Source organism: Papaver somniferum, chromosome 3 (genome assembly GCF_003573695.1).
Source record: "Papaver somniferum cultivar HN1 chromosome 3, ASM357369v1, whole genome shotgun sequence".
Classification (NCBI taxonomy): Eukaryota; Viridiplantae; Streptophyta; class Magnoliopsida; order Ranunculales; family Papaveraceae; genus Papaver; species Papaver somniferum.
Window position 1 is genome coordinate 493,915 of NC_039360.1, and position 53,149 is coordinate 547,063.

At 37.6% G+C, this 53,149-nt stretch overlaps 2 protein-coding genes and 1 pseudogene across 4 annotated transcripts in view; 2 read left to right on the forward strand and 1 right to left on the reverse strand.

Annotated features, from left to right (window-relative positions):
* Positions 1-29,583: 29,583 nt before the first annotated feature.
* LOC113358889 lies at positions 29,584-40,259 on the forward strand (annotated as a pseudogene).
* Positions 40,260-40,303: 44 nt separating this feature from the next.
* LOC113355114 (EEF1A lysine methyltransferase 4-like) lies at positions 40,304-42,217 on the reverse strand. 3 transcript variants are annotated; one of them, XM_026597893.1, is made up of 9 exons: positions 41,977-42,217; positions 41,666-41,779; positions 41,434-41,502; positions 41,274-41,293; positions 41,133-41,185; positions 41,000-41,030; positions 40,822-40,900; positions 40,584-40,723; positions 40,304-40,475 (listed from the first exon to the last, which is right to left on the reverse strand). In XM_026597893.1, the coding sequence occupies exons 1-9, from the start codon at positions 42,122-42,124 to the stop codon at positions 40,428-40,430; spliced, it is 702 nt and encodes a 233-aa protein (XP_026453678.1). In that variant the 5' UTR covers positions 42,125-42,217; the 3' UTR covers positions 40,304-40,427. The 3 variants fall into 3 exon arrangements, 2 of the variants coding, with proteins under 2 accessions (XP_026453678.1, XP_026453679.1); XR_003362127.1 differs by having other exon boundaries at positions 40,822-41,046; positions 41,141-41,185; XM_026597894.1 differs by lacking the exon at positions 41,000-41,030 and having other exon boundaries at positions 41,141-41,185.
* A 10,637-nt stretch (positions 42,218-52,854) lies between these two features.
* LOC113358890 overlaps positions 52,855-53,149 on the forward strand; it is a 3,367-nt gene continuing 3,072 nt past the window's right edge. Inside the window, exon 1 of the mRNA XM_026602608.1 lies at positions 52,855-53,149. This exon is cut by the window's right edge and continues 1,523 nt beyond it. Coding sequence (XP_026458393.1) covers positions 52,855-53,149 — 295 coding nt within the window.

Sequence of the window (53,149 nt, forward strand, 5' to 3'; positions counted from 1 at the left end):
TGAGCATGATGCTGACCTAAACACTAAGAAGAGAAAGAAGAAGAAACCTTCAAATACGAAGAGTGGGGAATTGAAGTCTAGGAGATCCATCAAGAGACTCAAGATTGCAGCCTAATTATTAAGAGAAATAGTCGTAGACTGTAGGATTAGGGTGTTTAAACTTTAAAGTCTCCCTCTGAAATTTTTTTATCTTAAGGTTACTGCACAATTATCAGATATTAAGACGTTTATCATATTGTGAATAAAAATTATTTTGGTTCAATTCTAATTGTAGTCTTGGTTAATTTTTTATGGATGGTTATTTAGGTGAGTTTTGCTACAAATAATAAAACAGGGGGCCAATAGGTCCCTGAAGATAAATTGAGCGATAAAAATTGCAATTTTTTCGAGTGACTAAAAGCTAATATTTTCCACGTTGAATACGTTTTTTGTCATTTTATAAAGGTTATCGCCATGGTTTGTGGTATCCTATGTGTCCGAAAGGTGAACAATAGCTACATTCAAAACACTTGATGTGTCTTTCGAAAAAATTTAGCCACGGTGCTACAAATTTTTAGTATCCATAACTTAATAATTGGCCATGTAAAATGTTTATCATGTGTCCAAAAATATGGATGGCCATGGTACCATAGATTAAACGTGACTACAAATCATGTATTATCCATGTTAAATTATTTTTCGTGTGTCCAAATGATAGAGATGGCCATGGTTGAGAAAAATTAGTGTGACTGCAACTTATGAATTGGCCATGATAAAATGAATTTTGCGTGTCCAATTGATGACAAAGGCCACGGCTATAATAAAATTCACGTGACTTTAAGGTAAACTTTATCCACATATAATTAAATCATGTGTCTATAAGGATCCTATGGCCATGGTGATAGTGAAAATGCTTAACTACAAAAAAAATATTGAGTACCATATAGACACGGTTTTAGAGTTATGGCCATGGTAAATCATATTGTATAGCCACTCAAAGTTTATGTAGCCATAGGGATACCTTTTTGTCTCGGCACCTGATGCCACATTTTTGGAGTAAAAAAAATCCATGACCAAAAGCCTATGGACACGGTGATTAAGTGTGGCCAATGTAAAGATTTGTACTAGTGCAAAGCAATCCATATTCATCGTTAGATGCAAAACTGATTTAGATTCAAGCTAATATTTCTCAACCGTTAGATCTAAAACTTAGCTTGTCACACACACTTGGGTGGACGTTTACTGGGTTTGTGAAAACCATGCCCAAATGTGTACGTGTATGTTGGTTCAACATAGTAACCGAAAAGTTTAACCATATGAGCATTTCATATTAACCTTGTTCTTCTTCACCATAACTAGTTCAACTGACTCAAATGAACTAGTTAGAGAGTTTTTCAATTTCTATGAGATCTGATGTAACTACACAAGACACAATTGAAACAAAGATGATTCGATTCGATTGAATCATCTCATGAAATTTATATCCACGGTTTTCATACTGCATTCCTTAGTAATTTAAGTTTCATGTTCAGAGCACATCTTTAGATCATAACCACTTAAGCTCGCAAACAAGTTCGCGGACTTAAGGTAACCAGCAGAGTTTTCCAAACTCAGCAGAATATCTCGGCAAGGAGACTTCCGCCAGTTCGCGGACTAAACACGCAAACGAGTTTTTGGAAATCCCAGCAGAAATTCTCGGCAAGAGAACTTCTATCAGTTCGCGGACTTGGCAAAGCCAATTCCTCCGGTTTCTCTCAATCAACAAAGTTCGAAAACTTCGGATTAAGGAATAAGACTTATGCACATATGTGTTACCACATAATGCTTATATCCATCATTGGTCATATAGACCTAAACTCTCATTCCAACCATTTAAACATTCTCAAAGAGGACGTTATTCAGTCGTTATTCACAGACTTTCTCGTCAGATCAATTTCCAAAGTAATTGAAACTTTTCATGGCTTTCGTCACTAGGTGAAGATAAACCCGATCAAAGAGAAACGCTTTACCAACACATGATTTCGAGAAAAAGGTAAGTAGAGTATACTCAGCTCGAAATGTCAAATGTGTATGATCTAGTCTATATAGCATACGACTTTTGTCTCATAAGAAGTAGGAGATACAATAGATAGACTTTTGAGTGATAAATAAGTTCAAGTCTCCACATACCTTTTTGTTGATGAAGTTCCACGGTTCCTTGAGTAGATCTTCGTCGTTGTATGATGAATCGCCATGAAGTCCTTGAGCTCAACTACACTTTTCTATCCTAGTCTGAGACTTATCTATAATAGACTAGAAATCAAGACTCATAGTTTTGATCACTAACATTGAAAAAAATGCTTGATATAACAACGCATGCGAGGTAGACCGAGCTATGCTCTAAAAATCTCCCCCTTTGTCAATTTTAGTGACAAAATTATTAATACATATGGAATACAAAAAAAGATAAACTTTAGCGGCTCATATTCCATAGTCTAATCTTCAACTTTACTTGAAATCTTCGTCCTTCCAAGTACTCCAATGATCCAAAGGTTGTAAGTTTAGCACCACCGTTGTTGAAGATCCGTAGCTATAACAATGAGAGAAATCGATATCCTCGATCATCATTATACAGTGACATAGTATTATTATGTAACATCAAAGTCCAATTGCATCACGACTTTAACAATAATACTATGGTGATATGTATCACTCCCCCTTAGTTAATACTCCATATCGATTATGGAAACCACTCCCCCTTACACAATGATCCGAAAACCATATGTATTTTTTGTGTGAACTACATTATTTCTCCCCCTTTTTGTCAATAAAATTGGCAAAGGTAAAAGAACAGGATCATAATGAAATTTGCACAAGAGACATTTCATAGACTAAAAGAAAAATACATACAAACTTAATTTATATGCAAACATAAAGCCGAAGTAAATGCATTCATCAAGGAGTTTTAAGATACAAGATATCCCTAATAAAATTCCACAGCCGCACACCCCGCAAGATATTACCATTAAGCACAAGTTCAAAATAACTCTCCCCCATTTGATGTCATCCCCAAAAGAACAACAAGAGTGACCTTATTTTCGAAAGAAAAGAAGGATTTTTAATTGGACAAGAAAAACCATGGGAATGATTTTATATATATATCCAAAACTCAACTAAATTAATCACGAGTAAACCTATGATTAATTTAATTGGAATATGCAACTAAATTAAACCACAAAAGTGATCAATCTAATTGATTGTGCTCAACATAAGTAAAATTAGGAGCTACGTCTAAGCCAATCATACGGAGATGACTAACTTAACCGTTCAAATACTCAACATAAGAAAGACCTTACGGAATATACGACTACATTAACCAATAGAACATGATTAGTATAGCCGTTCATATACTCAACACAAGAACTTGTGGAATATATGAAAACTCAACTAGATTAATTACAAGAGAACCTATAATTAATCTAATCGGAGTACACAACCAAACTAATCACCGATGTAATCAATTTAATCGTCAAAAGATTTGCTCGACAAAAGAATACTTTCGGAGCAAATAACTAAATAACCAATCAAGATGATTAATTTAGTTCAAGAATGCTCAACATATAGCATCTCACGGAACAACCAAAAAAGCCAAAATTAATCGACTTAGTTGTATCGTGCTCAACATGAGACACACAATGGAGCCTTCACGGTAATACATAACAAAATGGATCATACAAGTATCTATTCTATTTTCCATCACTATATGCATAACGACATAATAGACTTTATCCTTGTCTTGCAAAAGATTTCTTCCTATTTTCCATCAAATAAATGACAGCATAGGCATAACTTTTATATTTGTCAAAAGTCCATTCGTCCTTTCATCAATATGAATATCAATTTATGAACGACTTTACTTTTGACAAAATATGGGACCTTCAAGTTTACGAACGCAAACAATACATATCCCATAAAAATATTGCAATAATATCATCCTCCAAATATTTTTAAAATTGAAAACAAATTAACCTAAAAAATAACACAAGAAGATGAAAACAAAAATAGCTATGTGTAGTCACAATCTTCGCTATTCAAAACGCTAGTTATTCTTCCAACTAAACCAAAAAGAAGACATACTAGGCAACAAACTGAAACCAATATCAGACGAAAAACAAAATCATGTCTGCAACCAGGGATTGAACATGAATGAGTTCCTCGATTGCCATCCTTAGTTCGCCTTTTAGGTAATCAAGGTTACTTGTTGCAATACCGAGTTGTTCTCGTACGACCTTAAAATCTCCAAGAAGATTTCCTACCATTTGTGAAGAAATTTGTACTGGGTTCTCGGACTTGGCAAAGCCAAATCCTCCGGTTTCTCTCAATCAACAAAGTTCGAAAACTTCGGATTAAAGAATATGACTTATGCACATATGTGTTACCACACAATGCTTATATCCATCATTGGTTATATATACCTAAACTCTCATTCCAACCATTGAAACATTCTCAGAGGACGTTATTCAGTCGTTATTCACAGACTTTCTCGTCAGATCAATTTCCAAAGTAATTGAAACTTTTCATTACTTTCGTCACTAGGTGAAGATAAACCCGATCAAACCGAAACGCTTTACCAACACATGATTTCGAGAAAAAGATAAGTAAAGTATACTCAGCTCGAAATGTCAAATGTGTATGATCTATTCTATACAACATACTACTTTTGTCTCATAAGAAGTAGGAGATAGAATAAATAGACTTTTGAGTGATATATAAGTTCAAGTCTCCACATACCTTTTTGTTGATGAAGTTCCACGGTTCCTTGAGTAGATCTTCGTCGTTGTATGATGAGTCTCCATGAAGTCCTTGATCTCAACTACACTTTTATATCCTAGTCCGAGACTTAGCTATAATATACTAGAAATCAAGACTCATAGTTTTGATCACTAAATTTGACAAACATGCTTGATATAGCAACGCATGCGAGATCGACCGAGCTTTGCTCTAACACATGTTTTCGTGAAAAGTCATCAAGGTCAGTGTCGGAACCAAGTTTTTGAAGAATCCGGTGCAAAAATTCTTGGCGGGGTGCAAAATGGGCTTAAGAGACCATTTTACCGACAAGAAACCAAAAATAGTTATGATTAAAAAAAAAAATTGAGCACGACCTCATTTTGGATGTGTTAGAGCATTTCTCGGTCGAACTTGCAACTATTTCTATCACAAGCTTGTTTATCAAGTTTAGTTGATCAAAACTATATACTTGATTTCTAGTCTCGCTATGTCTCGGATTAAGATAGAATGTGTAGTTGAGATTTATACTTCACGACGTTCACCAATTAAAGAAGAAGATCTACTGAGGAGCTTGGAGGAACTTCATCAACAAAAGGTATGTGGAGACGAAAACTTATCTATCACTCAGAAGTCTATTATATTCTATCTTTTAATGAGACTAAGTCGGATATCTATATAGACTTTTACATTATACACATGTGATATTTCGAGCTGAGTTTATCTCGCTTACCTATTCTCGAAATACGTCATGGAAGCTTTTTGCTTTAGCTATGTTCATCATATTCTTGACGAGTTTTGTTGGAAACAATTTATTTGCTGGAACTAAATATTAAGTCAAAAGATGATCATGTAAAAATTACCTTAAAAATCTTATATGATTTGTGTGAGACAGTCATTTGATGTTAACTCGAGAAGTTTCGTAGTGATCATTAGATCACTTGAAAATTAATTGAAGCTAATGGTATGTGTGAGATTTGAAAAGGCGACGGTACCCAAATATACCAAAATCTTAAACTTTTCCACCTATAAGTCCTCTTACCGAAAGTGATTGTCTGTGGACTGATTCGAGACAATACAATGAATCAGTATTCACAATTTGTGTGATCGTCTATGGATACGAGATCGATACAATATAACAATAAAAGTGTGATTACTTGATAATAAGTTCGCATCAAACTCTATAGGATCACTATCAAGTACGTAATACGGAGTTAACGTTTGTGTAATTTACTTTAAATTATGATAAAAACAATTATAATTGCGGAAAAGAAAAGTAAACGACACAGAAAGATTTTGTTAACGAGGAAACCGCAAATGCAGAAAAACACCGGGACCTAGTCCAGAATTGAATAATCTCAGAATTAAGCCGCTATACAAAATAAAACCAACTTCGTATAGTTGAGACCAAGCAACTAAACCTATATTTCACCTAGTTTCTTCAGTATCACTGCGCTTCCGACATTCGATAAGTGCACACACTAGAAAAATTCCTTTGGTTCGTATTCCGAACAGTAAAGGAACAAAAAATCTGTTCGGTAACAACTCTTTTCAATCTCAGTGATATGAGTTATACAAAGGATCTTCTGTTTAATCCAATAAACTCCTTTGTCGGGTTTAGATCAATCTATCCAACAATTACCAAAGTAGCAGAGTTTGGACCATGCAATCAACAAAATAGAATCTACCAAGACATTATACGATGATGCTGATCTACGTAACTAATCAATCAGATCTATCAAAGATAAACAGATTATAGTTGGATCCCATCCGATCAAGTTTTGTGCACACCAAAGATTATGAAACCAATTAATACATCTTCTTTGTCTTCAAATATTCTTAGATCTTCTATAAACACCTGCACACCACAACTTGAATCTCTTGTGATCAATCATGCACAGAATGGAGTCTGTTAACAATGGATTATCACAAGACGTCTTTAGATCTACTAACAGTTCTAAAGATCACGTCGACACTTCGATATAGTTTGAGTGAATCTTATATTAGAAGAGAAGATTCTCAAGAATAAACAAACTAGGTGCAATCAAAGTTCAATAACCGTTAGTCAATCAAATCAAATCGAAAACTAATAATACTGCAATTATCTAGTTTCCCTCCAACGATACTCGTAGAGATTCTTGATCCCTCAGAAGTCTTTAAACGAGCGGTCATAAGATATTTCGCCTAATTAGGTTACTTTCCTCTCCGAATAGACGGCTCCACCAGTAACAACACAACAAGGTAGTTTTGCTAGCTCTTAGGATAGTTTGCTCAAAATGCAACTTGGGTATTTATAGACCAACGAAGTTTGGACACCAAGGAATTTCCAAAACCGAATATTCTCAAGATATGCAATATATTCCAAATTTGGTTTTCATAATTCCTGGAAATGCTCTGTCCAAAATAACTGAAATCTCACTAGAAAATCTCCAATTAGTAAATGCACATTACCAATTTTATTTTCCAGAGATATGCGTTTTAATTGTTGGTGATTAAAAGCATATAAAATTAACAACCATAATTAAAAGATTCTCAACTTATTTCGGTCCAGGATCTCGTTGAGTTATTACGGAATATCTTTGAACAATAAAAGATAAGAGTTACTGAACATGTTCAAAGTATGTCGTCATCTTACTTCTTTGTAAATCCTCTTTCACATATACAATCTTGGAACCGATTATACCACACTTCCAAACAAGTTTAGAATTGGTTCATCTGACTTACAAGAACTATGTGATTGATCAAGTATCACTACACTAATCATGGGTTTACGGTTCTACCAAACACAAAGATCGGTTCTACCTTAATATGGTTACTGGGACCGGTTACATCAGTTACCAGGATCGGTTACGTCAATTACTAGGACCAATTACCATATTCTCATGGTATTACTTGTGATCGGTTACACTCGTCATTCGTATCGGTTACACCAATTACTAGGACCGGTTACGCCAATTACAAGAATCGATTACAACTCTTTTGTGATCAGTTATACCAATTACTAGGATCGGTCACACCAATTAAAAATATCGATCATACCATATAAGGTGATTACTTAGGATCGGTTACACTAATAAAAGTCATACCAATACATAAGTAAGGAATTGCGACTAATTTTACCAAGATACATAACAAGTTATGATGGGTCCTACTAACTCACACATATTGGTAATCCAAAGATATGCAATGAATAACGATACCAATAAGCCTAGTTATTTCCCTTTCGATTCATAAAACAAGTTCATGAATGTACTTCCTTTAAACAAATGTAAACATTGTTCTCTAGGATGAAATCTTCACCTTTACCCATACACATAATCACAATAGCATTCAAATGATTATGTCGATGTCTTATATACGGAGTTCAAAAGATAAGCGTTATACTTCGTATTCTAATTCCTTAACACCATGTCTACTAGAGTATAATCATTCACAGCTTCACAGTTATGTTTTCAATATAGCACGACTTGAAAGATAGGTTAGAAATAAAACAGTTCAAGTCACAATATTACTAACCTCAAGAGGAAGGATGATGTCGTCGATGTAGGTCTTTACTTCTTCATATTCTTCAAATCTTCGAGTAATACTTGTATGTATCATATCCTAATAACTTTCTAGTTTAACCTATACGAAGTTGAGTCTAGTACATAATCAAGAGACTCTTTAATTGAGTTTTGATTCACTAAAATATGACAACCAAACTTGACATACCAACGCTTCATGGGTTCAACCGAGCTATGCTCTAACAAGATTACCATTCTCGTCTTCAAAGGATGTTTCAATGATTGAAATGAGAGTTTAGAATGATTACCCATGTCTGGATACAACACGGTATGCATACCTAGTATGCGAACTGTATTGTGATGATTCAGGTACGAAATTCTTGTTTCGTACCTAGTATGCAAACGAATTTACCTAAGAAGGTCCGGAAATCTTGTTTGTGTACCTATTATGCGAACGGGTTTACCTGAGTTGGGTCCGGAAATGTTGTTCACGAATCGGGTTTGCAAACGGCTTGACTAGGCCAAGGTCCGGAGCTGCTGTTCGTGTACCTAGTTTGCAAACACAGTGGTTAAGTTCTGAAATCGGTAATGTGTGATTCTCATACTGATGAACTAAAACATTTATGATTTAATGAATGCAAATTAACCTTGAAAACCGTGGCTTAATGTTCATGAATTGATTCTTATATAAGTACTTTGTACGATTACGAATCAAACCGATTTCGTTTCAATTTGTTCATATATGTTTCTACAAGATAGTGAACAATTGAACAACCCTATTTGAAACACCATTAGATTCATTTAATTATCTATCATGATTGATTGATCATCATATTTTATATAGAAGTGTTAGATGAATACGGCTAATACAAAAGTGTTCATATGGCTAACTTCGGTTAATTGTTATTGAGTCAACTCAATATACACGTTAGGTATGGTAAGCCATATATTAATATAAGTATATTTCATTTATGTGTAACAATCTAAGACCATCTAACAGTGGAGATTAATTGCTTAGTTTCTAAGCAGACTTAGCTTGAATCTTAAATCAGGAGTTCATCTAACGGTGAATATTGAATGCTTTGTTACTAAGATATCTTAGCTTTGATTGCAAGCAACCCTGATTTGAAAGACTATATAAGGGAAAATTATAGCAACTGGAATACCTAATCCCGGCACTTTGTCGTGTCCTAGTTGCAAACTAGAGTCGATTCTCCTTTAACCTAGGTTAACAACTTGAAGACTTCATTTGGGATTCGTGAAGCAAGATCCAACTATTTTCTATGTAGTTTCATATTTTGATCTTACTTATTCTATCGTATTGCGTTATATCTTCTCTTAGATTTTCGAGATTTATCTCTGATAGGTAAGATATAAAAAGTAATCACAACAGTTCTTCGTCTCAGACTCTCGTGATTCGGCAATAACTTCTTCTGTTAATCAGTTAGGTTATTGTGAGGTGACTAATATTTCTAGGCTGGTCTTCAGAAGTATAAGACTGGATTATTAGTTGGTTCATGTTCACCTTGATCTTTGTATCAAAATACGGAACAAAAATAGAATAAAGGATATGCATATCTGTGGGAGACAAATTTGTTTATAAGTCTTCGACTTTGGGTCGTAACAACTCTTAGTTGTGGGTGAGATAAGCTAAGGGAATTAAGTGCGCAGAATCAAGTAGTTCTAGAGGCGTAAGGAGCGCGACTATACCTTAATCGATGTGCGACTTGGTTAGGGCTCAACCACATTCCAGCCCGAAGTTAACTTGTATTAGGCTAGAGTCTATAACGGCTTAATACAGTGTGGTGTTCAAATATTTACTAGGTCTCGGGGTTTTTCTGGATTTGCGTTTTCCTAGTTAACAAAATATCTGGTGTTTGTGTTATTTGTTTACCGCGTTATATTTGTTTATATAATTGAAATATCACCGGTTGTGCGTAGTTCAATCAGTTGACAAATCTGACCTTGATTGTTGGATATAACTTGATTGACACTTAGGCATTGGTATTTGGTACTGTCCAAGTTATTTCTCATATCAATCAGGCTCACGGATTTCTATATGTTCGATTTGCTGATTGTATTGAGAAAGAAATAAAAATCTTTGATATATTTCTTGATTGAGTCTCACTTTTAAGTTGGTGCTCTCGGAATTATATTGGAGTTAGTCTATATATTTTTCCGAACGAATTATTGGGTGTGGTTGTTAAACCCACGCTTTTTTAATTGGTATCAGAGCAGGCAAACACGCTAAGACCTCTTAAGTATGTGTTTGTAGCAATCTGACTCTATGGACAGATGTGTTATCTCTATAAACGTACCACAAGTTTTCGATGTCTCGAATTATTTATGGTGGAAAATTGCTATGCGTGCCTTTCTTGAAGCGCGTGATTTTCAATCATGGGTTCGTGTTGTAAATGGCTATAATCCTCTACTAGTAACAGTAGACGGTGTAACTGTTGTAAATAATATTGGTGATTATGTGTCGAGATTCTTGTCGTAAAGCAAAATTCTGAAAGATTGAAGCTATCATACATGCCATTACCCCAGATCTTCAGCACCATGTGACTACGTGCACTCGGTCTAAAGATGCTTGGGATATCTTAGAAACCGTATTTGAAGGGAATACCTCTGAGAAATAAGCTAGGCTTGAAAATCTAAATTCTGACTGGGAAAACCTTCGTATGGATGATGAAGAATCATTTGATGAGTTTAATCAGAAAGTATCTGAAATTATTAATGCATATTTGACATTGGGTAAGACTATTCCTGAAAAGGAAATTGTGATGAAAATTCTCATATCACTACCATCTAGATATGATTCTAAGAAACATTCTATCGTTGAGGGAAATAACCTTGAAACAATTTCCAGAACTACTCTTGTTGGAAAGTTAAAGATATTTGATCACGAGCATTCATCCAAAGCACAAAAAAATACTAAACTACTTGATAAAAGTAAAAGTGTCGGAAACTCTGTGAATCATCCTATTGAGACTGAATCATTAGATGAATATCTTAACAACTCAGTTTCTTTGATCACAAGACAGTTTAAAGATCTTTTTTTGAAGAGAAGTAAACGATTCACCAGAGATAAACCTAAATCATCAGTTGAGCCCCATGATCGTGTCCCTCCTAAAAACAGGGATACTGATGATGAGTATATGCCACAGTGCTTCAATTGTAAAGGTTTTGGTCATTTTGCTAATGAGATCCCAAATCGTAGACAATACATTGGGAACAAAGGTCTCGCTTCAACTCTTGATGAAACATCTGATCACTATGATTCTACAGGAGATGAAAAATCAAGTGTAGCACTCCTTGCCGAAAATAATTTTGATAATTATAGCAATACTCACATCAACCTTGATATTTTTCCTGGATAAACCTCATCGACCACATTGGAAGATGAAATGGATTTCACACATGTTCCAGGTACTTCACTTTGTTTAGAAGCATGTTCGGCAATGGTGCCAGAACCATCCTCCACATTGACATGTTCTTATTGTACTGTTGATGGTGGTTTTTAGACTAGGGTTAAAATCATAAACCGTACATATGACATGACGTCATCATGACCATTAGCACATTTATTCAATCGATCAGCATGCTTACGTAAGAATTACCAGGGTACCTTTTTTTTTATCTGTCATGTTCCACGGCAGAACCCTTAACATTGATTGACATCACCTGTGCAAAACCCTAATTCTCATGCTACCACGCCAAGGCATGCCAACCATGCCAGCCTCACCATCGTGCCAATGGAAAACCATGCCAGCCATATCTCCGCGCCAAGGCATGCCAACCATCCCATCCGCACCACTGTGCCAATGACAAACCATGCCAGCCACATCTTCGCGCCAAGGCATGCCAACCATGCCAGCCGCACCACTGTGCCAATGGAAAACCATGCCAGCCACATATCCGCGCTAAGGCATGCCAACCATGCCAGCCGCACCACTGTGCCAATGGAAAACCATGCCAGCCACATCTCCGCGCCAATGAATGCCAACCGTGCCAGCCGCACCACTGTGCCAATGCAAACCATGCCAGCCACATCTCCACGCCAATGCTTTCCAACCATGCCAGCCGCACCACTGTGCCAATGGCATACCATGCCAGCCACATCTCCACACCAATGCATGCCAACCATGCCAGACGCACCACTGTGCCAATGGAAAACCGTGCCAGCCACATCTCCGCGCCAAGGCATTCCAACCATGCCAGCCGCACCACTGTGCCAATGTCAAACCATGCCAGCCACATCTCTGCGCCAAGGCATGCAAACCATGCCAGCCGCAACACTGTTCCAATGGCGAACCATGCCAGCCACATCTCCGCGCCAAGGCATGCCAACCATGCCAGCTGCACCACTGTGCCAATGGAAAACCATGCCAACCACATCTCCGCGCCAAGGCATGCCAACCATGCCAGCCACACCACTGTGCCAATGGCAAACTATGCCATCCAAATCTCCGCACCAAGGCATACCAACCACGCCAGCCATATGCCAACGACATGCCAAGCCCTTGGCCCCACCATGCCAAGCCAACCGCACTTTTCCATGAACCTATCCATGCCAGTTGATCCATGTTCCAATGTCATGCCAATCCCTTGGCCCCACCATGCCAATCCAACCGCACCTTGACATGTCCCTAACCATGCCAGACGCACCATGTTCCAACGGTATGCCAAAACCTTGGCCCCACCATGCCAAGCTAATCGCACCTTGCCATGGCCCTAGCCATGCCAGCCGTACCATGTGCCAACGGTATGCCAATCCCTTATCCCTACCATGCCAAGCCAACTGCACCTTGCCATGGCCCTAGCCATGCTAGCCACACCTTGTGCCAAACGGGATGCCAAGCCCTTGGCCCCACCATGCCAAGAAAAACGCACCTTGCCTTGGCCATATACATTCTAGCCGCACCATGCACTAATGGAATGCCAACCTTGCCGCGCCACCATGCTGGCCTTCCTTATGCGGATACCAAAACGAAGGCGTGCGACAATCAACGGTCGCCCTTCAATCCCAAGAGCAAATCCTAGCCGTCCAAGGTTACCAGACAACACATGGTAACCTTTGACCCAAAACCCAGTTTGTCCATGCCAAGGCATGCCAACCTTTCCGTGCCACCATACTGGCCTTCCCTATGAGGCTACCAAAACGAAGGTGTGCGATAATCAACGGTCGCCCTTCAATCACAGGAGAAAATCCTAGCCGTCCAAGGTTACCAGAAAACGCATGATAACCTTTGACCCAAAACCCTAGTTTGGCCACGCCATGCCAATGGCATGCTAACCTTGCCGCGCCACCATGCTGGCCTTCCCTATGCGGCTACCAAAGACGAAAGCGTGCGATGATCAGCGACTACCTTTCCTCTTAAGATGCAAAATCTCGACCGTCGAAGGTCACCAAGCCAGCAAGTCTCACAAGCTCGACTTGCCAGGCGACAACAATATGCTACATGTTTTCCATAAAAATATTCGAGACATCAACACACATCACAAACTGGGGGATCCTCTTTGGGTATTGGTTTGGCGGTTTACAGCGTGCGGCGTACACTATACCCATCATAAGGAAGTGTCACAAGGATGAGGCGGTTAGTAAATACATGGAGTAATGGTGAAACACTTTCTTTAATGGAACATCAATCCCATCTGTTAATGGTTACCACCTCCTCCCATTTACTCACCCATTTTTTCCATTCATTAATGAGACTAGAATACGTTTCACTTCGACTTGTATAAATAGGTCTTACCTATTTCCACCGAACAACAAGTTCGGTCAGGAGCATACAACACTGAGAAAATATTTTGCTAGCTTTCGTTATGTTAGCTTACCACTTTCTGATACAAGTCGTAGAAAAACAACTACTCTTCCATAATCAACTATTCTGGTCTCAACACTTTCCTTGCTTCCCTACTCAAAACCAACCCATTCTCCTTCACTTTGTGACCGAAGCAAGTCTGGAACGTCCATTTCTTGGTTTAGGCCGCACTTGTACAGATTGATCTCTCGAATCTAAAGTACTCCCTTGCAGTACATTGTTTAGGGTTTAAATTCGTTTCTCACCCACACACCCGAAATTACCGAAATCAACAGAAACCATTTTCACCCACAAACAATTGGCGACCACAGTGGGAGATTGATCTTTCGGTTACAATGTCAATTTTCAACCATCGATCTCATGCTTCGACCGATACATCAAGACGGTAGAAGCAGGCGATCCGCTCAGGGATCGACGACTCAGTTACCAGACGACCCGATTATCAGTCTTGACATAGTAAGGGATGACTGGGGAATTCCTAGAGTTTAAAAGGAGAACGATCAAAACAGTCCTGACACGGCAAGGGACGACTAGGGACTTCCTAGAGTTTAAAGGCGAACGATCCAACCAGTCTTGACACGCAAGGGGCGACTGGGGACTTCCCAGAGGTTAAAAGAAAACGATCCGCTCAGGGATCGACGACTCTTATCAAGTGACAGGCACGACTGGGGACTTTACACAATCGGCGGTGTTTCCCACGAAAGTCGGGCTTGCACCTGACTTGTTTTTTCGTTAGCAGATCCAAATAGCCGAGTAAGTCTTTCATAGACAAAATACATTGGTTTATTATTTCAAATTTTCACGGGAATAATAAAACCGATAGCCATGTTATGTTTCATCCCATGTCATCTACCAACACGCAACGTTCATGTTTCCATATCTTCCCTGGGATGTTTATGTTACTTACAACCATAACCAAAAACGACATCATCCTAAAACAGTTCATCCAGAATAATAATCCAAAACCCTCATAGGTAACACTTGTCTATCAACCCAAAAAATCCAGAAAATCAAAACCATAAACTAGGCGTTTCATTTGCCTATCAAAAAAAAAACTAAAAATTAGAAGTTCAGAAGACAGATATGCATTCAAGGAAAGTTATTCAACAATAGCTTGCTATTTTTAGCAAGAGCCTCCTTCGCGCTTTGGAGAACCGCCCTCTTCAACTTCAGCTTCCTGGACAACTTCTCGACTTCCGCTTCCTGCTTCTTCACCAAATCCGCAGAAGGACCTTTGGCTGTTTCAACCAGCAACTTTTCAACCTCAGAGAAGCCCTCAACGAACCTAGAAACGTTGAACTCAAAGCTTACACACATTTCACGGTGGAACCTCCAGCTCGAGATTACATCCTCAGAAACAGTATATCTCCGTTCACGTTGCACATATTGTCAATCGAAGACAAAGTTTCCTCCACACGCTTAACCAACGCAAATCGACTAGTAACCTTCTTGGTCGTAGCGATATGTCCATAGCTTTCCCATATCTTGGTGTACAGTGCCTCATGTTTGGCTGGCACACTAAATCCCCCGTTTAACATATGATCCGGATGAGGGACCAGGTATGGGGGATTGAAGGTGACGCCCGCGTCTACACCAGCAACCGACAGGGGATTCCTAATGACAATTGCACCTGCGGCCACTAGAGTACTCTCCAGTGTCTGAGTCACAACGACGTTCTCATCTCGATCAACATCCATTTCAAGGTCACCCGGCGCGGCTGCCATAGTTGGAGACAAAGCTGTGTCACCACCAGTCTCCGTCTCAGGGCCATCTTCAAAAACGGTTTCTCCTTGTGATACCACGGTTTTGATTTTTTTTTCCAAAAAAAAGGGAAAATGGGAATGCGGGAGACTCACTGATTCTCTTTCAGAACGACTAGAGGAAGATTCAACACTGCTTTCGGAAGAACTATTCTCGCCATCACTGGACACTGAGCTTTCATCCTTCTCGGGTTCCCCATCGCCATGGATAGGTTCAGCACCGTCACCCTCCATCTCGAGAAACGATGTTTTGTGACCACTTGCAATTTTGGTAAAGGCGTTCACGCTGTTGATACCCTAGGTAAGATACAAAGATGGATACTCAGAAGGGAAACAAGGATATGCACGATCTAACTAAAGTCAGGAGGAAAATCATACGTACCCGCGTGTTGGATGACTAAAAGTCGGTAGAACTGTGGAGTCTGACTGGAAACCGCCTGCACGATTTTTAGACCTTCGCTCCTTCGCTTGGGGACTATCCACGTCCGTACCGACGGATTCTCTTTTGGTTGAAGAAGTATCCCTCAACGGATGCTTTGATAAAATCGCAGCAGAAGGCCTACCACGGGTGTTCTCCACTACGACTTTCACAAATTCCTGGATGACAAGGAATTCACTCTGCCAGAATGTGTTATACTTGGAGGTGGTAGAAGGATTTCGTTCCTAAATCAAGAAAGGGAGACTTTTGCCCGGCACGAGAACACTAGCATCAAGAACGTCCGGTAATAAGTCCTCTAGAGCTACCAGCTGACAAACAAGAGGGACCCCTTGGTCGAAACCCATATGCCGAGCTGCCCGATCAATATTGTAAGAGACTTCCTGACAGGATCCTCGAAAGAAAGACAGTATATAACCAGATGTGCAACTTCGCATGAATACAACCTCGCCAACACTCAGGTTCCCTGCGTCAGAAAGCAAAGACATGTTTGGAGCGGAAGCAAAAGTATTGACCTGTACTATGGATGTACACACTGGGGACCATAGACAAAAATTAACGACGTACGAATTATCGAGGAAATCAACCAGGTTTGAGCCAGCTCTTGGGCGCCTATTCGACCAGCGAAGTATTCTCGAACCACCCGAGACTTGGGAAGTGAAACCAACGGTTTAGAAGCGTATTTTTTAAAATGTTCCCATAGCCACTCCTGGAGAAAAGCAAAGTCAACATACGAATCCACTTTTATGTAACCATTTGAAGCGCGCATGGCCACAACCAGATGATCCAAGTGTGTGTACAGAGAACCGAGAAACAAGCCGCCAATGGGGAGAAAGACTCCTTTTGCCAATCTTATAGCAAATTTGATGAGTTCCGGACTTATCTCCTTATTACTAGAGCCATCATCGAAAATATCCCTGGATAACCAAAGAGCCAGGAATGCCGCGACGTGGAGTGTACTATTCTTTTGATCCGGTGCCATCTCATCAGGAAACCATTGAGTCACCCACCAGATGTATAAACACTTCGTCTCGTTTTCTTTTCGAACAAACCATTTCGACTTCGCAACCAGGGCGGCACGCATTTTTTCTTCGTCATCTGACAGCTTGATGTTGAGGTTTCGTGTTATGGGAAGATTCAGCAGAATGTCCACACTTTCTAAGGACATAGTCATTTCTCCCCACCTGCATATGGCCGTGTGAGTATCTGGACACTACCTGGAGATGAAAGCAACCAAACCCGGGATGTCTTTCCTAATTTGAAGTGATGCAGAAGCCGCGACAGCATCAATGATTTGCGCCTTGGTCAAACTAGCTCTCACACAATCTTAACTTATCATAAATTGCATCCATTTATCAAAAGAACGCAATGGACTCACGGAGATTTTGAAATCAATAAGAGAGGCGGAATACTCTTTTCTCTGAAGACAAAACCATATTACATTCCCTGGCGGAACTGATCGATCCCCTCCCTCACTCTCCAGACCAGTCAGAAGAATCGGCACATGCTTAAGAGGACTTCTCCCGGCAGAAACTATCGTGAAGAATTCATCATCCACGTTTGGCTTGGAATTGCCAACATCCTTCGGTACGGAAGAAATTGTTGACATCCTAACGAAAATTCTCTTACACTGCTTTCACCTTCAAGATAACTACAATGGAACAATACGAAGAGAGATTATTACGGAAAGTGCATGGAAATTATTTTATCAGACACAGGAGAGTCATCCTGGACGCGAGCCAATTGGTTTCAAAGTCATTTTGCGCATATGCGAAGAAATGGGGTCTGACAGACTCTGCATCACCACTTCACGTAGCGGGAAATTTGCGCCCAGCCGAATAGGCGCGCCCCACTATGGGAACCATGCACACGGCCACACCAGGAAAAGGGGGAAACCCTAAAAGCTAGATTTTCACGGGAAGGGAGTAACAATGCTCGCACACACCTACTTCGCACAATAATTGAGGCGGCCAGCATCACCACGGCATTCGCGCCTAAATTTTATTACAAGTTCATGCAAAGCATATCTACGGCTAGGATTCATACCAATGCAGAAGGAAAATATTTCTACAAGTTCATGAAAGTATACGCCTATAGCTAGGGTTTGTACTAAAAAAAAGGGCAAGTGTTGGAAGACATACCTGGGATTTGCTCGCTTTATTGTTACCACGCGGCCAGAATAAAAAACTAGGTGTGAAATAAAGGAGAGGTCGACCCTTCTTTTATAGGCGTAAATACTTGGGAGTTTGGATAAGGAAAGGATTTCCTATTTGAATCAAGTAAGGAAAAGAGGCAACCAGGCCCGCGAAGACAAATCACTATGCCAAGATCGTCCACGCCATTGCCTCGGCCCCACATGCCAAGCTGTCCTCCATGCTTGCCTCCCCAGACCGCGCCATTTCCTTGGCCCCACATTCCAATCTGTCCTCCATGCTTGCCTCCCCAAACCGCGTTATTGCCTTGGCCCCACGTGCCAAGCCGTCCGCCATGCTTGCCGCACCAAACCGCGCCATGCCTTGGCCCCACATGCCAAGCCATCCACGCCATGACTTTCCTCGCAAACAAACTCGCCAAGCCAGCGTCACGATGTCCCCTAACCCAACCAAGATGATACATGGCCAGACTAAGCCGGCAATTTTCATCTCACCTTACCACGGTCCGCACCCCCCGTACAATTTATACAAGGCTGCCAACACGGGAAGCACAAACTCTCTTTACCTATCGAAAAGGTTAGTCGGAATTTCCTGACCATCTTATCACGACTTGTTTCGATTTCTTGTCCTATCCAGTCACCATCTTATGCTTACCTCGCAACGATGCTCCCGTTCCGATCTAAGCAGGGGACTTAATGTTGATGGTGGTTTTTAGCCTAGGGTTAAAATCGTAAAACCGCACATCTGACATGACATCATCATGACCATTAGCACATTTATTGAATCGATCAGCATGCTTACGTAAGAATTACCATGGTAACTTTTTTTTTATGTGTCATGTTCCACGGCAGAACCCTTAGCATTGATTGACATCACCTGTGCAAAACCCTAATTCTCATGCTACCGCGCCAAGGCATGCCAACCATGCCAGCTGCACCACTGTGCCAATAGCAAACAATGCCAGTCACATCTCCGCGCCAAGGCATGCCAACACAGCACCATTATGCCAAGGGCAAACCATGCCAGCCACATCTCCGCACCAAGGCATGCCAACCATGCCAGCCGCACCACTGTGCAAATGGCAAACCATGCCAGCCAAATCTCCGCGCCAAGGCATGCCAACTATGCCAGCCGCACCACTGTGCCAATGGCAAACCATGCCAGACACATCTCTGCGCCAAGGCATGCCAACCATGCCAGCCACATCTCCGCGCCAAGGCATGCCAACCACGCCATCCATGTGCCAATGGCATGCCAAGCCCTTGTCCCCACCATGCCAAGCCAACCGCACCTTTCCATGGCCCTAGCCATGCCAGCTGCACCATGTGCCAACGGCATGCCAAGCCCTCGGCCCCACAAAGCCAAGCCAACCTCACCTTGCCATGGACCTAGCCATGCCATCCGCACCATGTGCCAACTGCATGCCAAGCCCTTGTCCCCACCATGCCAAGCCAATCGCACCTTTCCATGGCCCTATCCATGCTAGCCGCACCATGTGTCAAACGGCATGCCAAGCCCTTGGCCCCACCATGCCAAGCCAAACACACCTTGCCTTGGCCCTACCCATGCTAGACGCACCATGCGCTAATGACATGCCAACCTTGTCGCACCACCATGCTGGCCTTCCATATGCGTCTACCTAAACGAAAGCGTGCTACAATCAACGGTCTCCCTTCAATCCCAGGAGCAAATCCTAGCCGTCCAAGGTTACCAGACGACGCATGGTAACCTTTGACCCAAAACCCTAGTTTGGCAACGCCAAGGCATGCCATGCCAACCTTGTCGTGCCACCATGATGGCCTTCTCTATGCAGCTACCAAAACGAAGGCGTGCGACAATCAACGGTCGCCCTTCAATCCCAGGAGCAAATCCTAGCCGTCCAAGGTTACCAGACAATGCATGGTAACCTTTGACCCAAAACCCTAGTTTGGCCACGCCAAGGAATTGCATGCCAATAGCATGCCAACCTTGCCGCGCCACCATACTGGCCTTCCCTATGCGGCTACCAAAATGAAGGCGCGCGACAATCAACGGTCTCCCTTCAATCCCAGGAGAAAATCCTAGCCGTCAAAGGTTACCAGACAACACATGGTAACCTTTGACCCAAAACCCTAGTTTGGCCACGCCAAACCGCACCAAGGCATGCCATGCAAATGGCATGCCAACCTTGTCGCGCCACCATGCTGGCCTTCCCTATGCGTCTACCAAAGACGAAAGCGTGCGATGATCAGCGACTACCTTTCCTCTTAAGATGCAAAATCTCGACCGTCGAAGGTCACCAAGCTAGCAAGTCTCCCAAGCTCGACTTGCCAGGCGACAACAATATGCTACATGTTTTCCACGAAAACATTCGAGACATCTACACACATCACAAACTGGGGGATCCTCTTTGGGTATTGGTTTGGCGGTTTACAGCGTGCGGCGTACACTATGCCCGTTATAAGGAAGTGTTATAAGGATGAGGCGGTTAGTAAATACAGGGAGTAATGGTGAAACGCTCTCTTTTATGGAACATCAATTTCATGCGTTAATGGTTACCACCTCCTTCCATTTATTCACCCATTTTTTCCATTCCTTAATGAGACCAGAGTACGTTTCACTTCGACCTGTATAAATAGGTCTTACCTATTTCCACCGAACAACAAGTTCAGTCAGGAGCATACAACACTCAGAAACATTTTGCTAGATTTCCATCTGTTAGCTTCCTGCTTTCTGATACAAGTCGCAGAAAAACAACTACTCTTCCATAATCAACTATTCTGGTCTCAACACTTTCCTTGCTTCCCTCTCCAAAACCAACCCATTCTCCTTCACTTTGTGACCGAAGCAAGTTTGGAACGACCATTTCTTGGTTTAGGCCAGACTTGTACAGATTGATCTCTCGGATCTAAAGTATTCCCTTGCAGTGCTTTGTTTAGGGTTTAAATTCGTTTCTCACCCACACACCCGAAATTACCGAAATCAGCAGAAACCATTTTCACCCACAAACATGTACTATTAAGGGTCATGAACTCTCTAATTGTTTCAATTACAAACATAAATTAATATATGTCAACAAACTGCAACAGGGATCTAATTGATTAACAAACAAGCTCAAACTTTTTCTAAAGTAAAATCCATCCGACTTATGTTATTTTAACTCATCTCCTAAGAAGTTGATTTCTAAGGAAAAAATTAAATCTCTACAGAAATTAACTAGGTCTAAACGACCTATAAAAAGGGATGTTGAAAATTCCATGCAGGAACCATGTGGTGAACAAATTATTGTTCATCCTTACACAGTCTAACTGTGTTGAAGGTGCATCTGTCTCATGTGCCCTAATTTTAAAAAGAGACAAGAGTTGTGCATAATCGGGCTCTAGGGTCAGAAACTATTCTAATTTTTTTTTTTAATCTTGTTTTCAGAATTTCTATTTATTATTTTTATATCGTCAAATAATGGTATTGAAAAGATTTCTCAGTATTTGAATATATATATGTATATATTATATAATATATATATGTATAAAAAGGGGGTTAAAATCGACATTCATACCCTCTTTAGAGCTATTTGTGTTGATCGTACGTGAACCCTATTGCTTTGTATATAGGTTCCGTAGCCCTATATTCTTTTCCTTGTCCGAAAATTTTTTCATCAAAAGGTTGCTTGTGGAGATATTGTTTTTGTGTTCTTTTTAACAAATCCCATATTTTAATTTTATGGAGACTCCAAGCATCATCTCTTCTAATGGAAAAGATGTTAATATGATAGTTAAGCCATCAGTCATGAAGGAAAAAGACAAATCACATTCCTCAAAAACTTTGAAGAAAAAAAAAAGAAGAATATCAAGAAACCAAGGGCTAAAACCTCAAATCTTCATAAGTTTGTTGTTGTTCTTGAAGAGTTAAAAGAAACAAAGATAGAGATTCAGCAAATAAAGGCTATTTTTCTAAGATCTCTTGAAATTCTGAAGTCCCTGATTCGGCAACATTCAAGAACGTTTGTTGGAATTGACTCCTTTGTTCATGAACCTTATGTTCCGATGTCTGTTGACGACAAGAAGTTCGGGGACGATAAAGATTTTTTTAAGAATCTTAATGTCTAGGAAACTTCTTATGAAAATTTATTCTTATATTTAAGAAGGATAACTAGGGTTTGGAATAACAATTATTGTGATTACACATATCAATTTCAACGATTTTCATCTTGCAATGTTTTTAGATTTATTTATTTAAATTCTAAAGTTATTTGGAAGATTTTTTTTTGCAGTATTTAATCTTTTTGATTTCATATATTGCAAGTGCTTATGAAATATATATGTGTTTATGTTCGTGAACTGTGCTTATCTCATATATGCTCAAAAGTTAAGTCTATTATGTCTTTATGAAAATATTGATAAAAGATATAATGAACTTTTGAAAAATTCTGCAGTATTGATCTTTCACTTATCCACTTTTATGTGAAAGTACTGTATGGCTCTGTAAGTTTCTTTATGTTGAGTGTTTTTGATTAAATTAATCAATAAGGTATCCTTGTGGTTAATTTATTCGAGTTTACTGGATACAAATCCATGTGATTTTTTAATGTCCAAAGAAATCCTTCTTTTCTTGTAAAAGTAAGGTCGCTCATGTTGTTCTCTTGGGAATGACATCAAATGAGGGAGAGTTCTTAATTGAACTTGTGCTTAATTGTCATATCTTTGTGGGGCGTGAGGCTGTGGAATATTGTATGAGTTATCTTATATCTTTATAAACTCCTTGATGAAAACACTAAGTTTTGAATATATGAAATCATCGAAACAAAGTTGATATGTTCTATTTTAGTCATGAAGTATCTTTTTGAAAATTTCACTATGATCCTGTAGTTTTCGTACATTTACCAATTTATATTGACAAAAATGGGGAGAATTATTTGGTAGTTCACACTACATACATATGTTTACAGATCATTATGCAAGGGGGAGTGGTTTTCATTGTAAGATGTAAGTATTTACTAAGGGGAGTGATACATATCACCATAGTATTATTTCAAAGTTGTGATACAATTTGACTTTGATTATCTATAATAATACTATGACATTGTGTAACAATGATTGAGAACATATGTTTTCTTATTGTTATGGCTACAGATCTTCAACAATAATGACGCTGAGTTGAACACGTTCAGAATCGCCGGAGTACTTGGAGTAACGAAGAATTCAAGGAAAGTTGAAGGGCCAAGGAAATCCAGCATGATGGATGAAAAGCTACAAAGTTTATTTATTTTGTAATCCATATGTATTGATAGTTTTGTCATTAAAATAGACAAAAAGGGAGATTGTTAGAGCACTGCTCGGACGAACTCGCAAGGTTCTTATTTCAAGTTTTTTTGTCAAGTTTAGTTGATCAAAACTATATACTTGATTTCTTGTCTTCTTATAGCTATGTCTCGGATTAGGATAGAATGTGTAGTTGAGCTTTAGACTTCACGGGGTACACCAATTGAAGAAGAAGGTCTACTGAGGAGCTTGGAGGAACTTCATCAATAAAAGGTATATGGAGACTAAAACTTATCTATCACTCAGAAGTCTATTATATTCTATCTTCTAATAAGACTAAGTCATGTAGCTATATAGACTTTTATATTATACATATGTGATATTTCGAGCCGAGTTTATCTCGCTTATCTATTTATCGAAATACGTGTTGGAAGATTTTTTCTTTAGCTATGTTCATCATATTCTTGACGAGTTTAGTTGGAAACAATTTATTTGTTGGAAACTAAATATTAAGTCAAAAGATGATCATGTGAAAATTACCTTGAACATCTTATATGATTTGTGTGAGACATTCATTTGGTGTTATCTCGGGAAGTTTCGTACTAATCATTCGATCATTTGAAAATTACTTGAAGTTAATGGTATGTGTGAGATTACCATTGTCGTCTTCTAAGGATGTTTCAATGATTGAAATCATAGTTTAGAACGATTACCCATGTCTAGATACAACGCGGTATGCATACCTAGTATGCGAACTGTATTGTGATGATTCAGGTCCGGAAGTCTTGTTTGCGTACCTAGTATGCGAACGAATTTACCTGAGAAGGTCCGGAACTCTTGTTTGCGTACATAGTATTCGCACGGGTTTACCTGAGTTTTATTTGTGTGTAACAAGCTATGACCATTTGACAATGGAGATTAATTGCTTAGTTTATAAGCAAACTTAGCTTGAATCTTAAATCAGTAGTTCATCTAACGGTGAAAATTGAATGCTTTGTTACTAAGCTATCTTAGCTTTGATTGCAACAAACCCTGATTTGAAAGACTATATAAGGAAAAGTTATAGCAACTGGGAAACCTAATCCCGACACTTCCATATGTCCTAGTTTCAAACTAGAGTCGATTCTCCTCTAACCTAGGTTTTCCAAAACCATTATTAGGTTAACAAATTGAAGAATTCATTTGGGATTCATGAAGCAATATCTAACTATTTTCTCCGTAGTTGCGCATTCTGATCTTACTTGTTCTATCATATTGAGTTTTATCTCCTCTAAGGTTTACTCGAGATTTATCTCCAATAGGTAAGATATAAAAAGTAATCACAACAGTTCTTCGTCTCAGACTCTTGTGATTCGGAAATAACTTCTTCTGTTAATCAGTTAGGTTATTGTGAGGTGACTAATATTTCTACGCTGCTCTTCGGGAGTATAAGACCGGATTATTAGTTGGTTCCTGTTCACCTTTATCTTTGTATCAAAAGACAGAACAAAAACAAAATAAAGGATAGATATATCTGTTGGAGACAGATTTGTTTAATCTTCGACTTTGGGTTGTAGCAACTCTTAGTTGTAGGTGAGATCAGCTAAGGGAATCAAGTGCACAGAATTCGGCGTGGTTCTAGAGGCGTAAGGAACGCGACTGTACCTTAATCGGTGTGAGACTTGGTTAGTGCTCAACTACATTCCAGTCCGAAGTTAACTTGTAGTAGGCTAGAGTCTGTAGAGGCTAATACAATGTAGTGTTTAATTCTGGACTAGGTCCCGGGGTTTTTCTGCATTTGCGTTTTCCTCGTTAACAAAATTTCCGGTATCTGTGGTATTACTTTTCCGCATTATATTTGTTTATATAATTAAACTATCACAGGTTGTGCGTAGTTCAATCAGTTGATAAATCCGACCTTGATTGTTAGATAGAACTTGATTGACACTTGGACTTCTGGTACCGTCCAAGTTATTTCTCATATCAATCAGACTCACGGATTTCTATCTGTTCGATTTGATGATTGTATTGAGAAAGAGATAAAAACTCTTTGATATATTTCTTGATAGAGTCTCACTTTTAAGTTGGTTCTCTCGGAATTATATTGGAGTTTAGTCCATACAGATTGCCGAACTAATTATTGGGTATGGTTGTTATGCCCCCGCTTTTTCAGGAGGGGACTATGATTTCCGTTTGACTAGGTAATTTTGAAGCAATTTGAAACACCCTTTATCCAAATATTTATCTTAGTGGCAAAATTACCCTTGATAATTAAGTTAATGTACTGACTAGTTGAATCATTAAGTTGAGCTAATTAATGATTAGTATATAATTAAATCAATAAGTTGGTTTTATTTTTAAATTAAATTATTGCGAGAGAAGAAGGAGGAAAAAAAGAGTTTTGGGAAACAAAATTAACTCAAACCTTCAAACTACTCAGGCATACTTTAAATTTAGATTTTTGTTGCTTGATTTGGACTAGGTTAAACACGTTTGGCTACAAGATCCGGAGAACAAGTAGACGAACTTATCTGCAAATGTAGTTTCGATATTGTTTCTGAAGGCACAGGTAACCGAATTTAGTTTTAATGGAGGTTTTTCTTTGTTCGGATATCAGATTTCCAGGACAGGCAGCCGAACTTTTATTCTGTGGGATATGGAGTAATGTTCTGTTTAGTCGAGTCCATCATTTTTGTAGCCAAACTTTCAGTTTAAGTAGGCGGAAAAACATGAGTAAGATGGCTATCTGTTCTTGCCGAATTCTTCAAAAGAATTGCAACGCAAAAGAACTCAATATATATTTTTTTCATAGAAAATATCAATTACGAGAAAAAAATTGCAACTTAACCGAACTCAACATATAGGTTTTCAGAGAAAAATTCGGTTAGGTAAGAAAAAATCGACTTCACCGAACTCAACATTTTTCTTGCAGAATAAAGTTCGATTAAGAGAAAAAACTTCGACTTAATCGAACATAACAATTGGTATTATATACAAAAGTTCGGTTAGTCCCAAAAAAATATCTTCCTAACCGAAAGTGTTCTTTATTTACAAAACTTTTAATTTTGAATTCTCCTAAACAGAAATACTATCTGCAACTTCCATTTTCACCACTCAAAATTTCCAATCAAAAAGAATTATAAATAATGAGTTTGTGAAAAAATACTTACGAGTGAGTTTGTTGATTGATTAATCGACGATGAAAACTTAATGAATCGATGACGAGGAACCGATATAGAAAGAGGGAAAAAGATGGGAAAAAAATTCAAACTGAAAATTCGACTATCTAAATTGGATTTTGATTGTTTTTTTGTTAATGAATTTTGATTAGATTAGATGTATATAAGATTATATCTAGATGGTTAGTAACTTAGTAATAAATTAAATTAGAATAAAAGGTAAGTTAGTCATTTCCTAACGTTAATGCACCTCTTATAAGTATAGAGTATATGGCCTAAGCACATCATGTACGCCACAAAAATGAGGGGTGCCCAAAATATCGTTATTATTATTAGGCTGCCATAAAAGGTAAGTTAGTCATTTCCTAACGTTAAGGCACCTCTTATAAGTATAGAGTAGATGGCCTAAGCACATCATGTATGCCACAAAAATGAGGGGTGCCCAAAATATCGTTCTTATTATTAGGCTTGGCAGCCAGTTGGACTGGATGTGCAGCTGGCTCCACCCCTGATCAAGATACTCAATGATATTGGATATTTTAATAAAAAATCGTCATGTTTTATAAATTTGGACTAGGATGATTTAAATGAGTTTTCATGATTGATAAATTTGTACCATGATGGCTTAAAAGGGTCGGCATGTTTATATATTTGAACCGTGACGATTTTTGATGGCCATTTTTATTTCAACATTGACAAGAATCGTTATGATTGAGATTTAAGATCACGATGACATGAGATATTTTAAAAGTTAACTTTTAATTTTCATAAACTATTTTAAAATTGTGTCACCATTTAACTTTTGGCTTTGCGAATTCTAAAAGGCAAAAAATAAAAAAAATAAATTCAGAAGCACTATCCAAATAGGCTATTAGCAAAAGAAATGAGTCAATATAGGCTTAGTTTGGTATTGCTGCGGCTTTTATAAAAGCACTTTTCTGCTGTGCGTTGCTGTGAGAAAAATCAGTTAGACGTTTGGTAAAATATTAATTAAAGTTAAAGCTGATTAAGAAAACAATCAAAGTGTGTTTGGTAAAATATCAGATTCAACCATTGTTGTTGTGGCAAATGAAAAAAACAGACATATCTCTGAAAATAGTTTTATTCAATTTTATTGGGTTTAAAAATAATTAGATTTTTTAATTATTAAATATAAATGTATTTATTATTATGATTGTTAAAAGAATTATTTTACTGAACCACTTTTAAATATATATACATAATCTTTTAAACCAAAAATCAAACTAGAACTAAGTAATTATTTTGATTTTTATTTTTGACAAACTAAATGAAATGGTAATATAAAATAATTTGAAAATAAAGTATAATAATATTTAAAAAATAAAATATAAGAAATAAAATATTAATTATATATAAATATTTAAGGATAAGTTTTGTCATTTACAAAATAAAATAGAGACAAAAAAGATAAATGAAGTATTAAATGCTGGTGGGACCAAAGCTTATGCTTTTAAAAGCTCCTCCTCCCCCAGCTTTTAAAAATTGAGGAATTTGGGAATTGCTTAGGATATAAAGCACTTTGATTTTTTTTTACCAAACACCAATTTCAAAAATTATTAACATATATAGGTTTTGAAAGTGCTTTTGGAAAAATAAAAACATTATCAAACCAGATCATAGATAAAAGGGTAAACCCCAGCAGGGACGTTCCTGGGAAAAATTTGCCCCGAAGTGAACGGATTTTTTTTTGCCCCTGTATAGGGACAAGGATTTTGTCTTGGGTAGGGTTTAGGATGGCATTAATAAACGATGCGGCCGAAGGCCGCGGCGAATTTTTTTTCGAAGGAAATGACATTTCTAATTTTACGAAAAAAATACTAGTACATAATCAGAGAACTAAAAGTTCAGTAATAAAAAGTAGTCACGAAAAAAATTTATAGTGTCTGGAAGGAAAAGTAAATGATAATTAAAGTAGTAAGAAAACACTAATTTTCTTTTTAAATAAAAATATAAACTACTTTAAATAGCCCAATGATTGCGGGTATTAGTAAACTGGCATTTCATGATCCGTGGAAGGAAGAAAAAAGAGGATAGACAGGAGAAACGAGGGAAAGAGATAGAGAAAAAGAAAAAATTCTATGAAAGTTAAACTATTTATATGAGTTGTTTACAGCCCTTCAAAGTTGTATTAATAATAAGCTAGCCGGTCCATCTTTTTTTTCTTTTAATGAGAACCCCCATCACAACTGGGCTTATTGTTGCACCTGGGCTGCTGTTGCCTGCATGTGAGGCTTGCTCTGCTTGTCTATCAGGCCCGGCCCTGACCCCAGCTAGGTATTAGTCGAATGGACCGTCCCCGTCCAAGAGAGCGTCCATGGACCATCAAGTGGGGTCCTGGCGAATTTGAATTCAAATTCTATATTCAAAATAAAAAACAAATGATTAATGTTTCCGTTAGACAAACATTAATTAATGATAACTAAGTCCTAAATCATCCCCCTTTTCAAACATCTCAGTTTCTCCTCTCTAGTACTCTTTCACCTACTTCTCAAATGTAAGTGTACGTTACATCCATTAAATAAGAAACCAATCAGATGATATATCGTATTGTACACTCACTTTTTTTGTGAGTCCAACTTCACTCACATCACTATCCGTTTACTCAGAGCACGTGAAAATATGATCCCTGTACTGTCAATCCAGATATAGACATTACTTTACAGTGTCAAAAGGCGTAATTGCTGAACCGTTATAGTTTTCAAAATCTGGATTGAGCGGGGCTTAAGCTCTTCTTCACTCTCTCTATTTCCCCAAAATCTCAGAAATTTCTTCAGACAAAATTCATGGAAATTAGGGTTTTTTTCAGATTGAGAATTTCTTCTTCTTAATTTTAATTTTAAGTTAATTTGCGTCAGAATGTCGTTTAGATTTCTTCGAAGGAATACGAATCAATTAGAAGGAAACGAGAATGATTTTGAGAGCAGTAGTAATTCAATTCTACTACCTCCATTGAGAGATCCATTATCGGATAACAGATCTTGTAGTACTACTACTAGTAATAATAACGGAACTCCAAGAGCTAGTGGTGGTGGAGGCGGTGGTGGTGGTAAAGGGAAATTACCATATTCTGAACAAAATTCAGCTCAAAGTACTCCTTCTAGGAGTCTTCCTAAGAGTGTTTCAGTAACTGGATGTGTTAAACCTCATCGCGGTGGTGATGTTGGAGCCAGAGGAGGAGGAGGAAGTCATCCTAAAGTTTGTTGAAGGGTTTCAGTTGTGCCGTCTGAGATATTACCTGTGGATGTTCAACATTTTGAGCTTGTTGAAGATCCATCTTTCTGGATGGATCATAATGTTCAAGTATGTGTTGTTATATCTTTAGAATCCCAACGATTAGTACTGCCTTTAGATCCTAACGTAGAGGTATGTATTGTTTTCTTTAGAATTCAAATGAGTATTTTAATTTGTGTATATCGACGGTTTATTGTAGGTTTTGATAAGAATTAGGCCGATTAGTAACGCAGAGAAGGTTACTCAAGGGAATTTCAGATGTTTGAGACAGAACAGTGCGCATACCCTAACATGGCTTGGGAATCCTGAAACTAGGTTTACTTTTGATCATGTTGCGTGTGAGACGATATCACAGGTACATACATGACCAAATTGTAACAAATTATTGTTTTTTTTTTTATTGTTGTTGTTTTGCATTTGAGAATTCGGAGTATGTTAGTGCCTGATGGATGTTTGATATGTGTTGTAGGAGAAGCTATTCTTGGTTGCTGGCCCATGGTGGAGAACTGTATGTCTGGGTATAATAGTTGTATGTTTGCTTACGGTCAGGTATGTTGGTACAGTTATTGAGGTAGTTTGGGGAATTGTGAAATGGATGATGACATTTTGATGTGTTTTTTCAGACGGGAAGTGGTAAAACATATACTATGATGGGAGAGATACATGAAATGGATAGATATCTTAATGAAGACTGTGGAATGACTCCTCGTATTTTTGAACATTTGTTTATGAGGATTCGAGATGTAAGATATCACAAGGAATTTCTGGTGATTTGCAATAACTTACATATTCTCTGCATTTTCCATTTTTCCTTCAATTTTACATTAAGTACTTCATGTTCCTCAGGAAGAGGAAAACCGTCGCGAAGAAAATCTAAAGTACAGCTGCAAGTGTTCCTTCCTTGAGATTTACAATGAGCAAATAACTGATCTCTTGGAACCCTCATCAACTAATCTTCATGTAATTAAAGCATTTCTTGCGCTTTCTCAGTTCATTTTTGATCCATTTGGTCATTTCTAATATACCTTAATACTTATTGTAGCTTAGAGAAGATATAAGAAAAGGCGTATATGTTGAAAATCTTACCGAACATGAAGTTACCACCGTTAAGGATGTTGTCGAGCTTTTATTACAGGTGAGTTTTAGTTGCACATTTACCATTTCTGATTAGATATACCAGCTATTATAACTCCCAAAATTGTGTCTGTCCAGGGTGCTGCAAATAGAAAATGGCTGCAACAAACATGAACAGTGAGAGCAGTCGCTCCCATAGTGTTTTTACCTGTGTCATTGAGAGCCGATGGGAAATGGATTCCACAACTCACCTAAGATTTGGGAGGTTAAACCTTGTAGATCTTGCTGGTTCAGAGAGGTAATTATTCAATTCAAAGACTGGTCATGTGGTATCTTATGCTTGTTCTGACATTCGTCTACATTTACATTTTTAGGCAGAAAAGCTCTGGTGCTGAAGGAGAGCGCTTAAAAGAAGCTGCAAACATCAATAAATCACTTTCAACTCTAGGGTAATTTATTTTACCGTTTGTTTCTTATTCATTGATTGATTGTGTGCTCAGTTAAACATAGCTGAGTCTTGTTTGGGAGTCCATCTGAATATTTTTGTTTTTGTTCTCCTGCTAAATTTTTTGCAGTCTGATGATCATGACTTTAGTAGATCTAGCGCATGGGAAACATAGACATGTCCCATACCGTGATTCTAGACTTACATTTCTGCTTCAGGTACATCCTTAAGCCCTATGAGGATAGATTGTATCTATCAAGGGTCTCAAATCCTTAACTGCAGACTATGATATTTGAACTTTTGTGGGCAGGATTCTCTTGGTGGAAATTCAAAAACAACAATAATCGCCAATATCAGTCCATCTACTTGGTTTTTACCTCTATCCTTGAGATGCATTTCATTTCAAATATCTGTGAGGCACCCAACTGCTAAGTATGTTCCAGTTCTGTATTTGAAATATCTTTTATGCATTCTTGCAGCTCTGCAAATGAAACTCTAAGCACTCTAAAATTTGCTCAACGTGCCAAACTTATTCAGAACAATGTGAGTATAATATATATTTCATATGCAAACTACCCTGTTAATCATGGGAGTAGATACTTATAGATTTCTATCCTTTCTCTAGGCTAAGGTAAATGAAGATGCTTCAGGTGATGTGTTGGCATTGCAGCGACAAATACAACAGTTAAAGGTACATATTGTTTCATATTACGTGTTAATCCCATCACACAGACAAGCACCAGTAGAACTGATCAATTGGTGAATTTGTCAATGTTTTTACCAAGCAGGATCAGTTGTTTGTGCTCAATCATCAAAAACCATTAAGGGATCTATCACTTTGCATGCCAGATTCTGAGCACTTTCAGTTGGGTGATGATGTTCATGAAACAAACTATTCCACTCCGAATAAAAGAATTCCCAATTTCCAGAATAGTATAAGCATTACAAAAAAGAAGGTACCCTTCCCAGTCATATTACTACTTTCTTAATATTTAAATGATAAAGTCAAGCATGTGACAGTGTGTGATTTCCTGTATTAGATGAAATGCATTGAAACAACTTTAACTGGTGCCCTGAGGAGAGAAAAAATGGCTGAAGCTGCAGTTAGCAGATTAGAAGCTGAAATCGAACACATGAATCGCTTGGTATGCCTCCTTATCCCACTGTAATGGAATCTCCGGACTAGCTGTGGTTTGTGCTCATGCTTTATTATATATATAGCTAACAATACCACCACTAATTGTAGGCGCACCAGCGGGAGGAGGATGCTCAGCGTACTAAAATGATTCTAAGGTTTCGTGAGGAGAAGATTAAAAAGATGGAGTCGCTTGCAGACGGATTAGTGACTGCCGATGATTTTCTCAAGGAGGAAAATGCCGCATTATACGAAGAGGTTCAGTTGCTTCAAGCAAGAATTGATAGAAATCCAGAATTAACTCGATTCGCATTGGAAAACATCAGACTCCTTGAACGGCTCAGAATGTAGCTCTCACAAACAATTTTTCTAATAAATGGATAAAATTGTGTTTCTTCTACCAAGTTCACTGTAGAGCATGAGTGATAATTTCTATAAATTATTCACATTGTAGGTACGAAGATTTCTATTTAAGGAGGGGAGAGAGAAACTCTATTTAGTGAAATTTCCTAACTGCGTGATCAGGTTTGCGCACTGAGCTTTTTCTTTTCTTTCTTAGTTTCCATTCCAACTGCAACTCAATATGCTCTGAAAGACTGAAACTGTGTTTCTTATCTTTGCAGCTCATGGAAACCTTGGCGGGGCATTACCAGCAGCAGGACATATCTTCAGGAGCAAAGATTAAGGTCTTAGTTAAAGCATGCAATATTAACTATTGCTTACTACGCATTTGTGTGTTTCTTATCATCCAATATATACCTTACCTTTAGATTTTACATTACACAGGAACATGGCAGTCACTCCAAAAGGGAGTTGGAAGATTGCAAGAGAAATCTAAATGCATGTTTGAAAATCAATGATAGCTTGAATAGGTAATTGACATTCATTACTGCTGCTTTAAATCCATTAAATAAGTACCAGGAGTTTTTTTAAACATGATCCTGGCATGACAAACTAGCAAGGAGTCTTACTTATCTCGCTAATTTGTTTTGTTGCTTGTGAATTTGTTCGCATGGAAGTTGATGAATTGCAGAGGGATCTCAACAAGTATCTGAACCATAACCACTTGCACCTATTGCAGGCTATGTTATAAAAGGCGCTCGCCTTTGGCGCTTAAGCACCAAAGGCGCCTTAAGCGATGGGTTGGCGCCTGGGAAAAAAAGGCGCCCAGGCGCCAAATTATAGGGCAGTTTGTTATTCTGTAAATAAAAGGCGCTCGCCTGGAGCGCCTTAGGCGCCAAAAGCTAGGCTTGGCGCCTCGCCTCGCCTAGCGCCTTTTACAACATAGATTGCAGGTAGCTGATTCCATATCCAAGGAAGCTGAGACAATTAAACAGACAGAACAGCAATCATCTGTAAGACTTCAGTTGTTTTGGGGAGATAGGTTTTCCCTGGCTTTCTTAAGTATTTGATATCATGCAATTTTTGTTGAGTGGCATTTATTGAGTTATTTTGCTGATTTATATCACTTAAGCAGGTTGAGATTGTATCCGCCAGAACTGATTTGGATGAGACTACGTCCTATGCTCGAGAGGATGACGAGGTTCTGAGAAAACATGAGCTGAAGATGGATAGTACTTTAGCTCTTCAGCTCAGTGAAACCGAGAATGATCTGATGGAAGCAAGGTACCTGATTGAAGTGATAGAATCTGAGCAGGTACGCTTAATTGAAGAGCTGGATGTTCTACAGAAGGAGAATTCAGAATACTTAGAACTACTGAGAAATGGAGAATTTGGACACATGCAAACTAAACTTCAGCATGAAAATCCATGTGAACCTTCAGAGAGGGACCAACTAATTAAGAATCCCGCTCAACTTAATCGTACCTTGGCTACGGAAGACAATGTTGCAGGTTCAGTTTTACAACATAAGCTGAACAGAGTGAACAGGGACCTTGAGGAGGCCAGACTACTAATTAGGCGGTATCAAGATGATCAGGAATCAAAGCAACACCAAGAGGATGAATTCGAAGAAAACCGTCAGCAGGTTGAAGTGGAGACAGCAAAAGCAATTCTTGACTTACAAGAAAACCTCACCACACTACAACAGGAACTCCAGGAGAGATTATGTCTTACTACAGAAGAAAATATGAGACTGAGAAACAGTCTTTCTACCAGAGAAGATGAAATGAAGGTATTGACTGAGGAATGGGAGAAAGCGACCTTAGAACTAACAGCTTTCATTACAGATGGTTGTAGATCCCTTGAGGATGCTTCTGATCAGGTGCGGGTAATTGCAAATTCTTTTCCTGAGAGTGAAGTTTGGATTAGTGAACATGTTGAGATGGCTGCCAAAAGTTTTTTGGAAAAGGAAAAGACAATCGAACAACTATGGAAGAACCTAGAAGATGCACTGAAAATGGGTTTGGATATGGAGTTGAAATTGAGCTCTTTGAAGGGAGCAACACTGGCTATAACTGATGTTCAAGAGCTAGAAAAGGATGAAAAGGATAGAGAAACAATTTTGTTACGTTCACAATTGAGCGAGAAGATTCACATGATACAGGATCTCGAAAGTGCACTTCAAGTAAAGCAGGATGAGATTATCGATGCAGAAAAACGTGCTGCTGCTGCATTTGTTGTTGTGAAGAGGCTGTCTGATTTTCCGAGAGCTGAATGTGCAGAAGTTGCTGAGAAGGAAGATCCAGAGTTAAAGTTGCCTATTTCTGTTGAGCAGGATAAAAACAGGCTCTCAGAGATTAGAGCCGAAGAAAATATCCAAATCATAGCAGCTATTAAGGAATCTGAAGAAGAATGCAGCGACACAAGAGAGGTACTAGTTCAATAAAAATATTGGTGGCTCTTATATGGCTGTACACCATACCATTGACCTTAATAATGGTTCTCCTTTTTGATAATTACTAATTACTTACTGTTATTGTCTTTTGATGTCCCTTCATTAGATGCACTTCAATCTCGGCAGTGCTATATTGGTAGCTGATGAGAAGATTAGTGCAGCTACAGACTTCTTTGTTAAACTAGAGGAGGCTCAGGCAACAATGCAAGAAGCTGATACTATGTTAAACACATTGCTGGAAGCAAATGAAAATGCCAAACTCATGACTGATAGGTGGAAGCAAGCAGGAAAGAGACTGAAGAAAGAGCGAGCCAGCTTGAATGAAGAAGTACGGCGGCTCACAGTTACTGTTTGTCTACAACCAGGAGAATATGAATCATTGGAGGGCCAATTCCATTCAAGTTTAGTAGAAATAACAAACTCAGTCTCTTCATTGGAAAATTTTGTTGTCGAAATGCAAAAGGATGTAGAGGAGAAGTTCAAGTTAGTATATTCTGATATTTCTTCTCTAGGAAAGTACCTACTGGACTGTGTCTGCAACTCAAGATCATCGCTAGAAGATATTTGGTCTGACATAATGGAGAAAGGATTTTCTTTATTTGTAATGTACCAGTGTCACATTAGAGGATCGTTAGAAAAAATCTCGAGCCTTAATACAGAAGCTCCCATTCTCCAGCCCGGAGAGAAAGGTTGCAATTCCATATCATACAATGTCCAAGAAAGAGGCTTCGTGGAGAAAACTGCATGTTTCAATGGTCCAAATGGAATAAAGGAAGCAGATCAAAGTTTTGAAGTTCTTTGTGATGTATCTAATCCAGGAGACACTGCAGACCTCAGATATTCCTTGGGAGAAGTGGAAAAATTCAAGGAAGAAGAACTGGGACTAACACAAGATAATCTGACAACTGAGAATGATTTGCTAAAACAAGAAATTGCTCGAAAAGACATTCTTTTGAAAGGCTTGCTCTTTGATCTCAGTCTGTTGCAGGAATCTACCTCCAATTCCAAGGATATTAAAGATGAGACTGAACAAATATTTGCAACTCTGACAGGAATTCAAGAAGAACTAGCGGTGAAAACAACTCAGCTCGACAACATCTTGGCTCAAAATAAAAAACTCGAAGAACAACTGGCCGAAACTGAAGCTGCATTAATTATGACAAACTCCAAATTTGAGCAAGTTGAAGAGATACAAGATGATTTGATGAACCAAAATTCCGAACTGAAATCTCTTGTAGATGATCTCTTTACTACAAAAGATGATGTAGAAGGACAACTGGAAGACAAAAAAGAAATCATCAAAAATTTGGAGGAAGAGATCCTCCGCATGGCTTTTAAAGTGGAGGAAAAGATTCTGGCTTCAATTGAGGATATTGAGGATGAATTAAGAGCAGTCTCCGACGAGAGGGATAATCTCCGTGAAGAGGTCATCTCCCTGAATGATAAGCTTGAGATGGCAAATGCACTTGCAGATGAGAATGAGGCTGTTGCTGTTGAAGCTCGGCAGGTGTGTACATATATGCTTGTCTCTAGATATATGCTTCAAATTATTGCTGAACAACCCAAATTTACACTGTTGTAGGTATCAGAAGCAAGTAAATTATATGCTGAACAAAAGGAGGAAGAGGTTAAAATTCTTGAACGTTCTGTCGAGGAGCTTGAATATACCATAAATGTGATGGATCAGAAGGTAATTTCTTCCACCTTTATTTGAAGTACGGCATTTGTTGTTTCTTTAATGTTGTCTGGGAACCTGGCTTCTTCGTTTTAGAAAAACTGGAAAGTAATAAAATGTCAAAAGGCCTGCCCAAGTGTGAAACTTTAGAACTATCATATATGCAGGTGTCTAGAAACTCCCAATGCATATCTACTCCCTTAGTTGTCAACTACTAAATAGTAAATACCATGTTTCTTTTCAGGTGCATGAGATGGGCGAGGAGGTAGAGAGATACCAAATGAGAGATGATTTGCAACAGGAAATCCAAGATTCATTACATAGAACATTGACTGTTGAGAACTCTAAACAAAATATGGTATCTGAATACTCAGACGATGAACGTCAAACGGAACATCATATATCAAGGTTGGAACCATTGACTTGTAATTCTTATAACTCTACCTTTTTTTTTTTAAAAAAAAAGCACTACTTTTATTGTTTGTCATATATTCATTTCTAAAATACTGGAAATACACTGGCAGGCACCTGGATGATCAAACTCTGCAGCCTCAGTATAGAGACCAGATAAGAATTCTGGAAAAGAAAAGAGCAGAACAGGCTAAAGAGGTGAACTCCTTGCTTTCCAAGAGTTGTTTTTGTTTGATCTGTACATAAATATTACATTTTCCTGCCAATACTATGCTGATCACATAATATTTCCCGTGATTTAAAGATCAAAGAGTGCAGAGACTACATCTCCGAACTGGTATTGCACGCAGATGCCCAGGCGTCCCTGTACCACCAAAAGGTACATTAACAAACCCTTGAGCAGTAATAGTTTATATTTTATCACTACGGAAACTTCTGAACTGGTTCAACTAAAAAAACTTAAAACAGTGAATCGAATAAATTGACACTAGACAAGCAAATTATGGGCACTTGTCCATTGCACAAGCAATTCCTCACTCTTCTGGACAATTGCCAGATATGAAAGACTTTCATTTTCATCTTGTCGACCAAGTACTGTTTCTCATTACTTAAGATAAATAATTCTTTTTGCTTGAAACAGTACAACGAGTTGGAGTCCATGGTTCGTGAAGTGAAGAAAGACTCATCAGCCTCCACTTCTGTGGCATTACCATCAGAAAAAACAGAGAAAAGTTCGACAAGGCCAAGAGGATCTAGCTCACCTTTTAGATGCATCCAGGGTTTGGTTCACCATGTGAGCATAGAGAAAGAGCAAGAGTTATCAATGGCCAGGCTTCAGATAGAAGAGCTGCAGGCATTGTCGTCCAAACAACAAAAAGAAGTAAGAACTGCCTGCTTAGTACTAAAGCTCTTCCTATATGTTGCACAAAATTTTAGCTGATCTGTTTGCCTCTCAGGTACGCGTGTTAAATGCTAGACTTGCAGCATCTGAAAGCATGACACATGATGTGATTAGGGATTTACTTGCTGTCAAACTGGACCTCACTAACTACGCAGTAAGTTTAGAATAGCATTTGATGTTGCCATCTAAAGAGTTCTTCTATAGGTTACTTTTCTCAGTGTTATAAGTTTTAATCTTCTTTACTGGAATCCAGAACTTGATAGACCAGCATGAGGTTCAGAAGTTGGTGGAAGAAGCTCAGCAACAAACAGAAGAGTCCATTGCAAAGGTAATGTCATATAAAATGCTGATTCAGTTTTATTTATTTATGTCGAAAACCTATGAATTTGGTTTAATTTAGTTTTAATTTGGTTTTTGTTGATAGGAGCAAGAAATTATGAATTTGAGGAAGCAGATAAATGACTTGTTGGAGGAAAGACAAAGGTGAGACGTGTTCTCTTTTCATTCTTGAAACTTAGTGTACTGAGGTTTGGTTTCTCTTTGTCATAGTTTACTCTCAAACTTCCAGAGATATAGATGATAGGAATAAGAATGACTCTTACGTTCTTGTTTATATCTAAATGTGGCTTCCTCTGATATGCAGCTACGTCAATGAAATAAATCAAAAGGAAGCAGATATATTATCTAGGCAGCTCAAAGTTGAGCAATTAAGAGAACGAGATCACATGCTCAAAGCACAAAATGAAATGTTAAAGGTGCACAAAATCTAAAATCTGAATAGTTGGATCAAACTTGTAACATGTTTTGCAGACCCTTGGTTCAATCCAAATTGTTCTTAACGTTTTTTCGTAACTATCCTACCTGTTGACTAGATGGACAAAAACAATCTAAAGAGAAAGGTGACGGACTTGGACGAAATGGTGAAGAAGCAGTTCGAGTCACAGATTTCCCAACAAAGGGTTCAACAGAAGATGAAGGGGAAGGTATGCTGTAGATTTTGGTTATTTACTCAACTACACTAGTTGTGTCACCCGTTATCTACTACTAACTTTTCTTTGGTCTGACAGGAAAACCGCTTCTCAAGTGATGGTAATACGGAGTTTAGCAAGAGGGTAGTGCATTCAGATAAGCTCTTATCTGATGTCAACAATGAACTTAATTATTACCAGAAACCTTCTAGCCGACATCAATACGACGAGGAAAGACACAGAAACAGAAGACAGGTGAAATAAAAATGCCATATAAGCTTCAGTAACCAAAACACAACCTTATAACAGAAGTTCTTCAGTAATGAGAACGTAACTAACCAGTATTTAATGTGACAGGAACGCGAAGATGATTACAATTAGCCCAAGCAAAGACAACATCTTCCTGAGAAAACATGTTCATATTTTCTGAAGTTTGGAGCACGCATTTACTCAGTGAATGAATGGTCTTCAGCTGTTGGCCCTCTGAAGAGACAGTCTCCATCAAGAGCTTCAATTGTAAATAAGAAAATCACGCCTAGCAACTTGTAGGCATAATTATAGCAATATTGTGTGTATATTAGTTTAGTACCACTATTCATGATTTTTTGCAAAATGTTGTATTGCTGCTGTATTTTGGTTGCGACTTGTGAGTGCCCAACAACTATTCTTTGTGCTGAAGATGGCAGCTTTTGTTTAATAAAGGATAACTTGGAAATCAATTTGTTTTCGATTCAAATTTACATGGAATTGTTGTTTTACAAATTACTGATTTATTCTTATTGCCCTAAACAGTATGTAGTTCACGTATAAATCAATAAATGGAAACATTGAGAGAAATGACAGTGACCCATTATTTACTGATAAATCTCAACAAATTGAATCCAAGAAACATACTAGTGGATATAAATTTCAAACAAAATTTTGGAGGTAATCTCCTTATTACTTTTTCCTTCAAAACTCGATCTCCTGCTTCGAACTCGAAGATTGTAAGGACTCATCCTGAAAAAGCCAAGCGAAAACTTGAGTTGTTTCAGAATCAGACCGTGATACTGGGCATGGCAAACTGCCCAAGAAAACGAAATGACAGTTGAGGGAAGTCTGGTGTACCTTGGTACAGACATAAATAAAATGGACTTCTGGAGTCCTTCCGAGAGCTGTCTCAACTGAACTACCTGTCTCGTCCAAGGATACAGGATTTGTTAACTCCCATTTTATCTGCTCTGCATTTCCATCAGCCATGGGCTTCTCTAAAACAATTGCACCAGGCAAGATTTAGCATACTATTTTGGTTACACATATTTCAGAATCCTAGTGTTTCCATGTAATGCAAACTAAATTCGCTAACCTACAACATGTAACTTTATTGTCCACAAGGACAGTTTTTTCAACATAGGTAGCCGGTAAGCTGGAGCTCCATATGTAATCTGCATTTATAGAACCAAGTCAGGATGTACAAATGAAACTTCTGACAAGTATACTCCAGGTGTGAAAGAGCGAAAGAACAAAGATCAAGGTTTTCGTACCAGAATGTACACTCCATTACCCTTGAGGACCCTGACAGTGGCATTAACTGATATGATATATGGTGACCAGATCAAAAAAGGAAAAACTGAACACATTGAACTAAAACAATTTTACAAGTTTGTTAATAGATACCTTCCTACCTCCTCTAGCATTTTAGACGCATTTTCTAGCGAATTATGGCCACACTGAAGATACAAGTATCTAGTGAGTAACCGCAATCATCTCTAAGCAGACATTAACTTTCTTTTATGAAATATAAAATAAAATACTCACCATAATAGAGTCCGGAGTTCCTGAAGATATCAAACACAAAACAAACAAAAGTTAACAGTAGATAAGATCTCCAGCCGATACAGGTCTGGAACTTCAGAATGAAGGCCAAGCGCAAAGTAAAAGCACAGCAAGTACTAAAAGGATTGGGAAAATGCAGTACCTTTATCTAGAACAGCATCAAAAGACCCTGATTCAAAACCACTCATATCTCGAACATCCATTTGAATATCTACCAAGTGTTCAGGAAAGCTAGAATTGCGGAACCCACATGCCCAAATCTAGCATGATTTCAACATCATCTACAATTTATGCGTGCGAAATTTGGAAGCACCATTCACCCAAAGTATAATAAGATCACCACCAATAAGGCAAATAACATAAGAGTAGGATACATTTGAGAGCAGGAATGTCTTGATACTTTGTTTGCATAGCTTCAATCACCACCCACGAAATATCGATGTTTACAATATCCTCAAACCCATCATTAGCCATGTCTTCACTGATAGCTGTATGATCATGTTATTCACTAATGCAACAACCATTCAACGAATCCTTAAAATCCTATTCAATTATGAATTTTACTAAATAGCTGAACAATCTATCTATCTTAAAATGAAACGAAATTTGGATACAAAATCAAAACCCCACAAATAGTTTTGGTAAATTAAAGGCTGAAAATGATGAATCTTAAGCAATAACTAACCTGCATTACCACATCCAATGACAAGAACACGATTATGTAGAGGTACATAGAGATGAAGAAGAGGAGATAAAGCTGGATATTTTTGGTACCAATCAAATGGTCCTGGATCTTGTGTGTACGATGCTTGTGTTGTCGTCCCCAATGTCATCTTCTTTCTTTTCCCTGTCTGGTATTTTTGTTTTTGTTTTTACAGTTTTGTTATTGGAAATGGAAATGATTGGGAAAGAGGAAAAATGGTAGATAGTGACAACATACACGTGGAGACTTATGTTTGTGTTAGATCAGAAGATAACTTTTTGAGTCACCGACAAACAATAGTTCCCCAAAACCAACCCTCGAATTTAGAGTCATCGCAATCAAATTGTTCAAGTCAACGAGGTAAATAAATGAATTTGGATTATGAAGCAGTGATGGGTTGGATCACTATAGATTTTAAGTCGCTGTGCCAAATTATGGCTATCGTGCAGATCTTGCATGTTTTTGTTCCATCTTCCATGACCACAATTGGGTTGCACATGGTAAAATAGCAACAAATTTGGAGATGAAGTCTTCCAAACATGCAGTCGATGTCAAGTTTAGGCGGCGTGACAACCTCTTTTCCATGAATGAAGATTTTTAATTTTTGAGTGTGGACTGGACGATTTAATTCTCCGGCAAATGTTAACAGGAGTAATTAAATAATTAACTTTTTATCTGGGATTTAGATATTTTCATTGGAATTTTAGATATATTGAGAATGTACATCTCCATTATCGATAACTGGTAAATTTACATCTAATACCCCTAATTTAGTTCGTCTAGTTTACTGTTGGTTGTTTTTATGTTTCCATTAAAAAGAAAATCAACAGACTAGATTATAATTTCTACTCGTTTATTTACTGAATCACTAGTTTTTCTTTCTAAAAAAATTATTATTTTTTGTCATGTAGTGAATGATCCAGACTCAAAAGGTCTTAATAAGACCTTCATATAGGATGATTTTTACCTTGATCCCAAGCATTGGAGATGCTCTAAGGGTATACAAGGTAAGAGGACCCTAATTCTCAAAACGAAGTTAAAGTCACAAACTCACAAGATTTTTTAATTTACACAACATTGGTTATATAACCCATAAATTCTTTTTTTCTGCGAGTAAAAGACAGATAAAATAAGATATTGTTTAATAACGAAGATTCTCTTTTCACTTAATAATTTTGTCTTTTGATGTAATTTTTTCAAATAATGAACTAAACTGCCCTTACAATAAGCTTTCTTGTGAATGGAAGTTCTACTGAAAAGTTTAAACCTCCAAAATGCTTGAGGCAAGGAGATTCTTACCTTCTTTTCTGTTTTTGTTGGTGGTGGAGATTTTGTCAAAACTTATTGATGATGCAGTTTTGAGGAAGCAAATAAAGGGTTTTGAGGTTTGGAAGAGGGGATTATGATATCACATCTGCAATTTGCAAATGATACTTTGCTATTCGTGGATGTTAAGGAGGAAGAGGTAAGAAGATTGTTTCCTATACTTAATTCTTTTGAGCTTTTGACAGGAATAAAGTTTAACTTGGAGAAGAGTACAATGATTAGTGTAGGTGTTGATGATGTAGTTGATTCTCATGCACTGGAATTGGGTTGTAGAGTGGAGAAACCTCCTTTTAAGTATCTGAGGTTGCCTATTGGTGCTACTGCTAGATGCACTTCTGTTTGGGATGAAGTAATCAAAAGAATGGAGGTGAAATTATCTTCTTAGAAGGAGAAATTTCTTTCAAAGTCTGGGAGGTTGGTTCCAATAAGAAGTTGTCTATCAAGCTTGCATGTGTACTTTATGTCATTAATTCCTTTTCCTGTGTGTGTGGAGAAGATGAATAGAATTATGAGAAGATTTTTGTGGGATTGAACTGATGATAAAAGGAAAATGAGCTGGGTTTCTTGGTTGAAGATTTGTAAGCCAAAATCTTTAGGTGGTTTAGGAGTTAAGAACTTGAAGTGTACCAGTAAGGCTCTTAAATCTAAATGGATATGGAGATATGAAAATGAGATGAAAGATTTATGGAAGGAAGGTGGTTCAGCAAAAACTCAAAAATAGTGAAGATGTTTGCTTACCTACTAATGATGATGATGCTCAGGGGAGAAGTAATTGGAAGGGTATTTTGAAGTCTTCTGAATTTATGGAGGAACATGTAAGTTTTAAAGTAAATAATGGGAAATATATAAGATTCTGGCTAGATAATTCGACAAATCTGGTACTTTGAGATCTAAATATCCTGCAATTTATAAATTTTGCAGTAGGAAAAATGCTTTTATTTCTGATGATTAAGGATTGGAGATTGCAGTGTCAGGTAAGGAGGAGGTTTTGAACAGTTGGAATGTGACTTTTTATGTAATGAATTAGGTCCTGTGCATGGATTGAATGGGGAAGCATATGTTGTGGAGATTATGGGAGGATTTATAGTTAAGAAGTGATATGATTTTTTAGTACAAGAGGATGTTGTTTGTGACTTTAATAAGTATTTGTGGAAGAATGGTATTACTCAAAAGGTGAGTTTCTTAATTAGGGAAATATTTCATGATTCTTTGCCAACTTATCCAATACTCAGTCACAGAGGAATGCACTTTGAAGATGTGAAATTTTTGTTTTTGCAAAGGGGAGGAGGAAACTACAGATCATCTTATACTCAGGTGTCCATTTGCATTTAAAGTTTGGTCTTATTTCATTAAGGCTTTTCAGGTCTCTTGGGTATTTCCTGACACAGTCATGAAGAAATTTGAATCATGGAGGATGAATATTGATACATGAAAATAATTAAACCTAAAAAGGGTAGCCCCCTAGCCTACTAAGGATTCCTCCTAAGAAGAAGGAACTTGGGGACTAGGTCCAACCCATAGGATAATGGATGGACCTAGCGCAAGAAGGAGAATCTTAAAATATAGTTGTGTCTCATCCCTAACAAAATGGGTCTTTTCCTAGTTCCTTGATAACTTGGAAAAGAGGAAAGTGGTAGTTTTATAATATATTAACCTTATGAGTGTTTATTCATAAGGAGGAGAGGAAGGATTATTATAAAATGGAAAGAAAGGTGACTTAGGAAGGGACCCCAAATTCATCTCTTTCTCTCTCTTCTTCTCATGCTCTCTCCATTCACCTCTAATGGGGTGGGCTTGCTATGCCTTGGACTTACTTCTCCTTCCACTTATAGCCTATCAACATTGCGACCACAGTAGGAGAGGTTTAGTCTCTCGACCCATCTGTTCAATTCTCACAATATGTTTTTTTCTCTCACTGTCACTTTCCTTACTCTCCACAAGCCGCGTCATCCATCCCAACTAACAACTGCATTTGTGTCCATCACTCGTAGTACCAGTACATCTCAAGACCACACCATCCGGAATCCCAATTCTTCTCTCATCCGCTGTCATCCGCAATAATCTTCACAGCTCTGCTAACACGACCAAACCTTAGCAACAAATCATCGTCACCCATCATCAACAGAAATCTACAGGAGCAGCTACAACCATTACTTCCTTGAATCTGAAGAATCTACACCAAGATCAACCTGGGTGATCTTCTAATCTTCCGAGAAGCTTCGTTATTTCCGCTCACTTACGCCACGTTACACTAGTAACCGCTTCATCCCCTCCGATTGCATCTAACTACATCAACATCGCCTCCCTCTTCTTTGCTTGTACATGAAGAAATAACCAAATCGAGCACCAACCAAATCCAGACAGGAAATCGACTACCATCGACTCCGAGGAGCAACATCCGATCGATTAACTTGATATAGAAAAGCTCCGCGCTAAACATCGCCACTTCACCACATCAGCGCTGCTGAACTACATCAGCCTCGTCCGCTACAACATGGCGACTTCTTCCAAGATCAACCATTACTCCTTTGTCCTTTCTGAGGAATAATGACAACAACCAAATCAGAGATTCATTAACAGGAAATTAATCGAACAGATAAGTTCAATCTACTTGTTGTCATTCAACATAATAATTGATTAATTTATGGTTTTCGGGAAAAATATTTTAGGGTTTTCATAGATTCAAATTCGAGATTTCTTTCTAGTTTACGATCTGATTTGAAACCTAAGATCCAATTTGCGATTATCATCTTGAGGAGAAAATCTTTGGAATATGACAATTTTTTTGGAGCTGCTCGTCGTTGAGAGTTAGTATATCTCTCAAGCTTTCATCGTAATCCAAAACTAGAGTTCAGTTTTGAAAACAGTATATCTTAACTTGAAAACCCATCAAATTATTTTGAATTTGATTCATTTTTGTAATCCGCACTTATACTTATACTTGAGACGAATTGCATCAGTTCTTGTATGTAGTGAAGTAATAAAGTAATCAACTATTGAATTTCAGTAACTAATTAAGAAAATTATGGTTTCATATTCTCAGAACGATTATAAAGGCCTCTTGAATCGGAATTTAGATTGATGAAGAAGGAACTTGTGAGATCAAGGATTAGCAGTAGCTGTAAATTTGTGAATGCATGATCACTTGAAGATGCAACTGCTTTGATTTTCCATGTATGAGCGCAGCATACAACACCGCAAAGAGTGGTGTTGGTATAACATCTATGGAGTACCCATTATAAGTGAAGTAGCAGATACAATAAGTTGGGAAGCCGCAACTGTCATCAACATCCGTGAAAGAATTGAGATCAAAAGAGAAACACATTTCAAATGAGTGAAGTATTATGATCCACCTGTTTTGTAAAGCACTAAGAGCACTCGCGCCCTTCGTCGCTTTGTTACCAAGGTAACAATTATTTCAAACCATGATTTAAAGACTATATAAAGGAGAACTCTAACAACTGGGAAACCTAATCCCCACACCTCCTGTGTGATACTAGTTGCGACTAGAGTTGATTCTCCTTTAATCTTAGTTTTTCAGGAAACCCTGTAGGTTAACAACTTAAAGAATTCATTGGGATTGTGAAGCCAGAACCAACTACTTTCTCTGTAGTTGTGTGTTCTGATCTTGTTTTGTTCTATCGTGATTGAGTACTATCTTCTCTAATATTTACTCGAGATTTAATCTCTGATAGACAAGATAAAAAGTAGTCACAAACATCTTCGTCTCATCGTTTGTGGTTCTACAATATCTTGTTTCGCTACCATACAATTAAGATTATTGTGAGGTGATTGATATTTCTATCATGTTCTTCGGGAATATAAGTACGGTATATCAATTGGTTCTTGTTCACCTTGATTTATCAAAAGATGGAACAAAACTCGTAGGTTTATCTGTGGGAGACAGATTTATCTATTCAATAGACTTTTATGAGTGAGACATATTGGTTTATCAAGTTTTCAACTTTGGGTCGTAGCAACTCTTAGTTGTGGGTGAGATCAGCTAAGAGAATAAAGTGCGTAGAGTCCTGCTGAGATTCAGAGACGTAAGGAGCGCAACTGTACCTTGATCAGTGTGAGATTGGTTAGGTCTCAACTACGTTCCGGTCCGAAGTTAACTTGGAGTAGGCTATTGTCTGTAGCGTCTTAATACAGTGTGGTTTTCAAATATGGACTAGGTCCCGGGGGTTTTCTGCATTTGTGTTTTCCTCATTAACAAAACTTCTGGTGTATGTGTTATTTCTTTTCTGCATTATATTTGTTTATATAATTGAAATATCACAGGTTGTGCGTAAGTTCAATCAATTGAGAATCCAACCTTTGGTTGTTGTTATATTGATTGACACTTTAACATTGGTCTTTGGTACCGTTCAAGTTGTTTCACATAATAATCAGGCTTGCGGAATTCTATCTGTTTGATTTTTTGATTACATTGTGAAACAAAGATACAAACTCTTGGATATATTTCCATTGATTGAGTCTGACTGTCTAGTTGATTCTCTTGGAATTATATTGGAGTTGTCCATACATATTTCTAAGAGAAATATTGGGTGTGGTTGTTAGACCCCTGCTTTTTCACTTATGTATGTGTATCATGATTAAATTCTTAGGTATTTAAATGAACATCAAATTTCTTTAATTCTTTGGCATACTTGCCAAACCGAACAATCATTATACACGGTTCCATAACTGGATCCCAATGTATATTCTTTAATTGGAGACCTAAAAGTGTTTGCTTAATTCTCAAGTTATCTTAGCTTGAATTCTAAACAACCCTTGGCCTTTGAAATCTATAAATAAAGAAGCTATTTTAACTGGAAAATTCTATCCCTGACACTTTGGGTCCTATTTGATTCTAGATTCATTCTCTATAGACCTAGGTTTCCTCTAAGAAACATAATTAGGTCTTCGACTAAAATACTTCTTTTTTGGGATTCGTGAAGCCAGGTACGACTATCTTTAACTTGATAGTTCGTGTATCATGATCTTTCTTTTATTGAGGTTTTTGTAACCTCTTTCAGGCAAGATAGATAGTAATCAAAAAGTTCTATTTGCCTTAGACTTTGTGATTCCTCAACACATATATCTAAAAACTGATCTTTTAAAGATTGTTCTTGAGAGGTGGTTAAGAATCTAGGCTTCTCTTCGGGTGTCGTAAGTTCCGGATTTTTGAGGTTTGCTAGCTTGTCTATTGCAAATAGATTTTCTCACCTTGATCTTTGATTTAAACGGCAATCAAATAATCTTATCTGTTAGAAGAAAATTGGTATCAAAAGTATTCATTTTTTATTGAAGAAACTCGTAGGCTTTACATGACGTCATCTAAGGGAATCGATTGTGTTGATACTTGCAAGTTTCAAGAGACGTAAGGAGCGGGACTATACCTTAATCGCTTAGAGGGTGGATTTTGTCTCAACTACATTCCAGTCTGAGGTATGATAGTAAGTTAGTGTCTGTAGTGGCTTAATACAGTTTGGTTTTCAAATCTGGATGAGGTCCCGGGGTTTTTCTGCTTGGTTTCCTCGTTAACAAAATTCTGTTGTGTGCGTGTGTTTTTAATTTTTCGCATATTTTGATTGTTAAAATTACTATACAAGTTCATACTCATATCAAGACGAAAAAGTTGGTGGTGTACTTGGTACCCCCTGAGTTTTCAATTGGTATCAGATCAAGTTTGTGTACTAACGATGTCACAATCAATTTGACGATCTCTTTCTTTGGAAGGACCATCCAATTAACAGATTCCGAGTGTGTTCTAGAAACCTTTGATATTGATTCATTGATTTGTTTAAAGTTATTGATAATCTTTGTCATGAGAAACAACAATTGATAAGGAAATTTGATGGACTTCATTGTGAAATTCACATCAAGAACTATGATCTTCGAGAAGGATCTAAAAGAGAAAAGTTTCTTCAAAAAGAGTTGGATGATCAAATTCGTATTAACAAGGATAATGTCTACCTTAGCAAAAATCCTTGAGGATTTGAAATCTGAAAAAGAAACATCTAGCTCTTTAAAAAATCTAAATAATATTCCTCTTGATTCTTTCAAAGAATTATCGTCAATTAGAAGATAAATGAGGTCTAGGCATTGTTAAACCTGATGTGACTCAGGTGTTATCGAAATGACCTAATAATGCATCCACCACTCTGTTGACTCATGTATGTTATGTGGTTCTTGTGATCATTACCAACATACATGAAAGCTTTCTAGACAAAATTAAAAAGCAGTTAATGTTTTACACATAAAAAAGTTGGAAAACTATTGTTTAATATTAAAAAACTCACAAAAGGAATGACAAGATATCCTAAGGGAAACTAATGTCGGTCTGGGAGATTTTAACTTAAACCCTTCAATGTTTTCTCAATGGTGGATGTAGCTGGCACATGACCGGTGACTTTTCATGGTTCGTGAATGCAGATGATTTTAAGGGAGGAGATGTAGCCTTTGGAGATGATTGTTGCCATATCAGCAAAAAGGGAACGATCAAACTTCCGGGAGTGCCTCAAATTCATGATGTTGTTTACTTCAAAGGTATGTCTGCTAATCTCTTTTCTGTTAGTCAAATTTGTGACAAAGGATACAAAGTTATCTTCAATGCTAAAGGAGGTTATATTGAAGATAATTCTGGAAAAGTAATTTTTCACGTCATTCATGACAAAAATAACTGTTATCTTCTCTATATTCAGTTTAATCTTTGTTGTAACTTGACTAAGGTGGAATCTACACAACTTTGGCATGAGCATTTTGATCGTATCAATTATCGCCTCCTTGGAAAGATCATTAATAAAGAACCTGTTAGAGGTGTACCCAAAATTAGTGCCAAAGTGGATGTTGTTTGTAGCGCTTGTCAATAAGGTAAACAAGCTAGAATTCCACATAACTCATCACAAGACATTGTCACCAAAGCTCTTCCTGATTTAATTCAGATGGACTTATTTGGTCCTATCCAACAATACACTATTGAAAGGAATAAATATACCTTGGTAATGGTTGATGACTACACCAGATTTACCTGGACATTCCTTTCTCATAAGAATGATACCCTGAGTGAATTTAATAGAATTGTATATAGAATCCATAATGAACAAGGTCGCAGATTAAAGAAAATTAGGAGTGATCGTGGAAAATAATTTAAAGATACCAAGGTATTTGAGTTCTATGACACATTTGGTATATTATTCAACGATATTCACCATCAATTGCCCACAAGATAATGTATTTGCATAAAGGAAGAACATAAATATCCAAGAAATGGCTCGGGAGATGCTCCATAACAAGAACTTACCTCTTAAGCTTTGGGGAGAAGATGTCTTTACGGCATGTTATTTGATCAACTGTGTTTATCTATTGTCACGAACCCTATGGTATGGTAAGAAACCTAACTTGAGTTATCTTCTTTTGTTTAGAAGTAAGTGCCATATTCTTAAAAATCGAGAACAAAATGAGAAATTTAATTCCAAAAGTGACAAAGGAATCTTCCTTGGATATGCATCTGATAGTCTTGGTTTCCGAGTATATAATCTCAAAACCATTATAATAGTGGAATCAACAAATGTAGTTATCAATTGTTTAATTTTATCAATTCTCATCATGATAACCCTCCTGCTGAGTTGCCTCCTATGGAGATGATTGATAAAGTCAAGATGCACCAACGTCAGAACAAGTTGTTCAAACGGTTTCGGACATTGATAGCTTTAATTACGAGGATAAAAACCTTTACAAGGGTGTCCCTATAGAACATACACCTGCTCGAAATTAATGGGTCCATAGGGATCATGATACCAACAATATTATTCGAGGGACAGACTCAACTGCTAAGACAAGAGGGAAGCTCCAAAATATATGCAATTATGCATGCTACCCGTCTCAAACTGAGCCTAAGAATATTAATGAAGCTTTTTTTTTTTTTTGTTTGGGTATTTTAACGAGTATTTAATTTTGGTACATTTTATCAAATATAAATAAATTTTTTTGATGGAAAAATATAAATATTTTGAATGAATTTTCTTCTTTTTTCCGTGAGTTGCTAGCACACAAACACATATGTTAGAGCATTTATCGGTCGAACTCACAAGTGTTTCTATCTCAAGCTTGTTGTCAAATTTAGTTGTCAAAATTATATCTTTATTTCTAGTCTACAATTAGTTAAGTCTCGGACTAGGATAGAAGTGTAGTTGAGAAACGGACATCGCGGCGCCATCATTGTGTTCTACCGTTTGAAGGCGAAGATCATCCGAAGCTTTTGGAAGAACTTTTTCAACAAAAAGTTAGTGAAGACTGAACCACATATTTCTCAAGTTATATTCATCTTTCTATCTATGAGATGATGTCGCATAACTAAGTATACTATCATGCATATACAATAATTTCGAGTCAAGTTTATCTTGGTAATTAATCTTCGATATATAATGACTAAGCTTAATGAACATTTGTTCATACTTGATGAATTTCAATTAAGGATAATTTATTATTCGCAATCAAAATCATGATTCAAGTTTCATCATTTTAAATAGCCTGGAAAAGTGATATGTGTCATTGATGTTATTAGGGAATGTTTCGAATCGATTTAGAGAACCATGTAGAACTACTGTAGATTCGGATATAAGACAGTGTTATCAGTCTTATAAACTGAGAAAACTGTTATAAGTATGAAGTCGTACATATGTCATCGTACACGTAGCGGAGTAGTTATATGTCAAAAAAAGATATTTGTGGAATGCATATCCATATGCACTTCCTGTAGAAATCTGTTAAATCGTGAGCAGTGAACTGGATCGGTACGCATAGCCATATGCAAACCGAAAATGAACTGTGGTCATGGAACTAGTTTGGTATCCGTACTGGTACACGTACCAGAAAACTTATGTGTTATGGAATTTAGTTTGTGTATCCACACCGGTACACGTACCTGTTTATGGGTGAAAACTGTTTCTGCTAGTTTTGGTAAATCTGGGTGTGTGTGGATGAGAAACGAATCTAAACCCTAAAGTTTGATCTAGAAATCAGCAGGGTATTGCCTAATTACCCATAATTTATATGAAATTTTCAGTTAGATGGATTCAAATGCTCATAGAAGTTCAATCACTCTAAATGGCCATAGAAGTTTGCATTAAACAGTAAATTCATGTAAACAATGTAAACAGAATTAATATGTACTTGACTTAGTGGATATGCACCAGGCTATGTTTTGTTCATTCTTTGTTTGCTTTTTTTATATATATAGAAGTGTCACATCCACAGCAACTTTAGCTGTTTTGAAATTTTGCATATTTCCGTCTACTGTTTTGATACTGTTTATTCTAATGTTTTGGTTAAGAGTATCAACTTACAGAAAGTGGTAGTTAATTGGAACATTTTTTTGGCTTGTTAGTTCGTCTCATGTATATGGAATTAGTAACTGCATTCGAAAGCCATGGTGTTCTTAATGCGGAATTTATAACCAAATTTTTATTTGATTTGATCCTTGTCTTACAGATTATTGACTAGCATCATGTTGATTTTTATGTATGTCATTTAGTCTTAGTTGAAGTGATGTCTATTACACCTCCAAGCAAACAATGGATGGATGCTCCACGACATTCAGCTCAATTTTTGGAAGGAATTAAATCCTTTATTAGGTTCGCAAAAGATACTGGAGGGGCAGATAAATTATACCTCTGTCCATGCTCGAAATGTAAGCTATTTTCAGCAAAAAAACAATTTTCTCTCGAGGAAATACATTTGCATTTGCAAAAATCTGGTATCCATAAGCCATACAGAATTTGGATACATCACGGAGAACAGCTGCGTCCAAATGTTGTCAATGTTAATCCAGCTCCTAATTTAT

What these genes read in the sequence shown, in the direction of transcription:
- LOC113355114 (XM_026597893.1), bottom strand. Translation starts at nt 42,124, where the DNA reads ATGACATTGGGGACGACAACACAAGCATCGTACACACAAGATCCAGGA. An exon ending in AATAAAGTTACATGTTGTAG is followed by an intron (nt 40,724 to 40,821) that starts GTTAGCGAATTT and finishes CAATTGTTTTAG; the next exon opens with AGAAGCCCATGGCTGATGGA. An exon ending in TTATTTATGTCTGTACCAAG is followed by an intron (nt 40,476 to 40,583) that starts GTACACCAGACT and finishes TGGCTTTTTCAG; the next exon opens with GATGAGTCCTTACAATCTTC.